This window comes from Delphinapterus leucas, chromosome 18, assembly GCF_059928025.1.
Source record: "Delphinapterus leucas isolate spDelLeu-1000000601 "Yukka" chromosome 18, BTC_Dleu_Yukka2, whole genome shotgun sequence".
In the NCBI taxonomy this organism is placed as follows: domain Eukaryota; kingdom Metazoa; phylum Chordata; class Mammalia; order Artiodactyla; family Monodontidae; genus Delphinapterus; species Delphinapterus leucas.
This window is the reverse complement of record NC_143146.1, coordinates 45,149,580-45,221,668: the sequence shown is the minus strand read 5'-3', so window position 1 is coordinate 45,221,668 and position 72,089 is coordinate 45,149,580. Positions and strand designations below refer to the sequence as shown.

Genomic DNA, 72,089 nt, shown 5'->3' with positions numbered 1-72,089 from the left:
ACTTATTAAAGTATATATTGAAATATTAGACTAGAGACTAGAATTGATATGTTATTGATTTAATTTATAAAACATTTTAACATATATTGCCTCATTTTGTATTCATACCTCATTCATATTATGATATTTTGTTGATTTTACAATTTAAAATTTTTATCGTCTCTGAAATAACCATGAATTTTATAGTTGATGGCATCTTAGAAATAAAATAGCAGTATTTTCTGAGTGGTACAGACAATAGTGGTGCATTTTTTATCATTTGAAATGTATCATTTCCATTTGAAGAAGGAAGTGACGCTCAAAAATTATTGTTATTTTCTCAAGATAACACTGCCAATACATATTAAAACATAATTTGAACCAAGGTCTTTTTATTCTAACACTTTTTAACCTAACAAAAAGTGCTCCATAAAAAGGAACAAAATTGAGTTATTTGAAATGAGGTGGACGGACCTAGAGTCTGTCATACAGAGTGAAGTATGTCAGAAAGAGAAAAACAAATACTGTATGCTAACACATATACATGGAATCTAAAAAAATGATACTGATGAACCTAGTGGCAGGGCAGGAATAAAGACACAGATGTAGAGAATGGACTTGAGGATGCAGTGGGGGAAGGGGAAGCTGGGATGAAGTGAGACAGGGAGATCAACTCAATGCTTTGTGATGACCTGGAGGGGTGGGATAGGGAGGGTGGGCTTAAGAGGGAGGGGATATGGGGATATATGTATACTTATAGCTGATTCACTTTGTTGTACAATAGAAACTAACACAACATTGTAAAGCACTTATACTCCAATAAAGGTATATTTAAAAAAAGATATAAGCAAAGAAAGAAAAAAAGTGCTTTCTGCCTCATAGTTTAACACTTCACACTATTTCATTATTGATGGTATTGAGAGCTTCAGAAGAAATAATATTTGCTCAGATTAGCTTAATACCAGACATATCTTTTGTTTAAGTCCCAGTGAAATACTCTTCAGAGTTAAAAGGTTAAATACAATACAGCTAGACAAAATGAAACAATGTTATCTTTTTGCCTGTGATCATTTGAATTGTTCCTCTCTTTCTTTTCAGTGTGTAGGTCTTTTTTTGTATTAGTAACATAAAGACTTTGTCATAAGTATTTGAAATATTTTCCTGTTTGTAGTTTGCATTTTAGTTTTATGTTCTGTATTTTGCTGTAAACAGAATAGTCTCTATTTCAAGCTTGCAAATGTACATTCATAAATTTTTACGTAATAGTTTCTATATTTATTATGCTCTCTTTCATATCTGTGGTTTGTTTCCATTATTGATGTTGACATTTTTACTGTTATTATTTATTTGCTTTTTCTTCATTTTAATTAATTAAGCTTTTATGTTTCTTTCATAATTCTTAGATGATTTGTGAGTCTGGGTAAGGCAGGATAGATCACAAATTGGTCCAGTTTTAAGGACTGGTGAGATTACTTGGACTCACTCAAGGCAATTTTCACTAAATTCATAAATAAGCATTGAAAATTCTCCAAATGTTTGTATATAAAAAACTGAGTATGAAGAGACTTGATGGACGCCACAAACTGGTGTCTCCCTACTTCCTCTTGCAGATACTCCAAAAGCTTGACCTTAACTGTGACTGCAGATTCAGGAACAGTCTAAAGGAAGTTTTTCACTAACATTAGTACTTTTTACTGGGAATTGGGGCATGATGGTAGCCCATATTGTTTGATGTACAAATTCTAAGTTTTTGCCAGTACACAGCTATATATTTTAGTTATATAATGATTGCAAACTCACTATTTTCATATTTTATTTGAGATTTCATCTCCACAGGCCCAGTTGTGGTCTACCACAGTAGGATGCTGGGGAGAAGTTCATTATAGGTCTGTGCTTATGAAATAGTCTATAAGTAAAAATAAGCTAAAGATATGTGGCCTATTTTGGGGTTTCCTGGGGTCTGATGACTCATAGGAGTACAGGACATGCTATTTGTCTTTTTCATCTCCCAGGTAACACATATGTTTATGTTCTTTTCTTAATAAGTAAGATGTAATAGAAATTCTCCCTATATTGGTGCTTTGAGAAATAGGACTCTTTAATTTTATTTTCTTCTTTTACCTTCCATTTTATTTTATTTTAGTTTTTTTTGTTTTATTTATTTATCTATTTGCTAGTGCCACAAAACCCACATCATATCATCTTGTAATCACTATTCTCAAAAGTAAACGCCATCTTGAATTTTATGTCAATAACTACTTGCAAAATTATCTGGAAAGAGAGAGTTCATAGCTTCTTCTTATTCTCAGAGGGGTCTAAATATCCCCAAAGTTAGCTAACATTTTTCTGGAAGTGTAATCATTATGATACCAAAGGGATTTTTCAGAAAGAAAGGAGTGTGAACGAGCCTCGCCTTAGAACCATTTAATTTTAATTCATGTATAATACTTAGTACTGTACATTAAAAGGTGTAGCTAGCAGGAGTAAAAGGATCTAGAGAAGTAAAATGTTTCAAGCATTACATTTATGTCATTTTTAGTTTAGTGGTAAACCACTAATTAATTCATAAAAGGAACCTACTAAAATTATATATTTTCCAATTTGATGGAGCCTTTTTCTGAAAAATCTGGCACGTTTTACTATTTTGATGCATTTTAGATTCTCAAGACAGTATTTTGGGAACACAGTGGAAGAAAAACAGAAATTGGGGGCATTTTTTTTTTTTTTTTTTGCGGTATGTGGGCCTCTCACTGTTGTGGCCTCTCCCATTGTGGAGCACAGGCTCCAGACGCGCAGGCTCAGCGGCCATGGCTCACGGGCCCAACCGCTCCGCAGCATGTGGGATCTTCCCGGACCGGGGCACGAACCCGTGTCCCCTGCATTGGCAGGTGGACTCTCAACCACTGCACCACCAGGGAAGCCCTGTTGTCTCCTTTTTAATGAGAGTAACAGCTAACCCTTAATGTCTAAGTAAGAACTTTACCAAGAACAGTTACAAAGTGTTAATTGTTGTATATTTTTACAGTTGAATTCATTATTACTGTTGAAATTTCTGTATTCTTTCTGCTTATGCCTGAAAATGAGAATTTGTTTTAGTAAATGGACTTACTGCCTTATAATAATCTAGTAATTTCCTCCAGGATTTTTCAACCTGAGTTCTTCAGCTTGGACCCTTAGACTCTGAGGGGACTAATATATGGTTGAACCTCAGGATCTAGAATCACTTCCTTGCCTTTTCTGGAGTTTAACTAAACATGTGTCCCTAAACAATCTAGTTCAGTTTTTCCTGTTTTGTGTGTGTGTGTGTGTGTGTGTGTGTGTGTGTGTGTATTTTGCATAAACATAGTCATTCAGCAGATATCATTTTGTGTCTGAATTAATATTATATTGTGAGATTCTTCCATATTATCAGTATTTTAAAATTCATACATAGAGGTAAGTGCTTAATAGTACCTCATGATCCTAATTAACATACCCCTGAATTATTTTCCTTTTCTTTAATCTTCATATCAGTCGGTTTATTGTAAGTTACTATGTGGTTGTTTAATAAAACAAATGAAAGGAAATAAATAAAATTAAAAAGGAAAAGAAAGGGAAAACATGAAAAGAAAAAAGAAAAGGAAAAAAGAAAAGAAATCTCAGAGACTTACAATGACAAAATTATCTTTTTCATATATGATACTCAGTCATCTAGAGTTGATTGTGACTCTCCCCAGATTCTACTCTCTGGGACTTAAGCTGATAAAGAAGCCTCTTCATGGACATTGCTTGTCTCATGACAAGTGGAAAGGAGAACATGGTAGGTACACTCCATGGATTAAAGATTTTGCTCAGGTAGCACATGTCACTTTCACTCATATTTCTTTGGCCAAAGCAATTTGCATGGTGAAGCATTTTATCAATGAGGCATAGAGGAGTGTGAAAATTTTGTACAATAATACAATCTATCAAATCCTCTTTTGTGAGGTGTCAGTTCAAAGCATATATCCATTTTTCTCTTTGATCAGCCCCCTCTCCCCCTCACCAACATTTTAGTGCTTTTACTTTTGTTTTGTTGATCTTCTATTTTGTTTGTTTTCTATTTTATTAATTCTTCCTTCTATCTTTATTATTTATTATATTAATTCAATATGTCCTTCTTATACTGATTTCTTATGATATATTCTTAGCCTATTGATTATCAACATTCTCATTTTTAATATATACATTTAATAGTATATATTTCCCTCTAATTTAAGTTGTATCCCACAAGTTCTAATATACACTACTTTTATCAACATTCATTCAAAATACTTTTTAAAAATTTTACATCATATTTCTTTAATCAATGAGTTATCTGATAATTTCCAAACACATTGGGATTTCCTAATTATCTTTTCTTATTCATTTCTATCTTAACTATGATCATAGAAATACTTTGTATGATTTTCATCTCTTCAACTTTATTGCCAAGCATAAGTAAAGTCATTATAATAAATGTTCTCAATGTATCAATAGAAAGAAGTATGTTGTAGTTAGTAGTAGGGGTGATGGCCTGCACGTACTTATTAGATCAATCTGCTAATCTTTTTTGTCCAATCTGATATATCAGGTGGCATGGGAAAGCTCAAATTGACTTTCCTGAGCCTACTGTGCCCATCTTTTCCCAATTCAAGATCAGTGACGCCATGTTGGCAGCTTGAAATTAGCCATGGTGGGAGAATTTACACCATAGAAATCAATAAATACAAAGTAGTCTGGGAATTTGACAACTTCTGTAGATCCAGCAAATTCACCTCATCCTCTAGGTTTAGTAAAATTAGATGAAAACTTGTAACAATAAGATTGATATAGGAGCTATTATATATAATTATGGCCATCAGGAGTGAACTGGATATAAAAAACAAACAAACAACAAAACAGATGCATGTTCAATTCTCTGTGAGTGTGATCTTTCTTCTAGGGCATTGCAAAATACTTGTAATGTGATTGGTGGCATCAGTTCACATGAGTTTTCTCTATCATATTAAATTTGACAAAATTCTATAATAAAACTATTCCAGAAAACACTATAGGAGAAATGAGGAATCTTATCATTTGTTTCTCTTATCTCTGATCTGTCCTCCCTTTCTTTAAAGGGAATACCACAGGGTTGTCAAAATGATATTATAAAAATTACAAGGAGCAGTACAACAGGAGAGAAACTATAATAACTTACTATTTATATAGTATGAATGAAGCAAGGGGTATTGCTACTTTTTTAACTAATTCCATAAAGGAAGGTAATCACTACTTCCCTGTGTTGTGTGATTATAGAAATGTCAGTACAGTTTTAAGATTTTATGTAGCTTATGGGTCTTTAACTTAAATTGGATCCAGCAAGAATAGAAAAGATTTAAAGACAAGGCAGGAAATAGTAATTTAGTGTGGTAATCAGGCAGAATTCTTCTAAAACTAGAAGTAGTATAAGTAGTACAAAAAATATTTGACATTTCCAGTTTAGTGACTAACCAATAATTCACAAAAGGAACTTTCTAAAAATAGATGTTTTCTATATTTTATGGAAATTTTTCTGAATAATCTGATAAATGGTGGTTTTTACTGTTCATGCTGCATTTTAGATGCCCAAGGCAGTATTTTAGAGATTTTTATGGAAGGGAGGGAGCAATTAGGGACATCTGGATTGCCCCAGGCATGATTCAAATATTTTTTACTTGTTCCCTCTTCTTTAAAGTGAGTAATGATATCTAACCCTGACTGCCTAGGTAAGAAGTTTGCCAAGAGCAGTTATAAAATAAAGTATCTTTTTATAATTAAAATTCTATATTACTGTGGAAATATCTTTACTCCTATTTATGCAACATGTTGAGAATTTAGAAGATGGACTTATTGCCTCATGATAAACCTATAATATCTTCCAGTGTATAATTCCTTAATCAGGGTCCTTGAATTTTAAGGGGATCTATAAATGGATGGCTTCAGGAACCGTAAGCACAATTTTCTGGAATTCACGACTTCTTCAAATTCTCAAAGGAACTGTTTCCCCAAATGTACAGTCCTTTGGGAGTGTGATCCTTATGTCACTAAATGACATTTTGAAAGAAATATGTGTGAATAGGAGCAGTATCTTAGGATGACTTTAACTATCACATGAAACACTTTGTACAGTTATGAGAGCATTTAAATGCATATTATTAAAGCACAGCAAATAGGAAAAAAGCTTCCAGGTAAATAGAATGCATTGATTTCCTTCTATATGTCAGGTATTATGTCATGTCCATCATACCGATTTTATTTTTGTAGAATAGGTTTTACACTTATATGTAGCTAAATGTGGTGACTATTTTGGATTAAAATAGTTTCTAATATCAATATTAACTATACTTTAATCAAAATCATTGTATTTGACAGAAGTTAACAATCTCTTGTTCCCAATATTTGCTCTGTATTAGAATGACCCTGGTAGTTTTTAAAGTACTCCAGAGCATAGACCCCACCTCAGACCAGTTAAGTCAGAAACTCTAGGGGAGGGCTTGGGCATTGGTATTTCAAAAAAAAAATCTCCTCAAATGATTCCATTGTGCAGAGAGCATTGAGAACCAATGCTCAACTATTTAAATGAATAATACCTAATTAAATCATACAGTCAGTAAGTGCATACAAGTATAATTTTACTCACAATTCATTTATAGAATGCCTGCTGACAAGTGAGCACTTTGTAAAATGCCGTCTATTAGTGATAAATGTTTGGGTTTTATTCTCAAGGATTTTACAGACATAGACATAGAAGTAAAATGATTATTCTATTTGGGCTTGAATTACTATTCATAGACTGTTGCACAAGTAGTTACCAGGGAAAACCAGTTTTTAAAAATACTTCATGGTTTTGAGGTCTTCAGATTTTTTAAATAGTCTTTAGACATTTTTTCATAATTTTCATTGTTAATTTCATTCAACTGTCAAATATTTAGCACAGTTTTATAATACTTCCTACATAGGCAACTGAACTCAAATAAAGTAAAACACTTTATTTCTAACTCTTTCATCTTTAAAAGGATGACTCTAAAATCTTATCTGAGAACACAGTAGAGTCCAGTAATCCTATTATATTTCCTTGTAAAGGAAAATTAAAATTAAAATTATCTTACAGGATAGAACTAATAAATGAATTCAGCTATGTTGCAAGGTAAAAAATCAATATGAAAAATCAATTATACTTTATACGCTAGCAATAACTATGAAAATTAAGGAAACAATTATATTTAAAATAGCATCAAAACAAAATACAAGTGTAATTTTAACAAAAAAAGTGCAAAACTTGTACTCTGTAAAATTTTTAAAAACGACTGAAATTGAAGAAAATCCAAATAAATGAAAAGATGTCAAGTTTATGGGTCCGAACACTTAATATGTTAAGATAACAATACTTCCCAAATTGATTTATAGATGCAACACAATCCCTATCAAATCCCAGCTCGATTCTTTGTAGAAATTTACAAAATGATCTGAAAACACATATAGAAATTTAAGGGAACCAGTGTGGTCAAACAATCTCGAAAAAGAAAAGGAAAGTTGGAGGATGCACACCTCCCAGTTTCAAAACACACTGTAAAGCTACAGTAATCAAGATAATGTGGGCCTGGCTAAGCTTAGACATATAGATCAATGGAATAGAATTGAGAGTCCATAAATGAATCTCCACATTTATAGTCAATTGAATTTTGATAGTGGAGCCAATACAATTCAATAGGGAAAGAACAGTCTTTTCAACAAATGGTACTGGAACAACTGGACACCCACAGGCCAAAGAATAAAGTAGAACTTCTTCCTCATATCATATGAAAACTTACTCAAAATAAGTCATAGAGCAAAATGCAAGAGCTAGAACTAGCAACTCTTAGATGAAAATATAGGAGTAAATCTCTGTGACCTTGGATTATGTAAAGCCTTCTTAGGTATGACCCCAAAATCACAAGTGACAAAAGAAAGAGTAAAGTTTGGACTTTATCCAAATTAAGAACATTTTGATTCAAAGGACACATCAAGAAAATGAAAAGACAACCAACAGAACAGTAGAAAATATTTGCAAATCATGTATCTGATAAAGGACTTGTATTCAGAATAAAGAACCCCTACAATTCAGTAACAAAAACACAAACAACCAATTAAAAACTGGGCAAATTACTTGAATAGAAATTTCTCCAAGGAAGATATACAGTTGGTTATTAAGCACATGGAAATATGCTCAACATCAAATGCTAATCAAAACCACAATGAGATACAAAACAAAAACAAAAAATAATAAGTATTGATGAAAATGTGGAGAAGTTAGAACCCCCATACATTGCTACTGAAAATGTAAAATGTTACAGCCATTGTGGAAAAAATGTCTGGCAGTTTCTCAAAAGGTTAACAGAGTTACCATATGATATATTAATTCTTCTCCTAGGTATATTCCCGAGAGAAATGAAAAGGTATGATCACACAAAAACTTGTACATGAATGTTCATATCAGTGTTATTTAAAATAGTCAAAAAAATGGAATCAACCCAAGTGCCCATCAATTAAGAATGGACAAACAATATGTACACTCATACTATGGAATATAATTCAACAATAAAAAGGAATGAAGTAGATATATTCTATAAAATGGATACAAATTTAAAATATGATAAATCAAAGAAGCAGTCATAAAAGACCACATATTGTATAACTCCATTTATATAAAACATCCAGAGAAGATATATCCATAGAGACAGAACATAGATTTGTATTTACCTAAGGCTGGAGGTGGGAGGGAGAGGAATGGCCTTGGGTTTCTTTGTGAGGTGATGAAAAGGTTCTAAAATGATTGTGATGATGATTGTGAAATTCTGTTAAGATACTAAAAAACAATCATATTATACACTTAAAATAGTTGAATTATGTGGTATGTTTTTAATTATATTTTAATTAAGCCATTAAAAATTCCCTTATAGAAATATTACATGTCACTTCCTCTCCTAACAACATCACATCTGTAGTCCTCACTTTAGCCTCACCCTGGTCTTTTATTTATAAAATAAAACAAGAAACACTCAAGAAGAGCAAAAAGGCATCCTTTATTTTCTATTATCAACCCCAACTCCTGCTGCCTCCTCAGGGTCCTTTGTTGGTGTCTCCTTTCCCCTAACCTCTCTGTATTGGCATGTTCTAGGTTCAGTGCATGAGATTTACCTAGCAAATTCCTAGGTAAGTACAACCAGTCCAATGGCTTTTAATACTATCTGTATACTAATGAATTCCATGTATATTTCTAGCTTAGTGTTCATATGAAAACTTTATAGCTGTATGTTCTGTCAATATCTAAATCTTAATTTCCAAAACCCTTTTTTTTCTACGTGCTCTTTCCTATCTCAGCAAATGCCAACTTTATTCTTGTATTTGTTTAGACTCAAAACTGGAATTCTCATTGACTTCTTTCTTTTATGAAATCTTGCTGACCGCTTCTCATTTCTCATACTGGTATCCTTCACATCTAGGCCACCATCATATTATTAAGCCTCACTCTGCTGCCCTAGGTTTCAAGTGGGGAAAAGGAGCTTGGGATTTTAACATTCAGGATGTATTTTTCACTTAATCTTCCTTGTTTCAATAAAGCACTTCTATTCTTAGTGTGTCATATGTTCTCTATTTCATAATCAGTCTCATTCAACCTTACTGGAAAGTAATCTTAGTCTTCTGTGCTAGAGCAGCAGTCTTCCAGCTGGACAGAGACAGGGAGGGAATTTGGGGACCTATTTATCTTTTATATATTATTTCAACCAATATTTCTGTTCTCAGTCCAACATATTCAACCACTTTCAAAAATACCTGGTATTATTTGGTACATGTAGTGTTAGACAGTTTTTCCATAGTCAACTGACTTTTCTGTTTCCCAGGTCTGCTCACTCAGTTGATTCTTTTTCAGCTTTTTTCTGTATCTAAAATTTTACAACTGTTATTTCTCTCAGACTCCACACATTGTTTTCCCTCAAAAAAATTCCTTTTCTGTCATTGGAATGGAGTCTCTGGAAAATCAGTAATAAACAGTTTTTCAAACTTATGTTTGCTTGTATCCCTATTATCTTTTTAACTCACTCAAAGTAAGTTTTTATCTTTACCACTCCACTTAAATTGTTCTTTTTATGGCCCAAAATATTTCAGTTTGCCAATTCAGTAGTCAACATCCCAGCAAGTTTTTACCCATCTAGCCTTGAAATACCTTTAACACTAGATTTTCAGAACACCACTTATTTCATTTATTTATGGGTTTTGTTCCACTTCAATGGACACTTCATCCATATCAGTCTCCTCTATTGGCTCCTACTTTTCTTCTAGACCTTGATATATGGTGAACCTAAAGTTCTGGTCTTAGACTTCTTTTATATCTACATTTTTAAATGAGTTAATGTATTTACCATGGATTTAAAATCATTTAAATAAATAACTGTCAGATTTACATACAGCTGTGATCTCTCCATTGAGATCCAGATGTGATCATATACTTCTCTTCTGTCAGCTCTGCTTTGTTGTCCAAAAGGCATCCTCACCTCATTTCAACATGTTCAAAATACATGTCTTGCTTCGTCAACTCTCCAAACATTTCACAGGTTCTCTCTTTCCAGTGTTGTTAATGGCATCACATCATATTAATCTTTTGCTTAAATACCTGTTATTTCTTCTCACCATGTTTATGATAAAAACTAAATTCTTACCATGACCTGCATGTCCCTTGCTCATCTAGCAACTGCATGCCTTTTTTTTAAAATTCTCATGCCATTCTATTTACCCTTCACCTCACATTCATTATTTCCTCAGATACTCTGTGTTCATAGGGCCCTCAGGCTTTAGGGTCTTTCTAGTTTTTACTCCTTCTAAATGGAACACAAAAAATCATCTTCTTATTACCAGCTCTTCGTTTTACTCATGTTTCATGAGTCACAACAGTTACTTCTGCAATATTTCTCTTTATTCCTATTAACCTTCTTTTAACATTTTTGATTTTCCTCATACCATACCTCATATCCTCATACTTGTTATCTATCCCAGTTTTCTCTATTATCTTACTTACTTGTTTTCTTTTAAAATTTTCTGTTTCTTGTCACTATGAAATATGGTTGAATAAAAGAAAGAATTAATGAATATATCATACAACCAAGGAAGAAAAACATAATACTCGAAGGGATATTGTTTACATTGAGTCACCTAGACAGCCTTGTGTTAGTGTTAAGACAGTTGCTTAACCTGTTTCATTTTCCTCCAAATTTAACATAGAGACTATTAAAGAAAAAAAAAACTGGTAAATGTTAGTTAATAAAGAGTGATAAATAAGTTAGTAATAAATCTGAAACCATGCTGTCACAGAAGTCAAGAGAAGAGTTTTTCAAAAGAGAGCGTGTTCCACAGGTGTCAGGCCAGGCTAAGATGTCAAGTTAGATATGAGATGAGAAGAGTCTCCCCAACAATGGAAGGGGCAAAAAGAGAACAGCTGAGTATATTTATTTTCTTGGGGTTTTCCTTTACAAAAGGATGTAAAAAGATGGTGGTATGTTGGCTGTGAGGGAATACTACTCTGAATAACTCATCTGATACTGTTAGAACAGTTATTTTGGAATAGGGGAACAGCTGTCCAGTTTCTTCAGTGAGATAAAACTTGGTCTCTTGAGTTCAGTGATAAACATTATGGAAGTATACAGTGTCTTCCTACTAAAATTTTAGGTAGCCTCCATTTCATGTGTGCAAAACTGTGTTTTTTTCCATGATACAGATTCATTTATTTATGTTTAAATTCAGTTCCATCTGCCTGATTAGACATTTTTCCAAAGAAGACATACAGATGTCCCACAGATATGTGAAAACATGTTCAACTTCACTAATTATCAGGGAAAATCAAATCAAAACCACAATGAAATATCACTTCACATCTGTTAAAATGGCTGTTATCAAAAATATAAGGGATAAAAAATATTGGTGACAATGTGGTGAAAAAAGAATATAAATTAATATAGCTACTATGGAAAATAATATTAAGTTTCCTCAAAAAATTAAAAAATAAAGCTACCATATGATCCAGTAATCCCATTTCTGGGTATATATCCAAGGAAAGAAATCACTATATTTTTTAAAAATTTTATTTTATATTGGAATACAGTTGATTTACAATGTTGTGTTAGTTTCAGGTGTACAGCAAAGTGATTCAGTTATGCATACACATATATCTATTCTTTTTCAGATTCTTTTCCCATATACATTATTACAGAGTATTGAATAGAGTTCCCTGTGCAATACAGTAGGTCCTTGTTGATTACCTATTTTATTTATGTTAATGTAATATATATGTATTATATATATGTTAATATCAACCTCCTAATTTATCCCACCCCCCCACCTTTCCCCTTTGGTAACCATAAGTCTGTTTTTGAAGTCTGTGAGTCTGTTTCTGTTTTGTAAATAAGTTTATTTTTATCATTTTTTAGGTTTCACATATAAATGATATAATACGACATTTGTCTTTGACCTACTTCACTTAGTATGATAATCTCTAGGCCCATCCATTTTGCTGTAAATGGCATTATTTCATTCTTTTTTATGGCTGAATAATATTCCATTGTACATATATACCACATCTTTTTTATTCATTCATCTGTCAATGAACATTTACGTTGTTTCCATGTCTTGGCTATTGTAAATAGTGCTGCAATGAACATTGGGGTGAATGTATCTTTTTGAATTATGTTTTTTTCTGGATATATGCCCAGGAATGGGGTTGCTGGCTCATATGTTAGCTCTATTTTTAGTTTTTAAAGGAACCTCCATACTGTTCTCCATAGTGGTTGCACCAATTTATATTCCCACCAACAGTGAAGGAGGGTCCCCTTTTTTCCACACCCTCTCCAGCATTTGTTTTTTGTAGGCTTTTTGTTGATGGCCATTCTGACTGGTATGAGGTAATACCTCACTGCAGTTTTGATTTGAATTTCTCTAATAATTGTGATGTTGGTCATCTTTTCATGTGCTTTGCGCTATCTGAGAAATCACTATCTTGAAGAGATAATCTGCAACACCATATTCATTGTAGCATTATTCACATTAGACAAGACATGAAAACAACCTAAGTGTCCATCAGTGGATAAATGGATAAAGAAAATGGGATATATATATATAATGATATATTATTTAGTCATATAAAAGATAAATTCTGCCTTTGCTTCAACATATGAACCTTGAGGGCATTATGCTAAATGAAATATATAAAATAGAGAAAGTCAAATACTGTATGATATCACTTATATGTGGAATCTAAAAAAGCCCAACTCATAGAACTAGAGTGTAAGATGGTGGTTGATGGGGGCTGTGGTGGGAAATGGGGAGATATTGATCAATGTGTAAAAAATTTCAGTTATAAAATAAATAAGTTCTGCAGATCTAACATACAGTATGATGACTGTAGTTCATAGTACTGTATTATATACTCCAAGTTGCTAAGTGAGTAGATCTTAAATGTTCTTACCACCAAAAAAAATGTAATCATGTGAAGTGATAGATATGTTAACTAACCTTATTGTGGTAATCATTTCACAATGTATATGCATATTGAATCATCACGTTGTATATCTTAAATTTACACAATGTTTTAAGTCAATTATATCTCAGTAAAGCTGAGAAAAGAAAACAGTATGTGTTTGTTCTGAGATTGAGTTGGATTTTTTTTTTTTTTTGCGGTACGCGGGCCTCTCACTGTTGTGGCCTCTCCCATTGCGGAGCACAGGCTCCAGACACACAGGCTCAGCGGCCATGGCTCACAGGCCTATCCGCTCCGCTGCATGTGGGATCTTCCCGGACCGGGACACGAACGCCTGTCCACTGCATCGCCAGGCGGACTCTCAACCACTGCGCCATCAGGGAAGCCCATGAGTTGGATTTTTTTTAAGAGCAAATCTAAGGATGTAGAAATAAGCCTCAAGTTCGTTGTTGTGGTACCAAGTAGGAAGGAATAAAACTGAAATGCCAATTACATAAATTATTACAAAAATGGAGCCATTAAAGAATAAAATGTTGAAAAATGATTTAAAGAGATAGAAGATAGATTATTATAAATGATCTAGATTATTGGCAGGATCGGAACTGAATGCAGCTCCATGATATAAGTACCTGCTATAAGACCATGAGATATAAAGTACTAAGAGATAATATTTCAAACATACTTGCTCTATATCTATTACAGATAAACCAAATATGAAAAAGCAAAAAAAAAATGTTTCAGAGAATATTCTACATTATCAAAATATTAGCATTAGCCCAATTATTTTACTAAAAAGTCTTAATAAACTGAATAACTTCTTTGAATAAAAGTTACTGCCTCTTTGAAAAATTTTACTTTTCTTTTTTTTCTGGAAAATATGCTCAAATTTTTATATTAAAAATGCCAGGTAAATATTTGCCTGAAATTGTATTTATTATTTAAAACTTCAATCTCTTACCTCTCTTCCTAAGTCCAGTGGCAGGACCTTTTATTATGGACTAAAGTAAATGACCAGTTACCTTGAGGATTGAAGGTGACTGACAAAGTAATTAAAATCCATATTCCTAAAGTGATATTAAATATTAAGCATCATTTAATAACAGTTTAATAAAAAGGCACCAGTTCAATTTCATATAAAATTAGAAAATAATTTATTTTGATGAATAAAAATGCAAGAAGGAGCAATATTTTGATCTAGACTTCATGTCATTTATTTAATTTATGGCAATTATAAAATTATTACAGATACATTCCAAGTGATCTTTTGTAAAAGAAATGTTAATACTCATGAAAAGATAGAAACTCAAAATATTTTAGATTGTGTGTCCTATATGTATTTTAGAGACAGGTAAAGAAATGCACAATTACCTTAGTTTTCTAAAGTCAATTACAAAGAGAGTGACAAGTCCTAGACAAACCATTGTGGAGGTAAAGACACACTTAGGTTTGTCAAGAGACATACCACTAGGGCCCATTGTGTCAGAGAGGCATTGGGCCCACTTGTGTCAGAGAGGTATTGGACTCTCCATAAATATGTCAGTCCTGTCTCTATCCTTGGCTCAAATGGAGGCCAGATCTCCCAACTCGTCACCTGACACTGGCGATACAGCTCCTGTGTGAGGACTGTGTGTGTATGTGCATCTTCTATGTAATATTCTCTTTTTAAAAAAATTTTTGTTGGAGTATAGTTGATTTAGAATGTTGTGTTACTTTCTGCTGAAGAGCAAAGAGAATCAGTTATACATATACATATATCCACTCTTTTTTAGATTCTTTTCCCATATAGGTCATTACACAGTATTGAGTAGAGTTCCCTGTGCTATACAGTAGGTCCTTAGTAGTTATCTATTTTATATATAGTAGTATGTAATATTCTCTTTTAATCCAGAGAGAAGACGTACTGAGAAAAGTTTTGTGAGAGAATCACATCAATCTTTTACAGAACACAGCCTACCTTCAGTGCTGCTGTAATACTGAACAAGTAGAGATTTCCTCCAAAAAAGCATGAACAACAGAAAGTATATTCCTATCAAAACATGCTGCTGTTAAAGCACATGTGGCAACCAGGTCTCTGGAGATTCTGAGATACTGTCTTCCTTCAAAATAGATTTAAAATTACAAATGGAAAACACTGTGAATTCTGTTCTCCATGTGAATAAAGACATTGTACTTGTAAATAGAATATCTGAGGAGTGGTCCCAGGGACAGTTTGTATTTTTTATTTAATTTACTTCATTTCATTTCATCTTAGCTTTTATAGCACTTATTTTGTGTCAGGCTTTTGAAATTTTTTCTACAGAGAGCATAATTGAGCAAGAGTTCCAGGTGCTGTGCTTTGAAATCCATCACTATGTTTGTGCCAAGGCTGTTCCACACACAGGCTGCTCTAGGACAATGACTTAGCTGGCAGGATACTAAGGCAGACAGGTTCCTGGCAGACATGTGACTCCTAGATGATTGACAATGGCCAAACACTGCCCCTTGAACAGCAGTACACGAGGCTTCCACTCAGTCTTTTCTAAATTCAATCCTTTCTAATTGTTCCAAAGAATAAAATATATGGAATGTTTTATTTCATGATTTTAACATATTCCAGAAATTGTGAAATTTTTAAAGAATACATAGAGAAAACAAAAATATATATATAAGAAGAAATTAATATCCATTGTATTTGGTTTCACTTATGGATGTAAGTACAGAATCATAATTAATATGCCTGATAATAATTCAACATTGTATTCAAGAAAAATGAGAAATGAGTGTCAATAGTGCTTTTAAAAACATGATGCTAGGGCTTCCCTGGTGGTGCAGTGGTTGAGAGTCCGCCTGCCGATGCAGAGGATACGGGTTCGTACCCTGGTCCGGGAGGATCCCCCATGCCGCGGAGCGGGGGGGCCCGTGAGCCGTAGCCGCTGAGCCTGTGCGTCCGGAGCCTGTGCTCCACGACAGGAGAGGCCACAACAGTGAGAGGCCCGCGTACCGCAAAAAAAAAAAAAAAAAAAAAAAATGATGCCAAACTTATTTGCTAATATTTAAAGTTTATCCTTCAAAATATACATTAAATTGGAAATGTGAGGTTACTTTTTAACATAATAAAATTATCTCATACTGTTGTAGGATTTAATGTCTTTTGTCTAAGTTTGTAAATGAAACAAATCACTTTTCAAAGATCCTTTAGAAATAACTATGAAATTTCCAGGTTTATAAATATAAATTTGTAAAATTAATGTCAAACCTGAAGTTAAATGAGTTTTTAAAGTTTTTAATGTAAAGGTATTATACACTAGGTTAGTTTTCTAATTAAAGAAAAAAATAAAAACCTCTGGAGAACATTTAGTGTGCAAAAAAATTTACCCCTGAGTCGTCAAAGTCCTAAATTTTAGAAGACCATTCCATCAAGGCACCTAACATTATTTGATGAATTTCTACAAATACTAAGCGCTTTTCTTTTCCATTAAAAAGAAAAAAAAAAAATCTTTTGAAAATGGAGACCAAAATCTGGATTTTTAAAATGATGATTTAAAGATCATAATTCAATTGATAATTCAAAATATGAAAACAGTAATTAAATTTTATTATGTGTCATTACAGTTCATATGAGTTTGTAATGTAAATATACAAATAAATAACATTTTATGCTAGTCACTTTATGCTAACTCTTAAAAACCTCTAAAATCCTAGAATATTTCATGTGAAATATAATGCTTACAACAAAAAATTAGGTTTGAGGCACATATTATTGCATTATAAATGAGATTTTAATGCAGTCAAGGCCTTGTACATGAGTTAATTTTCTCTGACTTACAGCTGCCTTCCAAGTCACAAAGAGCCTTTTGCAAACACATTCTGTTCAACTGTGTCTCAACAGTAGATTACAGATAATTTGAATACAAGAGTCAAGGTTTATTCACTTTTGCATTTCAACAGAAAGGAAACCAGATATGAAACTGATTTCTTCAATGAGAATTTGTTTAATACATGTTGAATTTTATTGAAACTCAGATGTCATCGATTATAACATGCAGCACTAAGACAGCAAAAATAATGCCAATTCCAAGTGTAAAATCTATTTCTATTTCAGAGATAATATACATGCAAAAGTTTGCATCTCAGAATCCATGAAATATGGTACTACCACTTCTAAGATCAACTCCTGGATCCTCCATGAAGCTTTGAAATTACATACCTATGATCTTGAGCCTTTATCCCCTCCCTTAAGCCCTTGAATAGAGCCAAACCGTAATTAGTACCTTTCAGAGGACTGAAATAAAAATATTTACCGATTTGAATCCCTTGTGGAACTTAACCTACAGTTAAATCCTAAGTGTGTAGTATCTTCTTTTCCCAAGTTCCCACCACTATGGGACCATCAGAAGTTATTCTGTTTAACCTTAAATTCACCCCTCTGTATTTTCCTGGTCTACACTTAAAATGCATGCCTTTTCAATCATCTTTTCAACTCATATTGTCCTTTCTTTTGAGTCAGTTTCCCACTCATCTCTCTCCTAGTTTTCAACATGCCTGACCCAAACTCTATTCTTGTTTGTAGAAGGTAGGTATTTTACTGTTTATATATTCATGTGCAAAAATGTAACTGTATTTTTATATAATTCAATTTAACTTTTATTTTAAACCTCATTCCACTCTGTAATGGAAAGCTTAATCTTGCCAATTCAAAGTAAATTCAGTTGTCTGTTATTTCTGTTTAATATTGGCTTATAATTCAATTATGTTAAGATATAAATGTACTTCTGAGGTTTCCTCCTTGCCCTTCCATAATGAAGTTACTTAAATTATAAGTTCTGCCAGGCACACCTGTTGCTAGAGGGCCATGGTGGAGATAAGAATCTCTAGATTCTTCAGAATATAAAACATCTGAAGTCTTATGCATGGGCACAAGAATGGCGAGATGAATAGAATTAAACTATATTATTACATTTCTATTTTGCCTTTTGGTGCTAATGACCCACTAATACCTGAGCTTTACCTTCACAGATTTTCTAGTGAGGATGGTCCAGACTGTAGTGGGCAAGCCATCTCATGGCAGGCCCAATAGCTTTCTCTCAGTTAACTTCTATACCTTAGTTGGAGATAAGAAAAGCTTTCAGATACAACTTTAATCCACAGACTCAGACAACATAGGAGGTCTCTAGACATCACAAGTCTTCAAATGTCACACATGTCCAGAATGAGATTTCTACTCTTCAGCACCTGGTATCTGTTTCTTCTTTTCTGAGCTCTTGCGTAGAAGCACAGCCTACCCCTAATTTTGGATTCCAAACTTGAAAGTGGATTCCAGGTAGGGAGATGGGGGCAAAGGATCTACACGCCCCTGCCCCCCTGCCATACACACAAATTACTTCTAACACATTAGGTTTCCTTTCCCAAACTCTCTTCCTCTATAGATTCTGTTTTCTAGTTCAGAGATTTCGGGGAAGAACATTTTGGCCAGGATATGTGGACTTTCCTTCTCACATCTGCAACCTAGGGTTTTGCACTTAGAAATAGAAAATGTGGTGTCTTTTCTCCCTGGCTTTTAATCTAACTTTTTTCTACGGTGAATGGCAGTCCTGAGTCCTACCCTCTGAATTTCAGTGGTCATGGAGTAACAGAAAAAATATTCTACAATTAATGTCACAGATTATTATTCTGCCACACTAAGTTAAACATCTTCATACTTTTCTTTGACTCTTTATTTCATTTTCTGAACTAAGCAGAAACCTGGCTGTTTCCAGAGAGCACTGTTGCCCTAAAGATGACTTAATTCTCTATTTTCCCATACCTCAGGGTCAAGAAATGCAAAATATCCTCTTTACCCCACAATGCTGGAAAAACCTGTCATCCCTCCAATCTGGTGTGAAAATCCCTGATACCTAAAGATGCAGGGCATTCATACAATACACTTTTAAAGTGGATAGTAATGAAATGAGATGCAATTGATATCACTTTTCAACCTGTGATAACAAAAGTGGAGTTTTCAAACAATTTAGAATAAACCAGTTACATGACTTTAAATGCCTGTTCACTTTAAGGATGTAGAATAGTTGAGACTGAGAAGATTAATAACAAAGGATTTTGATTTGAAACAGTGTTTTGATTTTTAGAGTTGATTAAGTGTTTTTTATTTTTAATTTGAAAAATTAAGGTCACTAGAAGTTGTGAGGCTTATGTGATTTCTCATTTGGGAACAGTGAGTAAATGCATAAATGTTAAGGAACAATGGGAAAAAAAAAACAAAGGTTTGTGTTTCATACCACAAACAGAGTTTGAGATTGAAATGTTTACATCCTGCTATACTTTTCTTGGTCACTGTCAATCTCAAAATTCCCTATCCTTCCTGCTTATTCACTGAGGATATGGCGTATTCCTCGTAGAATTCCCTACTTGCTAGAGTTCTGCCATGTTTGTGGGTTACCTTACAGTCCATGTAGTTAATTCAGACAATACTCTGGTAATTCATTACCTTATATCCAGTTCTCTTCCACCTCCACTGTTAAACCTCCCTCCCCCGTTGGTCACCCTTTGGACCCTGCGGTCAGCCAGAACTGCTCCAGTTCTAAAATAATAAATAAACAGTTTTGTCTGATCATAACCTTCTAACCCTCTCTTTTAATTTAAATAAATCAATTCCTCCACCTTATTATATATTTTAATCAATAGAATCCTCTAATTTCTCCATAGCAGCTCTTTTTTGTAAGGATTTTTTTTTTTTTACACATCTTCCCTGAGTTTTAAGATTTTATCCACTTCGACCACCCTCTTTCTGATATCTTCATCTCTTTTGCCCTGTTTTATTTTCATCACTTGTATCTAGCAAAATCTCAGTCTTGGTTGGGATTCATGTCTCCTTTCTCCATGCCTGCATCTGTGCATGTGAGCAGTGATTTAGATCAGATCACACAATCATCCAAGTTCATGTTATCCTTTCCATAAATGGTTCCTTTTCTCTTTCCTTGAAAGCAGTTATTTCAAACATCTTCCACTGTCCACAGATTTCTATTCTCCCATCTCCCCTTAATTCTCAACAGATGATTTCACCTTTCTACTTCCTTCTACTTCACAGAGGGAATAGGTAATTATTCCTTTAAATTCCTCCAAACAACTCTACAATTTCACCTATCTACAGTTGCATCTTTGATGCCTTTCTCATTACAAAGAAGCATATTTTATCCTGCCTCCAGCCTCTACACCTAATATTCTTTGGATAACATGCCCTGCTGGATTATCTTTGACTTGAGCTATTGATTCTTCTCTATTTTCTCCCTTCAGATCTTCTTTCCTATTGATTCCACTGCATCCAATATTTTTTACTGGAAACAGGACGAAAGAAAACCTCCTCCAACCAGACATCCTTCTTCACTTTTGCCCTGTATCTGTCCTCTCTCTCAAAGCCAAATTTCTTTTGACAGGAATTCTCTTTCCTTATTCACTTTCCATTAACTCCAAATCTACTGCAATTTTGCTTTCACACTCACCACTCCACTAAAACTCCTCTGATCAAGGCCATTGTAACCTTGGTGCTGCTAGAATAATCTGGCATTTTTAGAATATACAAATCATTTTTAGTTACCTTCTTTCCTTTTAGTGTTATTTCAATCTTGCAATATTATCCATATTTTCTGAGAAAGAAACTGATATTCTGAAAGTTAATTTGGTCAAGATCACACACTTGCAGCTATAGATGGCAAAGACTGATCTTGAATTGAGGGTTTCTGACTCAGGAACCTATATTTTGCTACAGTAAAATAAGATGAATCAATTATATTCTCATATTCATTATTTCATGTATATTTACAACTTATTTTTTACTAAGATTATAGATTTCCATGGCCTACATTGATAGCACAGCCTACAGTATCTGAAGTTATTAATAAGTTAAGATGACCCAGAAACTTCTGGGGAATGGGGAAGCTAATGATAAAAGTTTTGCTTCATGAATTTCCTAGTAAAAATAAGGACATTAGACATGTTAGAGACAGACTATTTCTCCTAAGTAATGTAAATTGACTCAAAAGTACAAAGGGAAACATTGAAAGATTCAAAATCTCAATCATTGTTAGTAACTAACTTGATTGGCCTAAAAAGCCAAATACTGAATGATAGGTCTCTGATGTATCTCTGATCTGATTGGGAAACAATTTTCCCATTGTTTTCTCTTTTCCTTAATAACTCTCTTTCCATTGAGGAACTTATATTTTACTGATAAGAAAATTATGCAGAAGAATAGTTACAATCCACAGGAATTTCCGGTTCATTGCTATGGTATAGGTAGGTGCAAAATGCCCTGGAAGCAGAAGAAAATAAGCTCTCAACAGCAGGCTTTCCAGAGGAAATGATACTTGAGCTAAGACTTAATGATTGTAGATACTGTCCAGGTAGATGAGGGAGGAAAGGACATCTGAGTGGAGGGACCAGTATGTGCAAAATGTAGAGACATAGATATCATGGGGTGTTTAGAGAACTACAATCAGTTGTTCCAATGAAGTAGTAGTCAAGACTTTAAAGCATAAAATTACCAGGATGACAATTCAAAATAATTTGAAGGAACAAAAACAACAGAGTGAATTTATTGTTCACACAATGGAAAATCTCCAGAGTGTCTCTTTTTAAGCTCAGATGGATTGGAGGAATTAAAAGATGCCATCAATTCTCTGTTTTGTTTTTCTCCCCTCCCTTTCTTTCCCTTTCTTTCTTTCTCTCTCTCTTTCTTTCTTTCTTTTTTTCTTTCTTTCTCTTTATTTCTCTCTTCCTTCCTTCCTTCCTTCCTTCCTTCCTCTCTTCCCCCCTCCCTTTTTTCTTTTGTCTTCTGAGTTACCCTGATCCTCATACAGGCTTACTACAGAGAAATCCAAATAGCCACCAGCAGTGCTAAACTAAGATTGTCCTAGATCACATATTCCTGGATCACAAAGTGTATATTCATTTTATGATTAATCTCCTGGGTGTGAATGCAGATTTCTTGATAATATGTCCCCCACTACCCTGTCCTACTTTATTTTCTATTTTTTACCCCTATTTCAGTTATATGCATATCAGGTTAAGAAACCCTGCTGTAGATAAATGTGGGGCCTTTGTAAGGAATGTAATAAATTAACATGTGAGAAAAACAAGATAACTCTAGTAATTATAGGGCTAATACAGGGAAACAAAAAAAGTGCTTTGGAGTTTGTGATGATTCAGACATATTGTCTTTACTATGTTTATATCATAATTTATGTAATCAATTTATTTAGCCAACTATATATCAATGTAAAGGTAGGGCTTTTTCCATTACTATTAAACTCTACAATAAGTATGCTTGTGGAAGCTATTTTCTTTGTAATTTTAGAAGTGGAAATGCAAGGAAAAGAATAATGCACAGCTGTAAATGTATACATATCATACACATCAGCCAATAAATAGCCCTCCAGAAAAAAATCTGTTTTTACTTGTATCAGCAATCTACTTGTTTTAATTTCCCAGCAGCACAGACTCCCTGAAATTATGTATCTTTGTAATTGTCAATATGATAGTACAATTCTATTGGAAGAGAATTTCTTTGTGTATATTTTCACAAGGTAAGATCAATCTGTAGCTGCCTTCTGTGTCCTTCAAGGTTTGGTTGGTTAAGGGTGGCAGAGATAGTTGGTCAGCATATTTACTATCTTGTGACTGAATTTCTAATCATAAAATGTATCCATGTGTCTACTTCAAAGAGAAGGACAGGTGTGAGAGAGAATTGACAAATCCTACATTTTTACAAAAACAATAGGTTAGAAGTACAAATTAGAAAGAAAGGAGCCGAATGAAGATGGCATGTATTACTGGCATCATGTCTCAGATGCAAGGGCCAGAAAAACAAATGAAAGAACAATTTGGATGTAATTAAGGAAGCAGGAGGCAAAGAAAAGCAAGAAAAACTAAGGAACAGATGATGCTTCTAGCCCAAACTCCCCAAATCTTCCAGCCGGCCTTTCCTGCTTGTTCTGCTGTGACAATATATGTGGACACTCAATGAAATGTACTCAGCCTTGAGATTATTAATAATTTTGAAATTGAAACTAGCTGCATAGAAAATACTGTAAACCAAATGCTTGAATTGATTCCTTTGGCTTTATTCATCCCCTATTGACATTTATCCCATTAGAATGAAGTTTTATTTTCAGTGTCCTTAGATAAACTTTGAGTGCCAAAGAATGGTTCCAACTGCACATTTTAAAGTATGTCTGTACATAGTACATACTAGATGCTTAATGAGAATTTTTAATAAATTAATTTATGAATCAATTTTTACATCTTCATGTGTTTCCGCCCTACCCACCATACAAAGCAATTGAAACTCAAAGTAATACCAACCACCTTTATTATTTGTTCATTCAACAAACATTTAGTGCTAGGTCCTAAATATACAAAAATTGGCCCTGGAGATTTCTATGCCCTTAATATGTCATCCTTTAAATAAGCTAGGGCAGGCAAATGGGGAGTGAGAAGGGAAATAATATTTGAATGATTGAGTCCCATGTACAAGACATAGTGCTGGCCACTTTACATGCATTATCTCTAATCCCAGAACAAACCCAGGTCATTCCCCTGTGTGAATTTTGGGAAAATGTGGCTCATAGATATTTATGAAGTTTCCCCAAGCTTTTAACACCAGTAGTAGGAAGATGCAGGGTATAAATACATGTTTCCTTTACCTTGTTGGATGTTGCCAGTCCTTTTTCACTTCTAATCAAGCTAGGCAGGATTTCTCTGTTTCCTTTCAGTCATATAAAATGGGAGGACAAGTAGTGAATTTCTCATCAGCACATCTTTCATTCCTAACAATTAAAATTGCTAGTAATTTCATCTTTGTTTACTTCAGATTTTCATGCCTAGAATACACTTTTCTATACTTTTCCCCTATTCTTTCTCCTTACTAGACACCTCTCATATTGATAGTTGAAACAGCATTTATAGCCCCTAGAAAAGAGAACCTCCTGAATAATTACATTTTTGTCCCAATGGCCAATACATGATACCTCTGCTACCCACTTCCCTACTTTTTCCCTCCTAAGCACGAACCAGAACACTAAGGGTATGTAAGATGATGGAGCCAATCATACCTGTTCTATTTGCAAACACTCCTCAGAGCACTACCCCCAGAATCACCTCCAAGACTCTGCTACATTGCCTTTTTTTAAGTTCGTTTTTAAAATTGAAATAGAGTTGATATACAATGTTGTGTTGGTTTCAGTTTTAAAGCAAAGTGATTCAGGTGTGTGTGTATGTGTATATATATATATATTCTTTTCAGATTCTTTTCCCTTATAGGTTATTATAAAATATTGAGTATAGTTCCCTACGTTGTCTTTTAAAGTCAAAATATAATGGTTTTCTTCTAAAGTACATAAGTACACTAATTTATGTGTTAGGACCACATGCCATTCATGCATTCATTCATTTATTCCACAGATACTTTTTATGGAGTCTCTATTATGTAGGTTCTAGAACTACACCTTAAAAACAAAGAGACAAAGTCGCTGTGCTCATCAGTCTTATATTCTAGGAACTGTCCTAGACTAAAATTTCTAAAAGGTAGGAACAGACATGCTAGTTACCATTCTAGTTACTTTGTCTGCTTTTGATTATAATGATAATGTTCTGATGACAATAATAATAAAAAAAGATCTGATTCATGCTAATTTATGAGTTTAATCTTTAGGAAGTATTGGAAATAGTGTCTTACTTTATAACATGTTGGGAGGAATTTCCAGTAATGAAATAAATCCTTAATAGGCTGGATGTTAGAATACCAAGTAAAAGTGGTAAATTACAGAATAGTAGGACCCTAATTTGGTGATTTTCAAACTTTGCTACACATTAAAAAGCCGCTGGGGAGCTTTTAAAAACAAATCCTGACTCCCATCCTACTCCCTGTACCAATTAAATCAGAAAGTTGTGGGGTAGGACCCAAGCATCATTTGTTATTTTTTTAGCTCCCTAGATTATTTCAACATGCAGACAAATGTGAGAGCCAATGATCCAAACACATTTTTATCAGTCTTTAGTGTACGTGCAAATCAACTGGAGATATTAAATACAGATTCTAGTGTTTTTGTTTTTTTTTTAAGTCTTCGCTGAATTTGTTACAATATTGCTTCTGTTTTGGTTTTTTGACCATGAGGCACGTGGGATCTTAGCTCCCCAACCAGGGAAGGAACCTGCACCCCTGTACTGGAAGGCAAAGTCTTAACCACTGGACCACCAGGGAAGTCCCCAGATTCTAGTTTAATGGATCTGGGGTGGGCCCAAGATTCTTTATGTCCAACAAGCAACCAGATGTTTCTACAGCTGCTGCTGCTGGTCTGTGCGCCACACAGTGAGTCTAGCAAGATGACAACACATGTCACCTTATTAGGCCTGTAAGGGCTCTGCGGCTAGCTGCCTGCCATTTTCTGAGCAGTGGTTACCCAACCCATCCAGCAGAGGAGGCATTGTGTTCCACATCAACAAGGACCGCCTAAAAACATTCAGAGAAGAGGCTCTCCAATGTTGTAGGTTTTTCTGACAACTTCGGAAAAACTCCCATCTCAACTCAAGCATGAGAGGAACTTCTGGAATGTGTACCTGGAAATGCTGATCTTTGAGAAGTACCGTCTCAGTACTTGGCTCATGTTTAACCAATAACTAAACCTCTAGGAAGAGAAGAGAGAGCCAGACCACTTCTATGCAAAACTCCAGTTTTGAGTTTCTCCATATCCTAAATGTATTTCATAAGTGAATAACTTGAGTAGAAATTATTCCACAGCCTAGTGAGTGATTAGACGAATGATGTGAAAGGCATGTTCTTTTTGTGAAAGTGTAGCTTAGACTCGGCAACATTTAGAAATCAGGTATTTAGCTCCATGAATGATGATCCCAATTTCTTTCTAAAATGTGTTCTAAATGATCACTTATGATGTCCTGTCTCTCCACCCCAATTATTTCTTTATTAACTATGTGAACATTTCATTCTTGGAATATGCTTTTCCTATTTGTATTTTAAATTTATTTGAACCAGTGTCACTAATGTTTTTCTTAGATTAGAATTTAGAACCAAATCCCTACAATCTTCAAAAATGATTGACATACAAAGTGAAAGAGAAATGTAAATATTTAAGAAAGAAACATGTCTTTTTGCAACATGAGGGGAAAAATGACTTTGTATTTTAGCCTTTCATCACAGGAGTTCTGATATGAATCTAAACTATTTGACTGCTCTTGCAAAATGATATCATTTTACCAGAGTAAAGTGTTTTCTATAATATGGTCCTATGTATTATGTATTGGATATGGCAAAAGTAAATGCCCAATAAAAAGTCAGTGCATATTAAATTAATGATTCTAATGAGCTTCATCTTCTGTGAATTCATTGTATAGTTTGAAGCAGCTTTTGAATAGGAAGTAGAGTTAGTAGACAAATGGAATAAGAATGAATGTGTTTTAAAAAAAAGAAAAGAAACTCCTCAAAGTGCTTGTTTTCAGAGAATTAGAGATTACAAGTCACTTCAAATGATCCATTGATTGAAGTGACTCATCCATTAGAAAGGCCATCTTGTCTGCAACAACAACAAAAAGATGCATTTTAACATGCACATGCATGTTTTTTCATCAGATAAACATTTTACATATGCAATCACAACACATCCACCCACAGTATCTCAATTATAAATATCACTTGTTCAGTTCATCTCATAAATAATTGGGTCTGAGATGAAATCAACAATTCAGTATTATTCATTCCAGCTTCAGTCAACTGAGAATGTCTTTTAGGAAAATAAAAACACCTCTGGTTTTCTGTTTATTTCTGTGACTTAGTAAAAGTAAAATGAACATAGAGTTTAACTGGCAGGGTCACACTGCCTGGAACACAGTAGGCTCACAATACGTGATTTTATTTTCATATATATATATATATATATATATATATATACATATAATTATTCTAAGATTTGTTTTTTTACTTTACCTAGCAAATTATAATTAAATATATACTTAACACCCATGTTTTATAAAGAAAAATTAAAACATTTATTGTAAAAATTACCCAAAATAAAATGAATGTTTTGTTATACTAGGTCAACTAAACTCCAACTTTAATGGATGTGTAAAGTATTTTTCAGGGTATCATAGTAGTTTTTTATCATGGCTTTAACAAATTATCATAAAATTATCAATAGAAGCTTAAAATAACACCCATTTATTAATTTCCATTCCTGTAGTCAGAAATCTGGGTACAGAGTGGTTCAGCCAGTCCTCTGCTTGGTGTTTTGAATTGAAGAAATCACGGTATCAGCTGGGCTGTATTGCTTTCTGGAAGCTCTGTGGATGAACCCACTTCCAAGTTTATTCCTTGCAGACTGTCAGCTAGGCTGGATATGTCTCTATTTTAAGGTCCATAATATCAATTATATTTGCAAGGCCCCTTTTGCCATGTAATATAATGTATTTGTAGGTTCCATGCATTAAGGCATGGACATCTTTGGGGGGCTATTCTGCCTACCATAGATAGACTAATAAATGGATTCTGAGAATATTGAGCTTCCCTTATGAGAGACCAACAGGATGATAGAGTAAGAAAGATCAAAGAAGCTCAAAGGGGAAGAAAACATTGATGTTTTAAAATTCCTCCTGGCTCCATGAGACAGATGTTTTGTAAGTTTTCATAGATATTTTACCTTTCTTTCCCAATATGTACATTCACTATTGAGGTCTTTTAGAAATCATCTCTAATTGCAGTAATTGACACTCCCACCAAATGGTTTGATGGGGAATGCTGTTTGTCACAGCATTTCAAACAGTGTGCCCTGAGTCAAGCATAAAGCATAAAAAAGCAATCAATTTGATTCACTTAAGTTACATTAAATCTCTTTTTTCAAAGAATCTTATAAGACAACTTATACTCAGTTATGCTTCACAGAAATCTGATTCAATTGCTAAATACATTTGTAAATGAGACTGGGAAAATTATATGTTCTATACTACTTTTTTGTAGGAAAATCCTTTGTAGGACTAGATGGAGAAATCAAACATATGCAGAATAGTTGGCTTTGCTAAATTTGAATGCTTAGATAATTCAATGTAAGTATTTTAAGGGTAAGCTAAATACCTGTTATTGTAATTCTTCTTGCAGTGAATATTAACTGCTATTACAAGAAAATCTGTAAAACAAATGTAACTTCTTACTGTTGAAAAAATAATTGAAAGGATCATAAATGGAAAGCTGTCTCAATATAAAGCAATAGTGTTTTTTAGCACCTGGTTTATAATTAGCATTGCCCACATTCATTTGACTTTGAAAATGTTTATGATTTTATAATTTAACTACAAAAATGTAAAGGAAACTAGTTTTCCAACTTAATAAGACAGTGGGGTGAGGAGGGAAGATGGGTAGATGAAGTTTTTCAAAAGGAAAACAAAATTTACTTTTTTAGAATTTTGAAATTGTTATTGTTACCTTTCTTCCTTTGCCCATTTTACTCTGCCTTTAAAGTACAATGCTTTTTCCTATGAATCTTCTAGAATTAACTTCTCTGGAGTATTTTTTTCTTCATAATGAGATGGAGGATTCAGAACATATGTGCAGTAATTTTTATACATTAATGTTAAAATATTCTCTCATCATATGTTATACCAGATCTCATAACTTTGAAAAACACTGTTACATAGTATTATTTGAAAGATTTACATAACAACTCCCAAAGTACATTTTACACCCCATTAAATCAAAACCTTACATTGCCAAGAAAGTACCTTAAGAAAGCTTGTTAACAGGGCTTCCCTGGTGGCGCAGTGGTTGAGAGTCTGCCTGCCAATGCAGGGGACACGAGTTCATACCCGGGCCCGGGAAGATCCCACATGCCGCAGAGCAGCTGGGCCCATGAACCATGGCTGCTGAGCCTGCGCATCCTGCGTGTCCGGAGCCTGTGCTCCGCAACGGGAGAGGCCACAACAGTAAGAGGCCCGTGTACCGCAAAAAAAAAAAATCTTATTAACATAAAACTATGAATTTGAAATTATATAAAGTATATTTGCAAAGCAGAAATCAGTGCTATCTTTGAAATATAGTAGCAAGGTTACTACAGGGTACATATGTAGATTCAATAAATATCATAGTCACATTTTAATTATTCTGAAATGTAAATCTATGATTTTTCTGAAAGTAATAGTTGGTTCACAGTGCCCAGTGCATTTGTTTCTTTAATCTTTTGAGTGAAAGTTGTACTTGGGAGTTATAGATAATTCCAATTTTCAAAATGAGTTAAAAATATATGTTATAAAAGTCTTTAAATTCACCCATTCTCTCCACAAGAAGAACTCAGTCCCTATTTTGTAATTTATAAACTTTGCAAAGATTATATTCCTCTAATGATTTTGATATTCTTCTTCTTAGCTTTCAGTATGTAGTTTATATCATTAGTTAGCACTTTCATCTGCCATTTTGATCCTTGTTTCCCTCTGGTAGAAGTACAAGAAGCACAGGTGAAGAGTAGATGGGAGGGAGAACATATTCATCCATTATTATGTGTAGTTTACACTAGTTTCCTCAAACTGGAGAGTGATCTTTTTTGAGAATGGAACAAAATTTACCTTTGGGCCTAGCACGATGTCTTGCTTATAAGAGGTATAGGATAATAGTAAATATGTTTAGTAAATAAATAATTGATAATAGTGCTTATCTTTATGGATGCTTTAGGATATTGTACTCAAAACTATAAGGAGAAGAACAATAATCCAAAATTCCTTTGAGGTTGTTAAGTTTGTGATTTAGTGAGTTCCTAACTTTCAGTCATTCTTGGTTTACCTTCATTTACCTTAATATACACAAGCCTGGTCATCTGCATTTTTGAATTAACCATATCTCTTATATCCACAATTGAACCTGCCTTTCCTATATCTAATATATACATATGTATATACATATAAATATAAACTCTGCATAAATAAATATTTTTTTCTGTATTATAAATCAAGTTTATGCCCTCCATTTTTCTGTAAGGCTCATAAAATTTTCCCTGGTTATTATCACTTATTCCCTAATCTCCTAAAGTTTTGTTTCCTTATTATTTTCCTGCAATTATTATATTTGTCAAATACATATTTTTTTAATATTTTTCTCTTTATGAGGTATAAGCTTTATTTTTTAAATTATATCTATCTTTTCTACAAGTGCATGCAGGGAAGATATATGATTCTTGTTAATTCATTTTAATAGTTAGTTTTGATTGACTTCATTTTTAGATGTGATTTCATCTCAGAGAATTTTTTTTTTTTAATATTTGTCATATTGTCTTTTTAAGTATCACACTTTGGTTAACTTTCCAATGAATGTAAAATTAAATTGTGTGTTTTAAGAGAAATATTTGAAGGAAAATTAACTCTGCTGTTTTCAGTAAGATTTTGCTTATTTTTTACTTTCATAATTGCTGTTTTCTTATCCCCTCAGTTGTCAAATTTTTCTTGATATTCTTAGTTTAGTCAAAACTAAGTTTATTGTAAAATAGGCTTGAAAGCAAATTATGAAAATTATGAACTTTCTTATCTATCACATGTGGATTAATTCTTATTGGTACCACAAGTTTCCTTATTAGCTATAAATTACTACCTACTATGTTATATATCTCTTTCATATTGCCTGGTTTAAAGCCTCATCTTTCACTTAAGTTGTCACTACTCCTTCTGTTCAGTTTCTAGAACATTTTTCAACACAACCTCCACACTGCCAAAGTAATCTTTAAAAACCACACATAACTTGGTCAAATCCTTAAAATTCCCATTGGCTTTGGGATAAAATTGCAACCTCCAGGTATGACACGAGTCCCTTTATTATTTGCAGCACATGTACATCCCCAAGTTCGCTGTTAATAATATCTTTCATTCTCTTCATCCCTTCAGCCAAGAAGAACAGTAGTATTTGTGCTTCTTTAGTCATGATGTGCTCACTTGGACATGTGTGCCTTGCACATTATTCCCTCTTCCTTAAATATCCTTTTCTCTCCTTCTGCCCACTTTCCACTGGCTAACTTCTCCTTCTTATATTCAAATTAGGCATCAACTTCCTGAGAGGGCCCACATTAGAAATCGCCTCCTTTAGGAAACTTTCTCTAAGACTTCCCAAGACTGAGTTAGGTTCACTTGGCATCCCGGGAATAGGATTTATCCCACACAGTGTTTTCAGATTGAATGTTTTCTTATTAGCCTCCCACACTATAACCTAAAGTCATCAAGGGACTCTGTCTTGTTCTCAGTTGAGCCCATGGTAATTGAGCACCAAAATAAATATGTATGGTATGAATGACCGAGTTTCCTTTTGAACCTTCACAGTATTCCTACTTCTTAACATTAGTGGGTTAAGCCTTAAAGTTCATTCAGTTTTGTTTTATACGCTTAAAGGAATACATTTCCAGTTTAGGGTTTTATCAGAAAAAAAGTGCTACTATTTTAAGAATAATTACAAACAATAACTGACATTTAAAAAATGATTATAGACTGTAGGTGTGAGCTGAGGCTGCCCAGTGAATTGAAGAGCACCATATGCTCAATGCTGTCCTTTCATTACATTCTTCGTTGTCTGCCAAAAGTCAGGACCCCACAGAGTCCTCACCTCACCGAGGAAGGAGAGATTGGAACCCGAGTCTCTGTAAACTCAAGCGAGGATTATATAATTCTTCTTTTTACAGTTGTCAATCGAAACATGTTCTGGGAGCACAAATTAGAATCCTTATGAGAGCTATTACTGCAATCAAGTCCACTTTATACACCTTCCCTAATATTGCTTCACTGATAGTATTTCTTAGGCAAGATTATACCTGGTGTTTTCATAAAACACATGCAAAACACCCAAAAAGACAAAGGATTTGGATTTTATTTTTAATACACTAATACTACAAAATTGTTTTAAATTAAGTGTCTCTTTTTCCTTTTGCTTTTAACTGCCATTGATAAAAGCATAACTGCCAAGAAAACTTTTTTTTTTTTTTTAAATAGGGTCAGGGCCTCTAAAGAGTCAAGTAAGGTAAATTGTTTCCTCCCTTGTAGCTGAAATTGTTATGTTGTTTTAAATTTCCAGCTCCAAATTAATGAACAGTTTTCTCTGTAGTGTAAGAATGGGTTTGGCAGTGTGAAGATCAGAGCAATCTCTTCTTCATTAAATTGGGCAAAGAGTACTCACTGGTTCTCAAACTGTTAAATGGATATTAGGGTTTTTAATGAATGGAACATTTATTTTTGTGCCAGCTCAACTAACAACATTGACATGATTAGCATACATTTTGGCAACCGTTCTAGCGCAAGGTGTTAGAAAAAAGGGGCTTTTATCTTTGAGCTTAATTTACTTTAACTTTCCTGGTTATATATATTTTTAAAGTGAATGAGATGTTTTTGTAAAGGAAATCTTGGCACAAGAAGTTATTCAGAAATATGTCCTTTTATTAATGTTACAGGCATTTTTTTCATGCTAGAGATGAAATCCATACCCCAAACACATGAACCTTCTTCAAACTCATAAAAGAATAAAATGTTTTGTTATTTATACTGATAATTAAATCATTGCATTTGTAGAGGACTTTTTTTTTTTTAATGGTGCTACTTGTTTCACATGTATTTCTTTCCTGTAAAAGAGAGAAATCAGATATAAAAATGACTGGTGGAGGATGGTTTCCTCCATTGCTCTATATCAATTATGAATGAAAAGTTTGGGGGGTTAAATGATCTTACTTTCTTAGCTCAGTGGCCTCTCATAAAAAAGGAATTTCCAATAAAAATATATTTCCTTTTTGTAACAAACACTACTGCCTCATATGCTTATTATTTTATTTATTAAAATTCTCAAATTGAAGAAAACAAGAAAATGAGTTAATACCTATTCAAAAGGTCTTGAGTTTTTGTATTCAATTCTTTTTTTGCAATGTGTTTTTATTTTAAAATTTATTGAAAGCACTTGTAACACAGCTAACAGAGGATTTGTTATAAGTATGTATTAAAATGAGTGTTTATAATTGATTCTAAGTCATAATAAATTAATATGCATGTACACATGCATGGGTGTAAATTTTCATGTGAACTTCTATCAAACACATAGGCATACTCTTTTTCTATTATATATATATACATATATATATGTGTGTGTGTGTGTATATGTCTATAACTACACATGTATTTAATAATAATTTACCAAATGTTTAATTAAGTAATGAATTAGTTTAATATAAACATTAGCAAAACAGGATATTTAGTTTACCCACATTTACCTCTAAAAGCAAATGAATGCCATTAACAGGAGCTTCAGTAAAAGAACAAGCCCATGTTCAAATATAAAACAGTAAAAATGAGAAAGAAATTATGAAAATATATACCTTTAATTTGCAGACATAGAAACACTTTTGGTACAGTACAGACACATGATGCCCAAAAGTAGAATGATCCAGTTTAAGCTAACACTTATTCTTTGTTTACAAAGATAATTTTGCTATAGCTCTCATATAAAATAAAATTTCCAGCTCACACATGGAAGTGAAGATGATCAGTCACTGATAAGCCAGCTTGCTTCACTGCAAAGTGTTCAGTAAAAGCTAAATTATCAAAGAAATCTGCTGCTGGGCTTACAAATAAACTCTTGGACCTAATCCAAAGCCAAAGAAAGGAAGCCAGAACCGGTAGCCAACAAACCTAAACAACAACAAAAAGATAAGCATAACTTTCATAGAAAAGGTCCAGCTAAAACAACAAGTAGTGTCCACCAGCTTCTAGAATAATTTTGTTTTAATAAGGTTTTTCTTTTTTTCTGTAACACATGAGTTTAAGTATATAAGAATCTAATACATAACCCAAGTATAGAACACTACTGACAAGTTGTGAAAGTATGAAAATGTCATGAACACCTATGAAGCAACTAAGATTGAAACATATCTTTGCTTCTGGCTGTTTCTCTTGGACATAATTGCTAGTTACATTTTCTTTAAGAAAGAATATATATATTTTCCCTTGTAATAATAACAAGTGCAGTGGTAGAGCAAACAGAAAGCAACCAGAGTACACAGAAGGCGAATTAATCTTCAGCACGTCAGATCTTTAACACATGGCAAAGCATTTATCCTTGCTAAAAAAGAATTGCGCTTCTTTGTGAAGTCTTCTCTTTCAAATTATACATTATGCACTTTTGAGGTAATAAACATTCTGTTTACAAATGCATTTCTTTTCTTTTTTATCATACATTTAAGTGGGGTGACATTCCATTTACTTTAATTTCATCTTTGTTTAATGTTAAAAACAATATATTTAAAATAGACTCTTTCATTAATTTCATGTACAACTGTCATGTACAATACCTTAAAAGAGTTCCCTGCAAAGGAGCAGCTGATGCCCTCTTGTGGTTAAAGGACTTTTTTAGCCAAAAATGCAATGTACCATTTTCTTACCTTATTCCCGGGTTTTAACAATCATCTGCTTGGTGTATGAAAGCTGCAAATCATGCCCAAGCTTTTTTTATAACAGTTCCAAAGCTGTTAGTACCAATTTTCATTAAAAAAATGCTGTACACATTTTATAACCTCTGATTTTGAATTTAAAAACTTGTAAACAGCTATTTACAATACAGTACAAGTTATAAATTAGATGTCCAACACTCTTTGGGTGGTGAAGACTCTCCAAAGTCAGTTAAAACATCTCTGTTACTCCACAGCAAAAAAAAAAAAAAAAATCAAATATTAGAAATATCCATTGGTTTCCTCTCTCTCATATGCAAGTCAATTTTTCCTTTTAATGGAATTTGTACTTCCAAATTTTCATCCTCCCTGTGATGCCTTTTCCCTCTCAAACAGATGTATATGCCCATCCCTGTTACGAGAGTGATAGAACCCAAGCTTATTACAGACAGAGCTACTAAGGTGGGCATACAAGACACAGGCTCAACTTTCCTGTGAGTTGGTTCTATTGAGATCTGTGGTTCTTTCTCCTCTATGTTAATTTCTGGTTCCTTTCTTAAAAGACTCTCAATGTAGCTCTCATTACTGACAGTGTCATTGACAAATAGGTTCACCATGACCGTGGAATGGAGAGGTTCGGGATAACCATGATCACTCACTTTCACCAGTAAACGATGGAGCCCATAATCTGTCTGCAGCAATGCCTCTTCCAAAGTAATGTTGCCAGTTTTAGGGTCAATCCTAAATGACTCAGGCCTAGGACCTCTTCTTCCTATGATGCTGTAAGCTATGACAGCATTCATGCCTGTGTCTTTGTCAATTGCATAGACCTCTGTAACTGGGGAGCCAGGGAGAGTAGAAGGTAAAACCAACAGGTAAGACATGTTAGATTGAGGAAATAAAACAAGAGGTGGGTTGTCGTTGATATCTAGAAGGAGAATTGTGATTTTTGTGGTAGAAGAGAGGGGAGGCTCACCTCCATCAACAGCTTCAACCCACAAAGTATAGGAGCTTTGCTGCTCTCTGTCCAAAGAGACTTTGGCTCTCAGCATGCCCTTTCCCGTGTCTATGACAAAAATATCACTCTGGTTCACCACGGAGAGGGCAACCCATCCATTTTGCCCAGCATCGGCATCTGTTACACTAATTATTCCAATTTCACCATATCCTGGAAAGTTTTCTGGCACAAAGAAGCTGAAGTCCTTGTTGATGAACCTAGGACTGTTGTCATTTTTATCCAACACTGTGATAGCCACGGTGGCTACTGATTCTTTGGGTGGCTTCCCAGAGTCAACAGCTCTGACTGTGTACTTGTACTTTTCTTTCTCTTCTCGATCCAGCTGAGTAGAAACTGTCAGAACTCCTGTGACACTGTCTAAGGAAAAGTATGATGGAGCATCAGGTCCCAGAAAATATGAAACTTGTCCCCTCTCTCCACTGTCAGCATCTGTAGCATCTAGCTTAGTCAAAAAGGCATTAGGTGAGTTGTTTTCTTCAATGGTTAGTTCCACCAAGGGTTGAAGGAAAATAGGAGCATTATCATTGTCATCTAAAAGTTGCACTTTAATCATTTTTTTGACATGAAATCCCTCAGAGTTCCAGGCTACCACAGCTATTTCATAGAACTGCTGTAGCTCATAATCCATAGGTTTTGTGGTTTCTAGCAGATATTCATTACTGTATGGTTTGTAGGGTGATAACCTAAATGGTCCTTCACCATCCAAGTAGCAGTTCACCTTGTATTTACCTTCTGGATCTCTTATGGTGAAAAATGCAATTGGAGTTTTAACAGGTTCCAGTTCTTTCAGGTAAACAATACCATCTATCTCATTCGCTATATAACGAGGGACAATTTCAGGTGGTCTGAAAATGACTTTGATAATGGTCACCAGGGCAGTTATCATAGCAGGGATGCAGCCCGGCCCATTAGCAAGAATGGTGAGCTTGTGTGTTTGCAGAACACTTCCCCCAATCTTACTGAAAAGTTTAATGACTCCAGTGTTTTCATCCAGATGGAATAAATCCTTGGATACTTGTGGAACTTTCTGGCTGTAAGAGTAGGTGACCTGAGCATTGTTTCCCAAGTCTCTGTCCACAGCCTGGACAGCTGCAATCGGTGTGCCAACTGTAGCATTCCCATACACAGTGGCATTGATTTGTGAGTCTGTGAAGAGAGGGCAATTGTCATTAATGTCACTTATGCCAATGGTGAGGGTGGCACTGCCCAACAGTGGTGGAGACCCACCATCCTCAGCTATGATGATGCTCACATACTGGTCCTGGGTCTCCCTGTCCAACAGTCCCATGACAATTAGGTAGGGTGTTCGCTCCCCATTCTCATTCTCCTCCACGTCCAGGGTGAACATACGATGGTAGTCCAGCAAGCGGTAGGTCTGAACTCCGTTAGTGCCTGTATCTCGGTCCATGGCAGGATGCTCTATGGCCAGCCGGGTGTTTACAGGTGCATTTTCTGGGACCCAAACCGATATTTCGGAAACAGGGAACTGTGGGGCATTGTCATTGATGTCCCGGATAGCGATTTTCACCTTCACAAACCTAAAGTATTCCTGAGGCAGGACCAGTACATCCAGAAGCAAAAGACAAGAGTCAGCGGAAGGCGAAGAGGAGATGGAAATGCTGCTCCGCCAGGCAGCCCCTCCACCTCCTTCAAGACACAGGGCCTCCCTGTCGATCTCCTGGGCAGAAGTGTGCAGCTCCCCGGAGCGATTGTCTAGGATCACGTACTGACCACTCAGTCCCTGGGAGGCCAGGCTGAAGGAGAGAGGAGGGTTCCGCTCGGCGCCGCTGTGCTCCGGGGGCTGCGACTGCGGGTCCTGCCTCCCTGCTCCGTGCACCAGCCGCAGGTCCTCGGCCAGGCTGCCGATGAGCACCCCCGCGGGCAGTCCCTCGTTCAGGCTGTACAGAAGCTCCGTGGCCCGGCTATAACTCGCCAGGCAGTTGAAGGGTCCCACGAAGAGGAAAAACAGAAGCAGATGCTGAACGTGGGGGGTGGAGAGAAGGCTTATTACACACACGCGAAAAACACAGAGCTTGGAGTCAGAACCATTGCCCTGGGATCATTCTGGCTCCATCCCCATTCCCAAAGGCAAACGCTCCAGTCAGAACGGGGTGAAAAGGAAACTTGCTGTAAAGGAGAGATCTATGGGGCAACAATGTCTCCAAAACTTAATTTTTCTCTTTACTTTCTACATCTCCCCCCCACCCCTGCCCCTGCCCGGCTCCCCATCACCACCTCGCTCAGTTAATATTCGGAATCCCAAACCATAACTCATCCCTGGAAGTACATGTCGGAGTGGAGAGAACTGCGCAACGCGACAGAGGAACCACCAGGATAGGTCATGGGGAGGGAGGGGGCTGGTAGTGGAGAGGACCGAGAGGTGGGCACTTTATTTTCCATTGAAATGTTTCTACCACTAAGATCCCCGAAATGCGAAATGTGTTGCATCCCTTGCTATGAGACCGATAACAACAATATTAATTAATAATAATATAGTAACTCTACCCCCTCGGACTCCCTACCCCACCAAATAAACGCTTTAGGTCGGAAGAATTGCTTTTCATTTTAGTACGTATCTAAACTCAAATCGAAAGGATCTGTATTTCCACCCCCTAACAAGCTCTCACTAATCCCCCTCCCTTAGGGAAAGAAAAGTAAATGTGGGAAATGATTATGCAAAAACAATTTGTCAATTGCAGTAGACAGTCACAGCCAGATGCTGGCCGCAGGAAACAATCTACGAACCCCTTTATCTCAAAGCCAATTGAGCACACCCCAGCCTCCTCCACCTCATCTGCCTACATTTCTGCTTCAGAAACTTCTCACGACCCAAGGACTTGCCTATTCCTTGCTAAAATGCAGACACATTATCCCAAACTCCCGTTCCCTCCACCCAACCTTCCTGGGAAGTTTGAATTACGGTAAAAGGTTTGAGAAACCATAAAGGAGTGGGAACTGCCCCACAGTACTGTAACTTGTCGGGGCCGCGAGGCTCGTGGACCCCTACCCTTACCGGTAGGTTTCTGTGGCTGGTGCTGCTCCTGGAAAGACTTAGACGCCCCATATCCAGGCGCGGGTGCCAGGTCGCCGGGCGCCAGCTCACTGGCAGGGCCCGCGAGCTGCGCGCATCCCCTCGGCCGCGCATTCCCTTGGAGGCTGCAGTCGGCGCGCTCCTGACGGGGAGGCGGCAGAAGACACTCCCTCTCTGTGCATGCAAATGGCTAGGGAACTTCAGCCAATAGTCACTGGCTCGTCAGTTAAGGACAGCAGCTCAAGGGGGGGGCGGGGGGCAGAAAGATGAGGGGGTACCGAGGCACGGTCATGGTTTCCTGTCCTGGACCTGGGTTAAGTCCAGACCCCGCCGGAGGAGCCGGAGCGGGGACTTGCCTCTGAAGACGGCGACTAGGCGCCACCCGGTCGGACTCCGGGGCGCTTGTCCACCGTCCTCCCTCCTCGCAGCACCAGTCAGGACCCAAGTTCACAGGTTGCGAGCGTGAGAGGGAGAATTAGACTAAATTAATAAGCTTGCATTTATTTCTGATTAGAGAGAGAGGAAGTCGGCACTACGGAGCAATCACAGGCGCGATCCCCAAACGCCTGCTTTGCCACCAGTTCTTCCGAGAGACTTGGATCCAGCAGTGTTTGCACAGAGAAAGAAAATCCACTTTCTCTGCAGAGAGAAGCAACTTCAAACTCTTAGTAAGGCGGTCTGAAGCAGAGAAGCAAATATATGAAATCGGTGAAGGTTTCGACGTGCTTTAATTTTGAAGCTTCGCAGTTGGCGGTGACAAAGCTTCTGCCAATTTCCTAGTTGTAGGCGCAAGTGTCTCTGGGTGTCTGCCTTGTGGTCTTTTGAGACAACCGCGGCTTCTGGCTAAGGTAAAGAGCCAAGAGGGAGAGTGGCAACAATTGCTTGGTAACAGAAGTGGTTCTGCCTGCAAGCAATTTTACCAGATTTCTCTAAGGGATGTATTTTTTGTTTTTTTCTTTTTTTGGAGGGCACTCACTGAAGCCTAGGTTCAAAAAAAAAGAAGGCTACATTTCAAGTTATTACTTTTTTTTTTTTTCTTAGAATTTTTACTGGGAAAGGAATTCTGAAGGAGTGTGGTGGAGAATGCTTGGCTATCCCCTCTGGCTCTGACACTAAATAACCGTATGACAAGTTTCCTCATTTATAAAGTCAGGGCTGGTGAGAAGCTCCAGTGCATTAAGTCCGTGAAACACTTTTTGATCTGCAGGGTGCTATGTAAGTAGTGGCAAAGACCATTTGCCTTTCCCTGAGTAGACATTTCTCTTCATCCCTAGGTTTCCATATATCCTGTGGGCTGCCCTGAGCATAAAACCCTCCCAGCTGAGTAACTAATGACTGAACCTGGAATAGAAAAGTCCTCCTCCTGGGTTAGAGAAATATCTGACATCTTGTGTTTTCCATAGGATCCACTTCAAATTTCTTCTTCTACTGTATGCTAAATAGAATATAAATTGCTTAGCAGAGCTAATTGTTTTGCTTCTGACCCTTCCTATTTTCTCCTCATCCCGACTAATCCTAGAGAGTCCTAAATAATTGATAACACACTACATCAAAACACCTGGTGTGTGTAACAACTTCTTATTGCACAAATGGGGCTGTACATGGAGTTCGCAAACAAAACTTTCTGTAATACATATCTGGCTTATAAAATCAGCTGCTTTAAGTTCTTTGGAGTGAAACTGGAATGCTGATGAAGTGGTAAACACACAGGAACATGTACATGTACGTGTAAGGCCATCACACAGCTGATAAACAAAACACAGTCAGGCAAGTATGCTTTGCCTCTCCTTGCTTCTTCAGCTGCTCATTCTGCCCTACAGTTGAACTTTTACCACATAACTGGTAAATAATTATACTTTGGGGTCTGTAGTTGAAACACATCTGACTCCAAAAATCAGTAGAAAGCTGCTTCTGAAATGTGTTTAGTTTATGTCTTCACACGATATCCACAGCTTCTGAAAGTTTGAGGCACATGGCCAGAATTAGGCAATCCATCCATGGTCAGGATACATACAGGCTAGACCCACAATCTGAATTAATTCTACATTTATACAGAGAGCAACAGAAGTAGACTCTATATCCCCTTACAGTTCATGCCCTCTCCAACAGGTTAAGATCACTCACCTATTTTGATGAAAATATAGGGATTTCTTTCTTTAGTTTATCCTTTGTTTACAAGGGCACTACATTCAGCAATAGTTTTCTGTAGTGTTTCTAAAAAGCATGACCATATAAACTATAATGTAAGTTGAAACACCTAAATTAAACATTCTGGAGATAATGTTTGGGACAACAATAATAACCTACTTTGCTCTAAGTTACTGTGGTTATTGCAAAGTCCCTGCATGGAAATTTGTCATCAAGGCCAGCACAATTTGGGGGAATACCTTACATGACACATTCCAAACTGTTAACTGAGCTGCTTGTTATTATCTTTCCTCTTTGAAGATCTAAGTAGAGATTTCAACTGTAATTGGGCTTAAAAAAAAAAAAAAAGACCAAATTCCCTTCTTTCTTCCCTTGTATCTTCTTACTGTGCACCATGAAAGTGTTCACAAACTCCTGTTCCTTATGACGCCAGCTCTGTGACCTGCCATCTGGTGTTACATATTTCTTTCTAAAGATGACTTAGAGAGCTTCTATGCTATTAGTCCCTTGAAAATGATACTTATAATGAACTTCTCAGATGTCTCAATTGCTCTGGGCCTGCTTCCCAGGTGTTCTGTAAAAATCAATCTAGAAGAATAGCTAGATTATAAGCCTCCCAAGCTTATTTTTTCTATAGACAAGGAAAACAACGTGATACAATAGATGGCACTGAGCTGAGCCAGGGGGTTATGATGCCCTTCTCTAGGTGGTTGCGACATCACAGTGTGACTTTAGACAAGTCAGCAGACCTCTCTGTTTCAATTTCTTATAAAAATACCCATACACACTACATACACATATATGAGGGAAATGGCTTACCTAATATATGTCTGTGACAGACACTTCATAATGATACACAGGTTAATTTGATCCTTATTTACTGTGCTATATCACTGAAGGTTAATAATTTTCATTTACTGCAAGGCTTCTCTCCTTGTAGTTTTATCTCTTTATTTGCTGTGAGCATGCATCTATCAAACTTTGTACGTTTAGCAAACATATCTTAAAACTTTTAAAATTTTGCAGTACTGTGTTTTCCAGGTATTTTTTATTGTATTTTTCAAGTAACTGTGATTGTACCATTTAGAGTATTTTAATAACAGTATTCTATCCACAACATTTCATGTGATTTAATATATGCACAGATATTTAAACTTATTCTGAACCATACATAGTTCTATAATTGTTCTGGTTAATTTAAGATTATAAATAAATACAAATTAAGCATATGAACTTATTTTAAGATTATTTTATGCAAATCAAATCTACAATGGGGTACCACCTCACACTAGTCAGAATGGCCATCATTAAAATGTCTACAAATAACAAATGCTAGAGACGATGTGGAGAAAAGGGAACCCTCTCACACTGTTGGTGGGAACGTAAATTGGTACAACCACTATGGAGAACTGCATGGAGGTTCCTCAAAAACCAAAAATTGAGTTGCCATATGATCCAGCAATCCCACTTCTGGGCATATATCCCTAGAAAACCATAATTTGAAGACACATACACCCTTATATTCATAGCAGCACTATTAACAGTAGAAACAACCTACATGTCTATTGACAATTGAATGGATAAAGAAGATGTGGTATATATACATATATAATATATATATATGTATATATATATATATATATAATGAAATATTACTCAGTCATAAAAAAGAATGAAATAATGCAATTTGCAGTACATGGACGGACATAGAGATTATCATACTAAGTGAAGTAAGTCAGAAAGAGAAAGACAAATGCCATATGATATCACTTATATGTGGAATCTAAAATGTGACAGAAATGAACTTATCTACCAAAAAGAAACAGACTCACAGACATAGAGAACAGACTTGTGGTTTCCAAGGGGTAGGGAGTTCAGGGGAGAGTAGGATTGAGTGTTTGGGACTAGCAGATGCAAACTATTATATAGAAAATGGATAAACAACAAGGTCCTATTGTATAGCACAGGGAACTATATTCAATATCCTGTAATAAACCATAAAGGAAAAGAATATGACAAAGCATATACATATGTATGTATAACTGAATCACTGTGCTGTACACCAGAAACTAACACATTATAAATCATTTTATACCTCAATAAAAAAGAAACAGAAAGATTATTTTATTTTTTGCTTGTTAATGTATGAAATTAGCAGTCCCTCTAGATGTCTTAAAATATGTGTGTGTATATATATTATGTTTATATTATATATGCATGCATATATGTAAGTATAAATAGTACAATATATAGGACATATAATATCATATACATATAATATATAATAATTATAGATATATAATTAAACACATATTTGTATATAATACAAATATTTTTAATACTATATTGTTTTATATACATATAATTTATAAATATATACATATTTTAAAAATTGTATATATATTTCTTTCTGATCCAATAATCAAGGTTGAGAGATGATTATATTTGTAAAACCAATATAATATTTGAGAAATAATAAAACATTTATTGAGTTTCAGATATGTTCTGAACATACTACTGGGGCTTTTACGTATTTATTTACTTTAACCTCATAACAAACGGTTTTATAATATAGGTATTATTATATCAATTTTTACAGGCATAAATTACATGTTTGTCAGTGTCTGCGGTGACTGGACTTGAATATGAGGCCTCCAAAGCACATGATCTTTCTACTCTGGTACACTCTTCTCACCTAAATAGTGGATCTAGGGCCTCTATACATTTAAACTCACTTCAAGTCAACAAACATTTATCACTCACCAACATAAGAAAAACACTATTGTAGGTATAGGTTGGCTATATGAGGCCTTTTTGAAAAAATTGGTCAATTACTGTTTCCTAAACACATACATACACACAGACACAAACTTCTCTGTGTTTGGCTAGCTTAGATCTTCTCACAACTTGTAGACTTAAAATGTATTATGAATGTATATTTATGTGTATGTGTATACTTGAAAGTATTGCAAGGGTCTGAGTAATTTTATGGATCACCTAGTTAGCCCTCATTTTACATATTAGTTGAGAGCAAGAGAGATGGCTAATGTGAATCCTCAAAATACTCCTATTTCTTTTTTTTTTCTTTTTCTTTTTTTTCCTATTTCTTAATATAGTAGATTTTGCCCTCAGGATTATCTCCATATTAGAGGATAACTTAGCAAAACAGCATATTTTTTTTTACTGTCTATTATTTCCCAAAGCCTTGCTATTAAATATTGCCATAAGTACCAGTTACTTTATTTTATATTATTTTATTAATTTTGAAAATTTACGAATATTTTTAAGAACCAGTACTAATTTGGATAAATTATTGTTCAAGTATATCAGACAAACTTCAAAAAATCCTATTGCATTTTCCCTACACAACTCAGAAAATAATTGTATGACTAAAAGAAAACCAGCACATTGGTTCTTTTGCTAAAAAAGCCGGATAGTTAAGAAAATAAATATGCATTTACATTACTTGTATGAAAAAGGGTGCAAATAAGCTAATTTACTACAATATAAACTTGTATTCTAAAACATTTACCACTGTACTGTGCAACTTATAATGAGACTTTTATTAAGCATTGGTCTATTCTGACTAGTACTTTCCTTTTTGTTTTAGAAAACTTTGTGTAAATAGATTTCACATATCTCCTCTTTCTCCCTGTATTCCAAGAGGAAGGAATATAATAGGGTTGAACTGTCCTTTTATTTTTCAGAGCTGAATTAGCACAATTTTAACCAGGCTAAGTATAGCTGGGTGAAGTCATCAGAAAATGCCAGACCTAATTTTAGCTCACATTTTCAACTTTCTATCCTAATCCTCAAAATAAATTTTAAAAGTCATTTTTGACTCATTTAAATTTCACATTATTCCTCCTCACTTCTGGTAGAGGTGATAATGAGCAGTGAAACCATCAAAAGAAAGGTAGTAGGATTGAGGAGAAGATGAAATGAAAGGCGTGGAAAATCCAAAAAGTGGATCAGCAGTCAGTGAATAATGAACAGTTAACCAAATGTAGTTTATTGATTATATATATACATGCCTTGCTCCCTGGAGTCAGTCCTTGAGAGACTTGAAAGAAGGGAGAGTGGGCTTTGCAGAGAATAAAGCAATTGCAACCTTATAAATTAGCATAGAAATTAGGTCAGGGACAAAACAACCCATTGAAGGAGAGAAATCATTTAAAATTTCATTTTAGGGCACTGAGCCTATGTCCTTTATCCTTCAGATACCTATTCTTCACTCTCACAGTGTTACACTGGGAAAAGCTTAATGAAAACTTGTGCTCCTGTAATGTTTTTACATAGATCGACAGATCTTTTGCCTGGCTTTATAAAATCTCTTTTTATATGATTCTTTGAATTTAAGGTGGGATTGTTAAAAACTGCATGACTGTTCAGATCTCGGCATGCACTGAATTAGTGCTGTAGGGTAAATGAAATTCTTTGTTAATGATGTAAAAAGTCAACATTTTCATAGGAGTATACCTATGATCACTAGCTTCTTCTGGGTATCTTTTCGGGAAGAGGGTATAGGTTGCTGACCTCAAATTCATTTACTGCTAACAGCTACCAATCATTGAGCACCTAAGTTTTGCTGGGTGCGTGGTGAGCATTATCTCTAATCTTTGCAAGGAGATTAATTAACCTGATTATTAACCTGCAAGTTAATAATCCCATTTTTAAGATGAGGAATTTGAGATTCTCAGAGGGTGGTAGGTTGCTTGAGGTCACACAGCCAGGAATTGGGCCAAGTTAGGATTAAACAAGGAAAATTTGGGTGGTTTATTTTAATTTGGTGAATCTTTTCTCTGTGTATTGGGGTTAATCTAATATTCACTGAGGTAAGCACATATGCCGAGTGTTGAATATGTGAGTGTTATAAACAATGGGCAGAATCTGGCAGCAACAGAATCATTCCCAAAATACCAAACTTGAATAATTGAAAAGTTGAATAATTATGAACTTCAATAAAAATGTACATAAGTCATATTTATTAAAAAATATTTTTTTTCTTTCCTTATTTAGATTATCAAGAAAAGAAAGTGGATTTTGTAAATAAATTTTCATTAATGGTTTGGAATTATATGGCAATAAAACATTTATTTAGTGAAAGTAGTGTGCTTCTTGAGAAAAAAATTATAAATATCTTAAAAGATCACCAATTCTTTTTTCTTTTTAAAGATATTTTTTATTTCATACTCTTTCACTAATGCTCTTTGGAGATAAATCATTTCATTTATATGGGCCTTAGTTTTCACAACTATAATAGTTGGAAGCTTGACTAGATGATCTGTATGAAGTCTTCCAATTCTAAAATGTTCCACTAATTTGGATTCCTACAATTATTGCCCTTGCAATACATGCATGCTGCCAACAAGTAGCAGTAGAGACTACTAGTTCCCTTTTTATCCCTAGTAGGGAGTGCATTTTGACATCAAACTTATCCGTCAATATTACAACCTGTTAGTATAACTATAAAATAACAAAGTAATCTGGTATTATTTCCTGTAAAGCAGAAGCTTTACACTGTGTCTGTGAATCGTATCAGAATCAACTGTAGGTTTTTTTTTTTATCCAGATTAATTTTATTTATGCCTTTGCTTTTATTTTTTTATTTTAATTTTATACCTTTATTGGAGTATAATTGCTTTACAATGGTGTGTTAGTTTCTACTTTATAACAAAGTGAATCTGTTATACATATACATATGTTCCCATATCTCTTCCCCCCTGCGTCTCCCTCCCTCCCACCCTCCCTATCCCACCCCGCTAGGTGGTCACAAAGCACCGAGCAGATCTCCCTGTGCTATGCGGCTACTTCCCACTAGCTATCTATTTTACGTTTGGTAGTGTATATATGTCCATGCCACTCTCTCACTTTGTCACAGCTTATCCTTCCCCCTCCCCATATCCTCAAGTCCATTCTCTAGTAGGTCTGTGTCTTTATTCCTGTCTTACCCCGAGGTTCTTCATGACATTTTTTTTCTTAAATTCCATACATATGTAATTCCATATATATGTAAATTCCAAATATATATATAAATTCCATATAAGACAGTATTTGTCTTTCTCTTTCTGACTTACTTCACGCTGTATGACAGACTCTAGGTCCATCCACCTCATTACAAATAGCTCAATTTCATTTATTTTTATGGCTGAGTAATATTCCATTGTATATATGTGCCACATCTTCTTTATCCATTCATCCCATGATGGACACTTAGGTTGTTTCCATATTCTCACTATTGTAAATAGAGCTGCAATGAACATTTTGGTACATGACTCTTTTTGAATTATGGTTTTCTCAGGGTATATGCCCAGTAGTAGGATTGCTGGGTCATATGGTAGTTCTATTTGTAGATTTTTAAGGAACCTCCATACTGTTCTCCATAGTGGCTGTACCAATTCACATTCACACCAGCAGTGCAAGAGTGTTCCCTTTTCTCCACACCCTCTCCAGCATTTATGGTTTCTAGACTTTTTGATGTTGGCCATTCTGACTGGTGTAAGATGATATCTCGTAGTTTTGATTTGCATTTCTCTAATGATTAATGATGTTGAGCATTCTTTCATGTGTTTGTTGGCACTCTGTATATCTTCTTTGGAGAAATGTCTATTTAGGTCTTCTGCCCATTTTTGGATTGGGTTGTTTGTTCTTTTTGTCATTGAGCTGCATGAGCTGCTTGTAAATTTTGGAGATTAATCCTTTGTCAGTTGCTTCATTTGCAGATATTTTCTCCCATTCTGAGGGTTGTCTTTCGGTCTTGTTTATGGTTTCCTTTGCTATGCAAAAGCTTTGAAGTTTCATTAGGTCCCATTTGTTTATTTTTGTTTTTATTTCCATTTCTCTAGGAGGTGGGTCAAAAAGGATCTTGCTGTGATTTATGTCATAGACTGTTCTGCCTATGTTTTCCTCTAAGAGTTTGATAGTGTCTGGCCTTACATTTCGGTCTTTAATCCATTTTGAGCTTATTTTTGTGTATGGTGTTAGGGAGTGATCCAATCTCATACTTTCACATGTAGCTGTCCAGTTTTCCCAGCACCACGTATTGAAGAGGCTGTCCTTTCTCCACTGTACATTCCTGCCTCCTTTATCAAAGATAAGGTGACCATATGTGCGTGGGTTTACCTCTGGGCTTTCTATCTTGTTCCATTGATCTATATTTCTCTTTTTGTGCCGTACCATATTATCTTGATTGCTGTAGCTTTGTAGTATAGTCTGAAATCAGGGAGCCTGTTTCCTCCAGCTCCGTTTTTTGTTCTCAAGATTGCTTTGGCTATTCGGGGTCTTTCGTGTTTCCATACAAATTGTGAAATTTTTTGTTCTAGTTCGGTGAAAAATGCCAGTGGTAGTTTGATACGGGTTGCATTGAATCTGTAGATTGCTTTGGGTAGTAGAGTCATTTTCACAATGTTGATTCTTCCAATCCAAGAACATGGTATATCTCTCCATCTATTTGTATCATCTTTAATTTCTTTCATCAGTCTCTTATAATTTTCTGCATACAGGTATTTTTTCTCCTTAGGTATGTTTATTCCTAGATATTTTATTCTTTTTGTTGCAATGGTAAATGGGAGTGTTTTCTTGATTTCACTTTCAGATTTTTCATCATTAGGGTATAGGAATGCCAGAGATTTCTGTGCATTAGTTTTGTATCCTGCTACTTTACCAAATTCATTGATTAGCTCTAGTAGTTTTCTGGTAGTGTCTTTAGGATTCTCTCTGTATAGTATCATGACATCTGCAAACAGTGACAGCTTTACTTTTTCTTTTCAAATTTGGATTCCTTTTATTTCTTTTCCTTCTCTGATTCCTGTGGCTAAAACTTGCAAAACTATGTTGAATAAGAGTGGTGAAAGTGGGCACCCTTGTCTTGTTCCTGATCTTAGTGGAAATGCTTTCAGTTTTTCACCATTGAGGACGATGTTGGCTGTGGGTTTGTCATATATGGCCTTTATTATGTTGAGGAAAGTTCCCTCTATGCCTACTTTCTGCAGGGTTTTTATCATAAATGGGTGTTGAATTTTGTTGAAAGCTTTCTCTGCATCTATTGAGATGACCATATGGTTTTTCTCCTTCAATTTGTTAATATTGTGTATCACATTGATTGATTTATGTATATTGAAGAATCTTTGCATTCCTGGAATAAACCCCACTTGATCATGTTGTATGATGCTTTTAATGTGTTGTTGGAGTCTGTTTGCCAGTATTTTGTTGAGGAGTTTTGCATCTATGTTCGTCAGTGTTATTGGCCTGTAGTTTTCTTTCTTTGTGACATCCTTGTCTGGTCTTGGTATCAGGCTGATGGTGGCCTCGTAGAACGAGTTTGGGAGTGTTCCTCCCTCTGCTATATTTTGGAAGAGTTTGAGAAGGATAGGTGTTAGCTCTTCTCTAAATGTTTGATAGAATTCGCCTGTGAAGTCTTCTTGTCCTGGGCTTTTGTTTGTTGGAAGATTTTTAAACACAGTTTCAATTTCAGTGCTTGTGATTGGTCTGTTCCTATTTTCTATTTCTTCCTGATTCAGTCTTGGCAGGTTGTGCCTTTCTAAGAATTTGTCCATTTGTTCCAGGTTGTCCATTTTATTGGCATACAGTTGCTTGTAGTAATTTCTCATGATCTTTTGTATTTCTGCAGTATCAGTTGTTACTTCTCCTTTTTCATTTCTAATTCTATTGATTTGAGTCTTCCTTTTTTTCTTGATGAGTCTGCTTAATGGTTTATCAATTTTGTCTATCTTTTCAAAGAACCAGCTTTTAGTTTTATTGACCTTTGCTATTGTTCCCTTCATTTCTCTTTCATTTATTTCTTATCTGATCTTTATGATTTCATTCCTCCTGCTAACTTTGGGGTATTTTTGTTCTTCTTTCTCTAATTGCTTTAGGTGCAAGGTTAGGTTATTTATTTGAGATGTTTCCTGTTTCTTAAGGTAGGATTGTATTGCTATAAACTTCCCTCTTAGAACTGCTTTTGCTGCATCCCATAGGTTTTGGATCATCGTGTCTCCATTGTCATTTGATTCTAGGTAGTTTTTGATTTCCTCTTTGATTTCTTCAGTGATCACTTCGTTATTAAGTAGTGTATTGTTTAGCCTCCATGTGTTTGTATCTTTTACAGATCTTTTCATGTAATTGATATCTAGTCTCATAGCGTTGTGGTCGGAAAAGATACTTGATACGATTTCAATTTTCTTAAATTTACCAAGGCTTGATTTGTGACCCAGGATATAGTCTATCGTGGATAATTTTCCATGAGTACTTGAGAAAAATGTGTATTTTGTTGTTTTTGGATGGAGTGTCCTATAAATATCAATTAAGTCCATCTCATTTAATGTATCATTTAAAGCTTTTGTTTCCTTATTTATTTTCATTTTGGATGATCTGTCCATTGGTGAAAGTGCGGTGCTAAAGTCCCCTGCTATGAATGTGTTTCTGTCGATTTCCCCTTTTATGGCTGTTAGTATTTGCCTTATGTATTGATTTGCTCCTATGTTGGGTGCATGAATATTTACAATTGTTATATCTTCTTCTTGGATCGATCCCTCGATCATTATGTAGTGTTCTTCTTTGTCTCTTCTAATAGTCTTTATTTTAAAGTCTACTTTTTCTGATATGAGAATTGCTACTCCAGCTTTCTTTTGGTTTCCATTTGCACGGAATATCTTTTTCCACCCCCACACTTTCAGTCTGTATGTGTCTCTAGGTCTGAAGTGGGTCTCTTGTAGACAGCATATATATGGGTCTTGTTTTTGTATCCATTCAGCCAGTCTGTGTCTTTGGTGGGAGCATTTAATCCATTTACTTTTAAGGTAATTATCAATATGTATGTTCCTATTCCCATTTTCTTAATTGTTTTGGGATTGTTATTATAGGTCTTTTCCTTCTCTTGTGTTTCTTGCCTAGAGAAGATCCTTTAGAATTTGTTGTAAAGCTGGTTTGGTGGTGAACTCTCTCAGCTTTTGCTTGTCTGTAAAGGTTTTAATTTCTCCATCAAAGCTGAATGAGATCCTTGCTGGGTAGAGTAATTTTCGTTGTAAGTTTTTCTCCTTCATCACTTTAAATATGTCCTGCCAGTCCTTTCTGGCTTGCAGAGTTTCTGCTGAAAGATCAGCTGTTAACCTTATGGGGATTCCGTTGTCTGTTATTTGTTGTTTTTCCCTTGTTGCTTTTAATATGTATTCTTTGTATTTAATTTTTGACAGTTTGATTATTATGTGTCTTGACATGTTTCTCCTTGGATTTATCCTGTATGGGACTCTCTGTGCTTCCTGGACTTGATTAACTATTTCCTTTCCCATATTAGCGAAATTTTTGACTGTAATCTCTTCAAATATTTTCTCAGTCCCTTTCTTTTTTTCTTCTTCTTCTGGAACCCCTATAATTAGAATGTTGGTGTGTTTAATGTTGTCCCAGAGGTCTCTGAGACTGTCCTCAGCTCTTTTCATTCTTTTTTCTTTATTCTGCTCTGCAGTAGTTATTTCCACTGTTTTGTCTGTCAGGACACTTATCCGTTCTTCTGCCTCAGTTATTCTGCTATTGATCCCTTCTAGAGTATTTTTAATTTCATATATTGTGTTGTTCATCATTGCTTCTTTGTTCTTTAGCTCTTTTAAGTCCTTGTTAAATGTTTCTTGCATTTTCTCTATTCTATTTCCAAGGTTTTGGATCATCTTTACTGTCATTATTCTGAATGCTTTTTCAGGTAGACTGCCTATTTCCTCTTCATTTATTAGGTCTGGTGGGTTTTTATCTTGATCCTTCATCTGCTGTGTGTCTTTCTGTCTTCTCATTTTGCTTATCCTACTGTGTTTGGGGTCTCCTTTTTGCAGGCTGCATGTTTGTAGTTCCCCTTGTTTTTGGTGTCTGTCCCCAGTGGCTAAAGTTGGTTCAGTGGGTTGTGTAGGTTTCCTGGTGGAGGCAGCTAGTTGCTGTGTTCTGGTGGATGAGGCTGGATCTTGTCTTTCTGGTGGGCAGGTCCACGTCTGGTGGTGTGTTTTGGGGTGTCTGTGGCCTTATTATGATTTTAGGCAGCCTCTCTGCTAATGGATGGGTTTGTGTTCCTGTCTTGCTAGTTGTTTGGCATTGGGTGTCCAGCACTGTAGCTTGCTGGTCGTTGAGTGAAGCTGGGTGCTGGTGTTGAGATGGAGATCTCTGGGAGATTTTCGCCATTTGATATTATGTGGAGCTGGGAGATCTCTTGTGGACCAGTGTCCTGAAGTTTTCTCTCCCACCTCAGAGGCACAGCACTGACTCCTGGCTGCAGCACCAAGAGCCTTTCATCCACACAACTCAGAAAAAAAGGGAGAAAAAGTAGAAAGAAAGAAAGAGGATAAAAGAAAATAAAATAAAGTTATTAAAATAATAAAAATAATTATTAAGAAAAATAATTTTTAAGTAAAAAAAAAAAAAAAATGGATGGGTAGAACCCTAGGGCAAATGGTGAAAGCAAAGCTATACATACAAAATCTCACACAGAAGCATAAACATACACACTCACAAAAAGAGGAAAAGGGGAAAAAATCATAAATCTTGCTCTCAAAGTCCACCTTCTCAATTTGGGATGATTCATTGTCTATTCAGGTATTCCAGGGATGCAGGGTACATCAAGTTGATTGTGGAGATTTAATCTGCTGCTCCTGAGGCTGCTGGGAGAGATTTCCCTTTCTCTTCTTTGTTTGCACAGCTCCCGGGGTTTAGCTTTGGATTTTGCCCCGCCTCTGCTTGTAGGTCTCAGGAGGGTGTCTGTTCTTTGCTCAGACAGGATGAGGTTAAAGGAGCCGCTGATCTGGGGGCTCTGGCTCACTCAGGCCGGGGGAAGGGAGGGGTACGGAGTGCGGGGTGAACCTGTGGCGGCAAAGGCTGGCGTGACATTGCACCAGCCTGAGGCGCGCCGTGCGTTCTCCCGGGGAAGTTGTCCCTGGATACCGGGACCGTGGCAGTGGCGGGCTGCACAGGCTCCCCAGAAGGGAGGTGTGGAGAGTGACCTGTGCTCGCACACATGCTTCTTGGTGGCAGCAGCAGCAGCCTTAGCGTCTCATGCCCGTCTCTGGGGTCCGCGCTGTTAGCCGCGGCTCGCACCCGTCTCTGGAGCTCCTTTAAGCAGCACTCTTAATCCCCTCTCCTCGCGCACCAGGAAACAAAGAGGGAAGAAAATGTCTCTTGCCTCTTTGGCAGCTCCAGACTTTTTCCCGGACTCCCTGCCGGCTAGCCGTGGTTCACTAACCCCTTCAGGCTGTGTTCACGCCGCCAGTCCTCTCCCTGCGCTCCGACCGAAGCCTGAGCCTCAGCTCCCAGCCCCGCCTGCCCCAGAAGATGAACAGAGAAGCCTTTCGGGCTGATGAGTGCTGGTCGGCACCGATCCTCTGTGCAGAAATCTCTCCACTTTGCCCTCTTCACCCCTGTTGCTGCGCTCTACTCCGCGGCTTCGAAGTTTCCCCTCTCCGCCACCCGCAGTCTCTGCCCGTGAAGGGGCTTCTAGTGTGTGGAAACCTTTCCTCCTTCACAGCTCCCTCCCACTGGTGCAGGTCCCGTCCCTATTCTTTTGTCTCTGTTTATTCTTTTTTCTTTTGCCCTACCCAGGTACGTGGGGAGTTTCTTGCCTCTTGGGAGGCCTGAGGTCTTCTGCCAGCATTCAGTGGGTGTTCTGTAGGAGTTGTTCCACGTGTACCTGTATCTCTGATGTATCTGTGAGGAGGAAGGTGATCTCCACGTCTTACTATTCTGCCATCTTCCCCTCCACCTGACCACCAATTCTTAATCATAGATAATATTTAAATCTGGTCAAGATGATATCAACTGTTTTTAGAATCAATAATAATAATTATAGTTTTTGGTGGATTGCTCCTCTTTATGGATGAATAACTTCTTCATTAACTGGATATAATTGGGACATCAGTAATAGTAATTGGCTGTTAGTGACAAAATTGTGTTAGTAACTTTATTTTAAATACTCATATGCTCTTTTAGGATTTAAAATAACTCAAACAAGTGTCAATAAGTTAAACATTACTAGACTAATGTTTGTTAATACCCATAATTTAGATTTTGAGCAATTTAACACTCACAGAGACAAAACAGGAAAGAAAGCTAGAAAGGAAAAAGAGATTGAGAGATTGATGTGAAAAGCAAACTTTTTTATGGTATTTTTGTCTAAATAAAAGGATTAAGAATTCTTTGAATGCATTGTAAGTATGACATACATTCTCTATAGAAGCAAATTTCCTTTCTCTAAATGTGGATATATATTGTACACTTTCTTTGGTGTGGGGGGAAAACATTAAAACACAGTTAGTGTTACTTCCATATTCCAAAACCTCTTTTTAAAAAAAACACTGAATCTATTAAAGTCCTGCCAGAGCTTGTTAAACTATGCAGTAATGATGATAAAAGGCATTTTACACACAACATCCACCATTCATAAAACTGAGAAACCTCAGGTATCCTTGTTACCTGTGAGCGTGAATATTTTAGCATTTCTGTGGGATTTCTGGATCAAGATTGATCCCAGGTGTCATCTCCACATATGCGTGTAATAGGTAAGAGAAGCTCTTCTAGACTAGACACGTATCCTTTGAATCAGCATCAAATGGCTCTCCAAGGTGTTAAAGCACAACTTACAGTTAACCTACTTAATAGTACATAGCTTGAAAATGTTATATTCTAATTTTTTGTCTCTGCTGGATGGCAGAGATATCTAGCATCTAGAGACTGTTGGTCCAGTGAGAACTGCTAATCCACTTGTTTCTTTTCCTTGGTCATTACATTCTTCACTAAGTTCAGCAAAATGAAAATAATATAAAAATACTTTGCTCCTCCAGGGAAAGTGTTTCCTTTTATTGCTTTCAGTAATAGTTCTTTTCATTTTTGGCTCTACTTTCAACCATGAGAGAGAGCAATAAATGAGCAACTTAATGGAAATGAAGATCTTAGAGTTGCTTTCCCCACAGAGTAAATACCTTTGGGTAAGGAGTGACTCTCTTTTATTCTTCCTGTGGTTTATGGTATATTTTTCTTATCTGCAAAGTATAGGAAATAATACCTTTCTCTGATGTCATGAGGATTAACTGAAAAGTATGTCTGTAAAGAGCTTAAATTTCTGAAGCAAAAAAGAAATTTTTTATTTCACTCCAGGGTTGGAGATGAATTCAAATGGTCTTCAATTCCAGAGCTTGATAGATAAAGCTATAATCAGAGAATTACAGGAGAATCCTGCAGTAATCTTTTATAATCTTCACTAGTGTTTCTCTCTACTCTCCCCCACTTCTTTCTCTTACCTAGCTAGTATTTCCTTCTGTATAATAGAAAAAAATCATTGTCCCTAAAAATGAATGGTGTCATTTATAAGTCAGCAACTGGAATATTTGTCAACATGCAAATATTTCACATGACAAAAATATTACATATCCTAGTAGAAATATTTTATATTAAAGCAAAATATGAGACTTTGTTTTTTAATTTGTGATAGGCAAATTGCAGAAAGGTTAACTCACTGCTAGTTAAATCTGGGCTTTATGACAGGTAGAATGTTCTAGAATTTAAAATCTATTAAGTGAGGGGTTATATATACTACTACTTTTAATAGGAATTAAAACTGTTTTATCTCATTTCCATAAAGTCTTGCTGACAATCATAAAATAACTAGATATTGTTGTTATCCCAGTTATAGATGAGGAAACTGAGACACGGTGAGTATACGAGCCATATTAGGCAGGGTTATATGCAGTAACAAATTCCAACCCTCAGCAGCTTAACGAGGGGAGTCACATTTGAACACAGAATAATTTCAACAGAAAGTTTTAGTAGCTTGTCCAAGTTCCAATAGCTGGTAAGTAATGGAACTGGAATTCAAATCCAGACAAACTGGCTCCAGAGCCAGCACTCCTAACAACCTTACTATTATTAGTATCTGATAAGATAACATTTTATGACCTTTATTTCTCATTCCAAATTATAAACTTATTAACTAACTTTTGAGTTATTTATTCCAAATATCAATTGCGTTCAAACCAAAAAAGTAATGACTTCTTAAAAAATCATAGCTTTACTCTCATCTAATACACATCCATGAGTACAGCTATTGAATATGTTCTCAATAAATAGTGTATATATAAATATCATATATTTATCACTAATATATAAATATATATATTTACAGCTAATAGCAATAACTGGTCCAATGTCTGTCTGGTTTACCTGACTTTTTAAAGGAGTGCATCTTAATTGCTCATTCTCTTCAGATTCTTAAATGTCACACTATATCAGTTACTTTATAAGGTTACTAGTCAAGAAGGAGGACAAAGTGTTCAGGACATTCTACCCATACCCTAGGGCTACAGAAATTTTTTTCCTCAGCCTATTAAAAACAAACAGTGTTTTAGTCACTCTAAGCATGAACCAACTTTTTGTCTAGTGTCCTAAGTAAATAGCAGATGGATTTCAGATTTTCTATATTATAATTTACATACACTCTGCAAAAGCTACAAATGGAGAAGTTAGATTTTCCGATCCATACCTTTAGTCTAGTCAGGGAAAATAAAAAACTAAAATATACATTAGATTTCAGAAGATCTTCTTGTTATTGTCTGTTCAATAGCAAATAAAATGAGGATCATAAAGTCTTGAAGAAGATGCTGAATTTCTTGTGGGAATGGATAGAAATGCTCTCTGGTGTGCTAAATTCATTCCAAGGAGTGCTTACTGGGGAAAGAAAGACATTTTATTGCCAAAGGAGTTTCAGATATACATAAAGTTACAAAATTGTATGGACCTGATAGAAAAAGTATATGAAGTAATGAAATAAATAAATTAGGATATTGAAGGTCCTTTTATTTTGTGCTTACAGATTGGTGTCTTTCTTTTGATTTGCATTAAATTTTAACCAATTACTTTATTATACTGTGAGAAAAAAAATATTGAGACCATTGACAAAAATGTAATGTCATATATTGAGTTTAATAAAACCCCTTAAGAATACAAAATAGAATTAACTTAGATAAACTCATATTTGATTGGCTTGTATCATTTGTAAATTTAGAATTACCTATTAGATTTATACACATTTAGAGTCATAAGATGTCTTAGGGTCCAGTTAGTGTTATATACCTCTCATTCCATATATGGGGAAACTAGACTTAGAGAAGTGATGGTCATGCCACTAAGTATCTAACTAATGGCTAGGTAGGTGTAGTTAAGTCTATTTACTGATATAATGCTACATATTTATCTTTTACCTTTCATTAAATTACAGTCCTATAAATTTTTAATTTTGGATATTATGAGCTGTTTATAATTAAACATGAAGATGCCTACCATAAATGCCTTAAATTTCACAGAATAAACAATGAAAGCTTTGAAGCAATGCATAAGTGAACTTACAGAGGCATATAATGAATTAGGAGCTAATTTTAATTTGACATTATAATGAATTTAGCTGTGAGTTTAGAAGGCTCAATTGGTCTCTCATATTCTTAATCCATGTATTACAATGCCATTTTTGTCATTTCAAAGAAGAAATACTTCCTTCTTGTGGGGTCTATGAGATTATGACATGAACAATTGCATAACATAGCTTTTTAATTAAAAACTATATTATAATTATAAACTTGTATATTTTTATAACAAAGCAATTTTTATCAGCAGATATAGGGTTCTTTTTTAATATTATTCTAATATCTGCTAGTCTACATTCCTTCAGAAAAATTATTGTTATTGTTGCAGTGCAATGCTCTACAGTAGGAGGCTTTCTAATTTTATCAGTCAACAATGAATATGTAACAACAGTTAAAATAGATATGGAATATTAATATTATATTGAACTTTACCTGCTCACAGATTTCTATTCTTCTTTATTTGAGTCTGTTATAAACTATTCTCAGTTTGGGCTGGCATAGAATCCTGTAGGTTGGCATAGAATCCTGAATAGGAAGAAGATGGATTTTAGCTCTGATTCTCTCTAACCATGTCTATGACCTTGATCAGATCATTTGTCTTTCTTATGTGCTGAATTTTTATAATTTATTTAAAATTGTGTTGGATTGAGTAAGCTCTAACTTTTATTACTTGTATTAAAAATTCTGAATCTCAGAGTCTATACAACACATTTTATGATTTAAATAGACAACAGTGAAAAATAGAATAACTTTGTTTTATGAATCTGCTCTTTTTCCTTATATTACACTAGCTAAAGGACAACTGGTTCTTAAATTCTCATAGCCTTTGAAATTAGTTGGCCAAGCTAATCTCATCACATTGTACTAAAACCCTAATCCTTTGTTGGAAACTCATGTTGGGCAGTAAGAAGCAACAGGCAGAACATATTGGTTCTTGGCTTAATCAAAGGGAGAAAAAGAAATAGACTAAATTTTATTAGTAATCAGAGAAGTTAAAATCAAGACTATTTAGCTATTGAGGTGTGTTTATACTTGATAAATTGGTGAAAATTAAGAAGTCTAACAAAATCAAGTGTGTGTGAACATGTGAAACAGTAGGAATTCTCATATACTGCTGGTCTGCAGGCAGTAGATCAATTGATCCCACTGCTTTGGAAAATAACTTAGCACTGTTTGAAAATACTTACATATGTAAAACAGCCATATTTTTTAGAAAAAATGGAATTATGAACATACAATTCAGACTAGCAGTTATATCTGAGAGGAAGACAGGGGGTGGCATAGGGAAGGAATAATGAGAGATTCAAGAGTAGTGGTTTTGTCTAGTTCTTGAGTGTGAGTTAATTTATTGTTTTTATTCAGAATTTATTTGTATGTGACATATTCTTTTTGGTATCAAACATTATATATTGTAGGCATTAACAAGTAATTAGAGCAAATATGTACTTTTATAGAGTGACTCTCAACCTTTTGTCATTTTTCTCCTGGAAGCCATTTATAAGAAATTTTGTATGAGAGTTAATAATTTTCTTCACAAAGGAAAAAAATATTATAATTGGGGAATAAATTAATATTCAATTACTTGGTATTAAAGATATTTGAGATCTAGTTGTATACAAAGGTGAATAATATTCAGCTTCTTTTCTGAAAGCAGAGAGACATCAAAATGATTATAATACCATGTCATGTGAGAGGCACTTGCAAAGTGTTAATGGAAGCCCATAAAATAAATCCATTAAATCCTGGAGAATTTATGGAGGAAAATAAAAGAGGGCATTTAAAAGTTAAGAGTATTACAAAGGAATTTACTAGACAGAAAAAGACATAGAGCAAACAGCATGGTTAAAAATGCCCAAGAATAGTAAAGCAAAACACTTTAGGAAAGACAAGTTGCCCAGTAAGGTGAAGGCCAGTGAGGCCATCGAGTAGAATGTTAGGGATGGGTTAATAGCAGTAAGGAAAACCAAGATGTGAGGAGCATGTCTTCCATATTAAAACATATGAATGGCAATTAGTAAGGAATTGAGAAAATTTCTGGATGACCATGGTTTCTATTTTTGGTAACTGGGAGTATATTTTTATGGGGGAAAAGTGATAATCTATTGAACTTGATGTGTTTCATATTCCTTTGAGAAATAATTACAAGAGTACTTAGATATACAGGCTAATTTCTGGACAGAGGCGAGAATTAGAAATGCAATTATATTTAAAAAAATATCAGCATAGAGAATTAGAAATGCAATTATATTAAAAAAATCAGTATAGACATGGCAGGTGAAATCATATACTTAGTAGAATCATCTAAGGATAATGGATAAAGGGATGAGAAGAGTCAAAGGCAGAAATCTGTATTATAATAATCAAGAGACAGCCATAAGAGACTGAGAAAGAGAAATCAGAGAGGTATGGCTTTAAGGCCAGGAGAGAGAAGAAGGAAGAAGACATTTCAGTAGGAAATGATGAGTACCTTTAGTATAGTGCTTAGGTGTTAAACATGGTACTAAGCTCTTTCTGTACTTTATCTCCTGTCATCCTCCCCACAGACTTCTGAAATAGTATGTTATGTTCCTAATTTTACAAATGAAGTGAATGAAACAGAAAATTGTTAAATTCGCTTAGTGCCACATATATCTAGTAAATGTTAGAGATAAGGTTCAAACTGGTTTCTCTGACTGCAGCACACACTCTTAAATACCCCTCTGTACCAGAATAGATCGAAAGTTGATAATGCCCAAAGCCAAAAAGTAATCTTGTGGAAATTAATCTGAAATCAAGATTTAAAAAGAGGTCATTAGTTGTAGCACTTAGTAAGAGAAATTTGGTGTGTTAGAATGAGAAATCAAATCAATAAAATCTTGGGAAAAAATTTTAATGTAACTTGAAAGTAAGCAGGTTATGAAGGAATTTATAAGGCAACTGTGATAGGCAGCAATGATCTGTATAGTTAGACAAAATTTGAACAATAGACTAGTTACTTCATAGTTCAATATGAGTTTTCTCATCTCTGAAATGTAAATAATTCTTAAATGATTTTAGATGAATAAATAATATACATAAAATCTCCTGTCACTTGGGTGATATATAACTTCAAATAAGAATAATATTTGCTGTCCCCTAATGTGTGATTATGCTCTGAAACTTTTGAAGAGTGTGAAGAATGAAACCAGACTCAGCAATATATTGAGGAGTAGAAAAGAAATATGGTCATGGAGACCATTAACAGAGAGATAAAATGAAGATGGAAACATCGATGGAGCAATGCCTTATAGGAGGCCTGATAGAATAAAGCTGAATCATATCCTTTAGAAAGATTGGATTAGATTGATTCCCCTGATGATTTGTTTCCTTCCCTTCCTTTTAACCCCTTTGAATAAAAGGTATTGGATCACCTTGCAGTGGAAGTGACATCAGACCAATTTTCAGAATATCTGAGTCAGGGTCTTCTCCTTCTGCCACCAACTAGCAGTGTGACTTTGAGTAAATCACTCAATGTTTGTTATGGACTGAATGTTTATGTCTCCCCAAAATTCATATGTTGAAGCTCAGTTCCCATTGTGATAGTATTTGGAGATGAAGCCTTTGGGAGGCAATTATGGTTAAATGAGGTCTTGAGAGTGGAATTAGTGCCTTTATAAAAAGAGGAGACACAGGCTCTCACTCTCTCTCTCTCCATGCATGCACCAAGGAAAGGCCATGTGAAGATATAAACAGGAAAAGAGCCCTCACCAAGAACCTGACCATGCTAGCACCTTGGCTTGGATTCCCAGCCTCCAGAACAGGAGACATAACTTTTTGTTTTTTAAGCCACCTACTCTATGATATTTCATTATAGCAGCTTGAACTGAACTAGACAGTGTGCCAGGACTTAATTATCCATTTATATAATGAGACAGTTGGACTAGGGAACCCTTGAAATCCTTTCCTGTTATTGTGACTTTAATTTTGAGTGTGCAAAACTGGTTCTTCTTGAATGTGGTACTTGTCTTCTATTTCTTTGTTTTTAACCCAACACTAATTCTCAAACTTTGGGAAGCAAAAAAAAAAAAAAAAAAAAGTCACAGAAGGCACCCTGTGGGTGTGTGAAAGTGGTTAGGGAGGGGAACTTCCAATATTTGCTTAGGTAATCCCAGGTGTTTATGGGCAACTATGTATATATCAAGAGCTTCATTCTCCTTTTCTTTTTTCCTTCCTCTTTCTCCCTTCCTCTTTCCTTTCTTCCATTTTTTCTTTTCTTTTTCTTTCTTCCTGATTTTCTGACTTCCTACCTTTCTTCCAAACCAGCAAGAGAAGCTATTTCCTTCTCACTGCTCTTCTTTTATCCATTATTCACTGCTTAATTGGGAACTTGATTCAGATACAAGTAACATAGTAAAATTTTCAAGTAGTAAATAATGAAGGTATGCATCATACACAATATTGAATAAAGTATATTTAATAAATGCAAAGCACTGAAAACTAGGCATATCATCTATTTTAATGTTTTGATGATTTGCAAACCTAAGATTCCTTTTCTTTTGTAAAAGCAGAAAATAAAATATATAAATTGTCTTAATATTCACCTTTTAAAATAAAATATTTCAGTTTTAAAAATCAACTATAAAACCCAGAATTATTTAATTTAGAAATCTACTAAACATCTTTGCAATCTATGTGTATAACATGTCCAGGCAAACTGGTCAAATATTAAACCAGATTTAGGCTTCAGTTCCAGGAAACTATACCATCCAGGTCAGTTTTCAGTGATTAACCACTAATTAATTCAAAAAAAGTATCCTGTTCTACTACTAGCAAGATTCTAAGATTGACACTGAAGATGAAAGCATAAAAATGATGCCAAAATATGATTTCAATTTAGCTAAGATATAGACAAAGCATAATGGAGAACACTAACTTCTATAATCTTGACTAGGTAGTCATTAAGTAATTAAATGATACTGTCTTTCTAAATATGAAAGGTGTATATAAAACTCCACCTGTGTCTCCAAATTCTGGGTGAACCTAATTTATATTCTTCCAAGATAAAATAAATAAATAGAAAAAGTAATTCCCTTTTATTCTATGTGTTGAAGCAAGATAGCTGAACCATTTTATGGCCAAAATATTTTAAATAATTTTGCTTATGGCTATTAAATGTTGATTTACTAATGAATTTTTACTTTAAAATTTGTCCATTTTTCTAAAGAACAGAATAGGAATTCTACAATACATATACTGACATGTAGATTTCTTCACAAGTCATTTGGAAACTTTGAAGGTCAATACCTTACATGACTTTATAGATCATTTCCAGTTCTAATTTTATTCTAATTCTAACTGTTCTGTAAACCCCAATACACATACCCTTACACGCACATCCCATACAGGCCTTCACACATGTGAAGTTACACATACACACACACACACACACACACACACACACACACACACACACAAAGCCAAACACCTACTTACACCTTTCTGCGAAAAGAGAATAAGAATATTGAGAAATAAAACTTTCCTGACAAAATTATTTTATTATTTCCAGAAGATAGTATAAACCAAATGTTTTCAGACATTTTGATTTGGGGAAGAGTTGTAAAGACACACTTTTTTTTGTAAAGAAAATAGGAGAAATCACAGTGCCTTTTAGATCTCCTATCCCATTAGCTCTTTTTCCAATTATTTCTTTGGAAGAAAGTCTTAACTTTCTTCCAAAGGTTTATGATACAGTGTTAATATGATGCAGTTGAAATGCTTAATACCATTTCTTATCACATTAACACAGAGACAGCATTCCTCTCCTGGTCAGCTTAGTTTCCACATTGCCTGCAACTATTGGAGATTCATGAATATTTAAACCTTGTAAAATAAGCACTTGTTGACTGTGCTATAGCTCAAAAGCTGAGGTTGGCTTTTTTTCCCTCCAGAAGTTGGATTTTCTCAAGGAAGATTCTTTCACCTGCAGAGAAACACAGCACCTGAGAGAAAGGGGTAGGCCTTGCCAGGACAGGAGAGAGGATTCTCTGGTATTTTTCTGTGTCATCCAGTCACTACACAGGGCCAATGCGCTGCAGGCAGCAAACGGAGAGCTATGTATGTTCAGAGAGTTTTCTCTTTCTTCATTGCAAAGCTTCTTGCTGACTTTCTTGCAGTTGTGAATGTAGTAATTTAACAGTTTATTATTGATCCCCTAAAGCTGATAGTTTTGCATAAGTACTTTGCATAGGCACTAGGTCATTTCCTGTATTTGCCTATGTGATTCTGTATTATATCTGATTCCCCTTCACAGAAAGAAGAAAATAGCAGTGAATGAATCTGGATTCCACCGTGACTTCTAATTTGTAAGTTTTTCTTTTTTGCAAAGTAGACAGGTAAGACATTCATTCAATACATAGAAAATGGTACTGGTAGTCATGTAAAAGCAGAGATATAATTTCTTTTAAAAATGTATTTTATTTTTGACCAATTATTTTGGTTTTAATATGATTTAGAAAAATTTATTATATATTCTGTGTAGGTGGATTCAGCATAGTAATGATCATTCAATCAATTCACATTTATTCAGTGATCACAGGCTTTGGACACTGCCTTACACACTGAGCACAATAAAATCAACATATTTAAAATTTATTAATTTATATCTTTCCATTTTGGAGATACAAAAATTCATATATGCTATCCTTATTGGAAAAAACTTTAAACTTTGATATAGTATTTTCCCTATAATTTTCACAGCTTGAACCTTCAGTCAATCTAAATTTATTAAGTAAAAAGTAAGAATTACTTTGACTTCTAATTTTAGTTATTATATGTTATGGGTCAACAGTAATTTAACATTTATTATATGATGTTAAAATATAAGATTATCATGAATAAATGTAAGTGTCTATAACAAAATTCTCTATCAATCTGACTTCAATTTTTATGACATTTATTATCTCATATAACAGGAAACCTATCTTCATCAGTTATAATGTGATTTTCAGTAGCAATTAAGACAGTCTGTTTCTTTCTTTAAGTTTAATTAGAGAGGGAAAAAAAAGCCTATCTCCGAACTATACATTATAAATTCTTCCTTAGACTTTATTTAGTAAACTCAGTACAAATGCTTACTTCTAAACAGCAAAAATGATTAACAGGAGAAAGCCATGTGGTGATTGGCTTAAGCCTGGGTTCCTAAGACAATCACTGGGAATAGGGGTTTTATTATTGGTTTGTATTCATCCTGGGGTTGGCAATGGAGAGACTACTTGAGTTAAATTTGTGTTCTGCAGGCTTTCCTGGTGGGGCAGTGGTTGGGGGTCCGGCTGCCGATGCAGGGGACACGGGTTCGTGCCCCGGTCCGGGAGGATCCCACATGCCACGGAGCGGCTGGGCCCGTAAGCCATGGCTGCTGAGCCTGCGCGTCTGGAGCCTGTGCTCCACAACGGGAGATGCCACAACAGTGAGAGGCCCGCGTACCGAAAAAAAAAAAAAATGTGTTCTGCTGAGAACAAAGAAGGGAGAAAAAGATTCTGGGTAAGAACGAACCACTATGCCTTATTTTAAAGATTTTCTTAATTAATAGGTATTTTACTTGGGAGAGAGAAATAGGTAAGTTGTTTAACGGTTATAGAGTTTCAGTTTTTCAAAATAAAAAAGTCCTGTAGGTTGGTTGTGCAACAATGTGAATACACTTAATACTTCTGAACTGTACAATTAGAAATGGTCAAAATGGTAAATTTTGTCATGCATTTTTAATATAATAAATATTTTTATATCCATTTATAAAACTATTGGAACCATTTAGAGTAACTTAAACTAGTAAGCCATTCTAATTGTGTTTGTGAAATTGCATTTTTAATTCATGTACACATTTTGCTCTTAAGGATATTTTAGTTCTTATTTTTGTCTCATAAATAATATGAATTATTGCAAACATTGCTATACTGAATATGACTTACTGTTCTCTGGAAATATGTATTACATTAACATGTTAAATGTATTGGAGTTAATTGGTTTATCTTGTAATCAAAAGGCAAAAAATAGATGTGGTAGTATACGGCACTAGGGTGACAATACTTTAAACTCACATGTAATTTAGAAGGCTGTAAATGTACTCCCTTTACACATCTAAAACTGCTCTTTTGCATCCTTTCATCTATAACTATACAAACAATTCTCAACTGTACTATAAGAGAGTGACTGACTTTTGCTTCTGAAAATTATAGCATAGAAAAGCTTTGATTGTATTTTAAAAAGTGATCCAAAATTAGGATGGATATAAAGAAATTTACAATTTTGTGACCTGAAAATATCTAATGGATATATAATACTGCAAGACAAAGTTTCAGAGGTTAATGTCCCATAAGAAAATAATTTTAGGACAAAATAAAGCATGCAACTTTCCTATTCATGATAAATCTTCTAAAATAAATGTGAAACACTTCTCTTTAAGATAAACATAACTTTACCGGTAACGAGTTGGTCCTTGACAATTTAATTAGATCGTTGTTTTCACATACTCAACTTTTGCCTAACCAGTAAACCAGAATGTTGAAAAGTGAGAACTGAGTTATATATTATGATTTCCCCTTAACTAAAATCCTTACTGAATAACCATGTACTTTTAAATATCTGAAACTTAGGGGATTGCCAAGGCAGGAGGTGAAAAGGAGGGGGAGAGGAGATAGATAACTCAAGGCCACCTGAGTATGCTATTTCAACTCTATTTGGTAAAATAGTGAAGTTATCTTATTTTTATTTCTTCATATTACATTTTTCACAGGGAAAACAATTATCTATTTTAAAGAAAGTATTATATACCTGTTGGTATTAACAATATTTTACAAATATAAATTTGCTGTTTAAAAAGTTAAGGCACAATTTTCTATTTAGTCTCAGAGATATTAGTAGTCAAGTTGTGAATTTGTTTATTTTTAGAACTGAATTAATAGTGACTTAGATTCAGGATTATTCAGTTTTTCTATGTGTAAAACAACTTATAAATGGGGAATTTTGTCACCATTTCTTGCCATTAACATATTCTTATATTTCACTTTTGATAATACAGAAGCAATATAGTTTCATCGACACAAACTGACAAGAGAAATGATAGAAAAAAACAAGTTACATGACATCAGTGTTTTCCATTTCTCTTTATATAAAAATTCTATAAGCTGTATAGTCATTATCCTTAAAAGAAACTTTGAAAAGTGATAGAAATGCTAAAATTATCAGTATTAATCCATCCAAATTCTAGGAAAAGTTAAGAATCCAGATATTTAAACCCAGCACTATAAACTCTCCTTACCCTGAGCATTTGACTATATAGAGCAAACAGCTGTGAAACTGAGTTGTATCTTTGGCTGTATCAAGAGACAAAGAAGTTAGAGGTAAAACTCAAATTTTGCACAAGAGACAGTCTTACAACATTCCCCACCTTAAGCTGAGACACTGATTTGCTACAACTTCATGTTAAAAATAACTGGAATTATCAGAACCTCACCAATTAGAGCCCTGTCTTCTGTTACCCGAATGGTCCAGGGAACTTCAAATGTTAAAATTGGACTCAATATCTCCTGGATATATAATGCCCAAAAGATTCCAAATGAAGCATGAAATTCTTCTCTGGGAAAAAGTTCTGCTAACCTAGGCATCAGATTATCCCATAAACTAATTTTTACACAATGTCTAAACTACAGATTAAAATAACTAGATTTAAAAGAAAATAAGACATAATGAATGAAAACCAGTAAAAAATAGATAAAAGATACAGTACAAAAACATGAGATAATAAAATTATCAGGTGTATGCTATGAAATAATCAGACTTTTAAAGAGATGGGGAAAATCCTGAAAATATTTACAGAGAGCAATAAACTATTAAAAATGGAATACCAATTTGGAAAATAACCAAATAAAATCTCTGAAAATAGAAAATACAAAAACTGAAATTCAAAACTACAGATTAGTCACAACTAAATGAGATTGATTGAGCAGAATTATTGAAGAATACAGAGAGAAAAATATGGAAATACAGAATAGAAAATAAGACAAAATATACTATGAAATGTTATATATCTATTACTGTCTTCCGTAATATATTTTTACTGGAGAGAGTAGGATGAGGACTTTGATTAAATATATATATATATATATATATATATATATATATATAAAATACCAGGAATACTATGCCCAATGAATTATATATTTCAAAATCATTTTCAAGCAAACATAATCATACAGTTCACCACTGAGAGAACTACATTAAAGGAAATTATAACAGATATATATCAGTGTAAAGGAAAGTGATCCCAAATGGATTATTTGAGGGGTAAGATGGAATGAAGAGGCAAAACACTGGAATAAATATATAGAAGAAAAAAAAAACAAATAAATACTAATTGTAGAAAACTACCAAACAAATAAACAAATATTTTTATTATAAAATAGAGAATTAAAATAAATACAGACATATTATATAAATTTACAGAGAATAAACTCTTTCAGTATTTCAAAGTAATTATTTTATCAAGCAGGATAGCAAAGATTTTGATTCAAGTTAGATTTGATAAGTATTGACTGCATGTTGAAATCCAGGTGAGCCATTACAAAATATCAGATTTTCAAATCAAATTCACATCCTTTATCAAGCTTTACTCTTAATTTCAAGAATAGAGCTGATCCAGAGGCTCTCACAAAGCAGGGAGAGATCTAGGCATTGAGGTTAACTCCCAAATCTTTTTTTCTCTTATGGGACACCCAGTATCTGGCCCAGATGGAAAGACTTCTTTAAGTGAGGTACATAAGTTATTACCTCACAATGCTGGAAGTGTTTATTTTATGAAATATATCTATTCCATGCTCCCAGTTACGTGATACATTCTTAGAGAACAATACATAAATCCATAGATTCTAAAAGGTGCATTACTATAAGTAATCTGTTAGCCTGAGATTCCTGTTTAAAATATTCCATAGACAAAGACTTACCTCCTAGAAAATATCATTAATTTATCTACCTAGAGCTGCAGTTATCATGTTGATCAGGAAATTAGGCCAGGCCACCTGCCTGTTTTATTTCCTCCATAAGCATCCTTCCAGTAATCTTGGAAGGAATGAATTAGAGGTTAGCTATTTAACTTCTTCCTTTTCATACATGATAACCAATAAAAAATAGAAGCAAAACATGTAATGTATATTAACAGAAAACACAATATAGAATGGTAACAGAGTAATTATTCAATGTTACCAAAGGCAAGAATGGATAAAAACAGAGGGGATGAATAGAAATCACAAAATAAGAAGATAGAATTAAATGTAAATATTGTAATGATTACATGGGGTTGGCCAAAAAAGTTCGTTTGGGTTTTCCCAAATGAACTTTTTGGTCAATCCAATATTAATGTATAGCATGTTCCAATGAAAAGGAAATGACTGTTTGATAAAAAAATAAAAGCCAGTCATGTTATTTATGAGAAATCTGAAATAGAAAAATATAAAAAGGTTTAATGTAACCTTTACCATCAGATAGACATATAAATACTAATTAAAAGAAAGCAGGTTGAAAAACGTTGATGACATCTAAAACACACTTTATTGCAAAAAGCATTACTAAAAATTAAAGTTACTTCAAAATGATAAAAAGATTCAATCCATCAAGAAACTTTACTGTTTAAATTATATGTCTCAATTGAAATAATTAAATCCAGAATCTTATATGTTGATTTTATTATTTATTTTTTGTCATCTCTTCTTGGTCAGGCATTCGTTCATTCATTCATTCATTGAACAAATAATTATTTAATGCCTGCTATGTGCCAAGACCATTTTTTCCTGCTTTAGTGCGGTATAATTAATGAATAAAATAGTAATATATTTAAAGCATTCAAGGTGATGTTTGATATATACATATGTATCACTGAATGATTATTACAATCACACTAATTAATATATTCATCACCTTACATAATAACATTTTTTGTGATGAAAACACATAAAATTTACTCTCTTAGCAAATTTCAAGGGTACAAAACATTAACTATAGTCACCATGCTGCACGTTAGGTCTCTAGAACTTATTCATCTTAAATTGAAAGCTTGTACATTTTGGTCAAATTTTCTCCATTTCCCTGATCACCATTTTACTCTCTGTTTATGTGAATTCAACTGTTTGTATGTTTGTTTTTTAAATAGATTTCCCATATAAGTGATACCATATGGTATTTGTATTTCTCTGTCTGGTTTATTTCACTCAGTGTAATGCCCTCCAGATTAATTCATATTGTTGCAAATGGCAAAATTTCCTTCTGTTGGATGACTGAATAACATTCCATTGTGTGTGTGTGTGTGTGTGTGTGTGTATATATATATGTGTATAATATATATATATATATCACATTTTCTTTATTTATCCACCAATTGATGCTGGACACTTAGGTGGTTTCCATACCTTGGTTACTGTGAATAATACTACGCTGAATGTAGGACTGCAATTATCTCTTACAGATAGTGATTTCATATATATATATATTTTTTTTTTTTCTGTACGCGGGCCTCTCACTGCTGTGGCCTCTCCCGTTGTGGAGCACAGGCTCCAGACGCGCAGGCTCAGCAGCCATGGCTTACGGGCCCAGCCGCTCCGTGGCATGTGGGATCCTCCCGGACCGGGGCACGAACCCGTGTCCCCTGCATCGGCAGGCGGACCCTCAACCACTGCGCCACCAGGGAAGCCCTTGTTGTCTTTTTGATAATAGCCATTCTGACAGATATGAGGTGATATTTCATTGTATTTCTGATTTGCATTTCCCAGTTTTTAGTGCTCTTGGCCATTTTTTCATATATGTTGCATGTCTTTTTTGGAAAATTGTTTACTTGGGTCCTTCACCCATTTTTAAATGATGTTATTTGTTTTTTTGATATTGAGTTGCAAGAGTTCCTTATATATTTTGAGTATTAGCACGTTATAGGATATGTGGTTTGAAAATATTTTTTCCAATTCCTTAGGTTGTCTTTTTATTTTGTTGATTATTTATTTTGCTGTGCAGAAGCTTTGCATAGAGAATTTCATCCAGTGACTAGAATATATATTATTTTAAGCATACTGAACATAATTATAAATATTAACCATGTGCTAGTCCATAAATCAAGTCTCAGAAATTTTCAGATGATTCAAAGCATACAGAGTATATTCTTTGACAACAGTATCTTAGTCTAGACAACAATAAAAAATGATAATTATAAGTCCTTGTATATGTATGTATGAGTAAAGAGAGGGTGATAAGTCTTGGGAAGCTAAATGCTCTTCTAGTATCATAAATTATCAATAGATAATCTATAAAATCAATAAATTAAGGAAAAGTAACCTAGTATATTATTTTTAAAGATTGGAATAAATACTCAAGGAAATAACTTGAAAAATTAAAAGTTGTTGCCTGTGGGGAATGGTTTTTGGACTGGAAAATTCAGGAATTTCTGTTTTTTGTTATGGGGATTTTGTCAATTTTTGCACAGAGTTATTATGCTTAAATATTTAAGGGAAATCAAACCCAAATGAAATCTAAAAACAAAAATTAATTTGATTATTTTTTTGCCTAAAATACCATTGGATTAGCCTCCCTAGGCCAAATTCTTCCACCATCTAACTAGCATATCTAAGAAGACACAGAATAAGGCAAAACCTCTCTACGCACCATAAACTAGGATTTGAAATCAGCCTATTGCAGACTCTAGGAGGAAGTTTTTTCAAATCACAAGACTGAAGTATGCACTCTTTTTTTTTTTTTTTTTTTTTTTTTGCGGTACGCGGGCCTCTCACTGTTGTGGCCTCTCCCGTTGCGGAGCACAGGCTCCGCACGCACAGGCTTAGCGGCCATGGCTCACAGGCCTAGCCGCTCCGCTGCATGTGGGAATCTTTCCGGACCGGGGCACGAACTCGTGTTCTCTGCATAGGCAGCCAGACTCTCAACCACTGCGCCACCAGGGAAGCCCTGTATGCACTCTTTTAAAAAGCCACATGCTGGCCTTTTCACCCCAAATAAATCCCCGTTCTGAACCTCTGTTCTCTGGCTCAGAAATTCAAGTGCACCCAGAAATTTAACCCAAAAGTGGGGCAGATCTTCTGACATGATGGCTATGTACCATACCAGAACAGTCACAGTAGGGGACCTTGAAATAACAATCTTCCCGAATCCACTGCTGGACTGCAACAACAACAGTTTGACAGGAAATCGTCATGGCTCTGTGTCAAGTGTGGGGAAGTGATGATCATCAGTGGTACATTACTTATTTTGATAGAGTCCCAATAATCAGTTAAAGTGCTTTAGATATGGCCAAGACAGGAAAGAAGCCCTAGTAACAAATTGGTTTTGCATTTTTGTATTGTATTTTGCATTTAGTTTGCATAGAATTATATATTACAATTTTGTTTTTGCTAAACCCCTTCTCTTATAAATGTCAAAGAACCTATCATTCAGGAAAAGGTTATCCTATTTCAATTCAGGAAAACAGTAGTAAAAGAAAGCCTATTTGATACAAGGATTTGAGCATATGAACATGCCTGCAAGCTGTTAAATGAAGAGGTAATTTGAGTAGAATCTATTTTTGCATAGAATGAAGTCAAATAAAATCTTC

At 34.9% G+C, this 72,089-nt stretch overlaps 1 protein-coding gene across 1 annotated transcript; it reads right to left on the bottom strand.

The window, feature by feature from the left end:
• Positions 1-33,839: 33,839 nt before the first annotated feature.
• PCDH20 (protocadherin 20) lies at positions 33,840-39,095 on the bottom strand. The gene is made up of 2 exons (XM_022561165.2): positions 38,955-39,095; positions 33,840-37,919 (listed from the first exon to the last, which is right to left on the bottom strand). The coding sequence occupies exons 1-2, from the start codon at positions 39,084-39,086 to the stop codon at positions 35,199-35,201; spliced, it is 2,853 nt and encodes a 950-aa protein (XP_022416873.2). The 5' UTR covers positions 39,087-39,095; the 3' UTR covers positions 33,840-35,198.
• Between the last annotated feature and the right edge of the window lie 32,994 nt (positions 39,096-72,089).

Coding starts and splice junctions, on each gene's coding strand:
- PCDH20 (XM_022561165.2), bottom strand. CDS start 39,086: ATGCGCGGCCGAGGGGATGCGCGCAGCTCGCGGGCCCTGCCAGTGAGC. Junction 37,920..38,954: donor CCAGCCACAGAAACCTACCG/GTAAGGGTAGGG, acceptor CCCCACGTTCAG/CATCTGCTTCTGTTTTTCCT.